At 45.9% G+C, this 72,089-nt stretch overlaps 1 protein-coding gene across 1 annotated transcript; it reads left to right on the forward strand.

The window, feature by feature from the left end:
• Positions 1 to 22,097: 22,097 nt before the first annotated feature.
• On the forward strand, positions 22,098 to 32,846 carry PHB1 (prohibitin 1). Its single transcript, XM_073681069.1, has 7 exons — positions 22,098 to 22,241; positions 23,442 to 23,546; positions 24,561 to 24,722; positions 24,821 to 24,963; positions 26,700 to 26,816; positions 31,003 to 31,098; positions 32,211 to 32,846. Exons 2-7 carry the CDS (start codon positions 23,459 to 23,461, stop codon positions 32,421 to 32,423), a joined length of 819 nt encoding a protein of 272 aa, XP_073537170.1. The 5' UTR covers positions 22,098 to 22,241; positions 23,442 to 23,458; the 3' UTR covers positions 32,424 to 32,846.
• Positions 32,847 to 72,089: the final 39,243 nt, after the last annotated feature.

Raw genomic sequence — 72,089 nt, forward strand, 5'->3', positions numbered from 1 at the left:
CCCCCACATAATGCCCCATGCAGACTGTGCCCCCTACATAATGCCCCATGCTGGATGCTCCCTCCCATAATGCCCCATGCAGGATGCCCTCCCCATACAATGCCCCATGTAGGATGTCACCCCCCATATAATGCCCCATGCAGGATGTCACCCCCCATATAATGCCTCATGCAAGATGTCCCCTCCCATATAATGCCCCATGCAGGATGTCACCCCCCCATATAATGCCCCATGCAGGATTCCACCGCCCATATAATGCCCCATGCAGGATGTCACCCCCCCATATAATGCCCCATGCAAGATGTCACCCCCCCATATAATGCCCCATGCAGGATGTCACCCCCCCGTATAATGCCCCATGCAGGATGTAAACCCCCCCATATAATGCCCCATGCCGGATGTCACCCCCCCCCATATAATGCTCCATGCAGAATGTCACCTTCCCCCATATAATGCCCCATGCAGGATATCACCCCAAATATAATGACCTATGCAGGATGTCACCCCCCCCCCCCCATATAATGCCCCATGTAGGATGTCCTCCAAACAGTATTATGGCCTCCATATATTGCTCCATACAGAATAATGGACCCAACATAATGCCCCATGCAGGCTGTACCCCTCACATAATGCCCCATGCAGGCTGTGCCACCCATATAATGCCCCATGCAGACTGTGCCCCCCCATAATGACCCATGCAGGATTCCCTCCCCATATAATGCCCCATGCAGGATGTCACCCCCCATATAATGCCCCATGCAGGATTCCACCCCACCCATATAATGCCCCATGCAGGATGTCACCCCCCCACATAATGCCACATGCAGGATGTCACCCCCCATATAATGCCCCATGCAGGATGTAACCCTCCCACATAATGCCCCATGCAGGATGTCACCCCCCCATATAATGCTCCATGCAGAATGTCACCTTCCCCCATATAATGCCCCATGCAGGATATCATCCCCCCATATAATGCCCTATGCAGGATGTCACCCCTCCATATAATGCCCCATGCAGGATGTCTCCTCCATACAGTATTATGGGCTCCATATATTGCTCCATACAGAATAATGGACCCAATATAATGCTCCATACAGAATAATGGACCCCATAAAATGTTCCATGCAGAATACTGGCCCCCATAAAATGCTCCATGCAGAATACTGGCCCCCATATAACGCTCCATACAGAATACTGGTTGCCATATAACTCTCCATACAGAATACTGGCCCCAAGAAAATGCTCCATTCAAGATACTGGACCCCATATAACGCTCCATTCAGGATACTGGCCTCCTTATAACGCTCCATACAGGATACTGGCCCCATTATAACGCTCCATACAGGATACTAGCCCACATATAACGTTCCATACAGAATTCTGGCCCTCATATAATGCTTCATGCAGGCTGTGCCCCCACATAATGCCCCATGCAGGCTGTGCCCCCCCACATAATGCCCCATACAGGATGTCCCCCCCATAATGCCCCATGCAGGATGCCCCCCATATAATGCCCCATACAGGATATCACCCCCTCATATAATGCCCCATGCAGGATGTCACCCCCCCATATAATGCCCCATGCAGGATGTCACCCCCCCATATAATGCCCCATGCAGGATGTCACCCCCCCAAATAATGCCCCATGTAGGATATCACCCCCCCATATAATGCCCCGTGCAGGATGTCACTTTCCCCCCCATATAATGCCCCATGCAGGATATCACCCCCATATAATGCCCCATGCAGGATGTCCCTCCCCCATATAATGCCCCATGCAGGATGTCACTTTCCCCCCCATATAATGCCTCATGCAGGATGTCACCCCCCCATATAATGCCCCATGCAGGATGTCACCCCCCCCGTATATAATGCCCCATGGATGATGTCATCCCCCCATATAATGCCCCATGCAGAAGCCCCATATAATGCCCCATGTCTCCATACATTAAAAAAAAATAAAATACCTCACCTGCTGCCGCTGCTCTCATCGCTGCCCCGGACTCCTCAGCGTCGCCGGCATCTTCCCGAACAGCGCTGTAACTGCTCAGGAGAGGGCGCGGTGGAAAGACGTCATTGCGCCCTCTGACCTGAGACGTTACAGTGCAGTAGCTGTGGAAGACACGACCTGCTGCAGAGGCACGGGGAGAGGTAAGTATTGTGCTGGGGCCCTGAGCAAGCGGGAGGGAGGGCGGGAGCTGGCACCACTCTCCTCCGCTCATGGGTCCCATAGCGCGCTGGGGTGCCTGATGGCGAGTGGCCCCCCCCCGCCTGCTCAAGGCCCCAGCAATTGCCCGGGCCTAATCCTGTATGCAACCCCTCCTCATGTACCGCACCATGAAATCAATGGTGCTCTAAAAATAAATAATAATAATAATCCCCCACATGATGTTCCAACCCTGCCCCCCTTGCCGGTGTACACACAGCAGAAAGCTGCAGCAGTTGGCACCTGTGTTTCATCATCAGTATCATTAGAGATGTGCTGCGGTGGTCCGCTGACTGTTTGCACTACCCCTCACACGTACTCATCCTCCTACAGAACAAGTGGCTGGGCATCAGTGCACTCAATCTTTCCAATCATTGGCCAGGGCCAGGTGTATGGCCCATGGTACCACAGCCAGCAGAGTCATCAAAAAGCAGAAGTGACTGCTGCATGACTGGGGCTCAGACTGCTTTCCTGATTTGCAAGGAGGTGAGGTGGAAGACAGATGACCATGGGTCGCAGGTGCCAAATCAGCAGGGGACAGGGTGGAAGACAAAGCAAAGGAACTGGAGGCACTCTCAGCCAACCAGTCTAAAACCACCTCTACTTTTTCTGGCCTCACCATTCATCCAACAGTACTTAGGCCTACAAAATTACAGAACGTCCTGTTGCCTGCTTGCAGCAGAGGAAGGTGTTTTATTTGCGCACATAGCAGACACAGAGCAACCATGTCCTCTATCGCCCTGCAGCGGCTACATCACCACCATCACAACACGGCCACATCTCCTATCTGATTCTCTCCTCATTGTTTTCAACTCAAAAAATTGAAGAGTATTACATAGCCTGTATACAGAGAGAGAGTGGCTAGCAGATTATTAAAAAAATAATAATAAAAAAAAAAAGTGTTGGCTACCTCCTCCTACTCCACCTCTTCCACCTACACCACCACCTCCTCCTCAACCTTCACCCACTTCCGGCTCCTGGTTCGCAATTATAATTTTTTCTTTTTTACTATGTTATTTTAAGTCATTTTCCTATCCACATTTTTTTGCAGGGCAATTGTCCTGCTCTTACCCCCATTTAGCTTCCTTTGGCAGCACCCTAGCCTTTACTATGATAATTTTACAGCCATTTTTAAAGTACAGAAGTTTGGATCCCCATTGACTTCTATTGTGTTTGGGGTCAAGTTTGGTCCTGAACTGAACTTTTAAATGTAGCTCAGTCAAACCGAACCTGAACATCCACAGGTCTGCTCATCACTACTGTCAACGTGACATCAGCACTGCAGACAATAACAGACACTGGGAGAAGAGACAAAGACTCAGCGCCGGCCCCAAGAGGGTGAGTAAAAATCAAACAGGCGGTGGACTGGGTTTTCTGAAAACCCTTTAAGCTGAAATCCCTGCTCACTCCTCTGCCCTAATAGACTGAGGCTAAACGTAGTGAAAAGGGGGTTGTCAATACAAAATTCACTGTGACCAACAGTCCCTAAAAAACTGGACACAAGCTGAGACCCCCAAAACTATAATGTGTCCATATTAGTGATGCGCGAACGTGCTCGCTACTGCTCGGTATTCGCCCGAGCATCACGGCGCTCGAAGAGCTCGGCGTTCAGCGAGTATTTCCGTGTTGCTCGGGCTGGAACTCGGGTCCCCGCCCTGCATGTTTGGCGCTCTTTAGAGAGCCAATGAATATGTAGGGATTGCTTGCCACACACTGTAATGCCGTAGCCATGTAGCTTGTGGGCATTAGTGATTGGCTGGCCGCACAGCGTCATCAGGTCTATATAAGACCTGGCGCCGCCATGCTCGTCACTGTCTACCCCGGAATCAGGCAGAGTAGGGAGAGCTGCTGCTGCTCCAGGGAGAGATTTGCTTGTTTATAGTTAGTATAGGTATTCCACAACATACAGTACAGACCAAAAGTTTGGACACACCTTCTCATTTAAAGATTTTTCTCTATTTTCATGACTATGAAAATTTTACTTTCACACTGAAGGCATCAAAACTGTGAATTAACACATGTGGAGTTATATACTTAACAAAAAAGTGTGAAACAACTGAAAATATGTCTTATATTCTAGGTTCTTCAAAGTAGCAACCTTTTGCTTTGATGACTGCTTTGCACACTCTTGGCATTCTCTTGATGGTCTTCCAACAATCTTGAAGGAGTTCCCAGAGATGCTTAGCACTTGTTGGCCCTTTTGCATTCACTCTGCGGTCCATCTCACCCCAAACCATCTCGATTGGGTTCAGGTCTGGTGACTGCGGAGGCCAGGTCATCTGGCGTAGCACCCCATCACTCCCCTTCTTGGTCAAATAGCCCTTACACAGCCTGGAGGTGTGTTTGGGGCCATTGTCCTGTTGAAAAATAAATGATGGTCCAACTAAACGCAAACCGGATGGAATAGCATGCCGCTGCAAGACGCTGTGGTAGCCATGCTGGTTCAGTATGCCTTCAATTTTGAATAAATCCCCAACAGTATCACCAGCAAAGCACCCCCAGACCATCACACCTCCTCCTCCATGCTTCACGGTGGGAACCAGGCATGTAGAGTCCATTCGTTCACCTTTTCTGCGTCGCACAAAGACACGGTGGTTGGAACCAAAGATCTCAAATTTGGACTCATCAGACCAAAGCACAGATTTCCACTGGTCTAATGTTCCATTCCTTGTGTTCTTTAGCTTGTTGCCTGTCCTTAGCAGTGGTTTCCTAGCAGCTATTTTACCATGAAGGCCTGCTGCACAAAGTCTCCTCTTAACAGTTCTTGAAGAGATGTGTCTGCTGCTAGAACTCTGTGTGGCATTGACCTGGTCTCTAATCTGAGCTGCTGTTAACCTGTGATTTCTGAGGCTGGTGACTAGGATAAACTTATCCTCAGAAGCAGAGGTGACTCTTGGTCTTCCTTTCCTGGGGCTGTCCTGATGTGAGCCAGTTTCTTTGTAGAGCTTGATGGATTTTGATGGTTTGGGGACATTTTCAAAGTTTTCCCAATTTTTCACACTGACTGACCTTCATTTCTTAAAGTAATGATAGCCACTCGTTTTTCTTTACTTAGCTGATTTTTTCTTGCCATAATACAAATTCTAACAGTCTATTCAGTAGGACTATCATCTGTGTATCCACCAGACTTCTGCACAACACAACTGATGGTCCCAACCCCATTTATAAGGCAAGAAATCCCACTTATTAAACCTGACAGGGCACACCTGTGAAGTGAAAACCATTTCTGGTGACTACCTCTTGAAGCTCATCAGGAGAATGCCAAGAGTGTGGAAAGCAGTCATCAAAGCAAAAGGTGGCTACTTTGAAGAACCTAGAATATAAAACATATTTTCAGTTGTTTCACACTTTTTGGTTAAGTATATAATTCCACATGTGTTAATTCATAGTTTTGATGCCTTCAGTGTGAATGTACAATTTTCATAGTCATGAAAATACAGAAAAATCTTTAAATGAGAAGGTGTATCCAAACTTTTGGTCTGTACTGTATATATATATCCATCTGCACTAACAGTCCTTCTGAGGACTAATCCAGCTGCATATATTCAGTGGTGATAGCAGGAGTTAGGCAGGCAAGCAGTGTATATGCCAGACTGCAGTGCATATAGTGCAAGAGGGTCCATAGCGCGTTCCTGCTGCTGCCTATTCTTACAGATATTTGCAGACCTAGTCCCAGGTATCAGGGGCCAGGGCAATTTTTTCTTTTTATCTTAATCCTGGCTATTTGCTTAAATGCCAAGGCAGGCAGGGTATGTGACCGACTGCAGTGCATGATACAGCACAAGAGGGTCCATTGCATGTTCAACTTCTGAGTGATCCTGCTGTGACAAATATTTGTAGACATAGCCACAGGTATCAGGGGCAGGGGCAATTTTTTTTATTATCTTAATCCTGGTTATTTGCTTAAAAAGCAATCCAGAGTACACCATTTTTCTACTCCATTTGCCTGTTAGCACTGCAGAATACAGCAAGATCTTTTCCATATTACAGCGATAAAAATCCAGAAATTTGAACTGAACGTGGAAAATATTGGCCTCCTTTTCCATTTTGTTGCAGTGTGTCGGTCAAGCTATTCATACTAGGTCTCTGTGAAGAATAGTATTGGTAAACTACAGGCCTGCTATTTAAAAAAGTGGTTCTCTGTCAGATGTATCACATATAACAGGGTTCCAAAATCAGCCATTTCTGCATTCCATTTCATTGCAGTGTGTCAGTCAAACTATTCACACTAGGTCTCTGTGAAGAATAGTATTAGTAAACTACAGGCCTGCTATTTAAAACCGTGGTTCTCTGTCAGACGTATCACATATAACAGCGTCCCAAAGTTAACCATTTCTGCCTTCCATTTTGTTGCAGTGTGTCCGTCAAGCTATTCACACTAGGTCTCTGTGAAGAATAGTATTAGTAAACTAAAGGCCTGCTATTTAAAACCGTGGTTCTCTGTCAGACGTATCACATGTACCAGAGTTCCAAAATCAGCCATTTCTGCCTTCCATTTTGTTGCAGTGTGTCGGTCAAGCTATTCATACTAGGTCTCTGTGAAGAATAGTATTAGTAAAGTACAGGCCTGCTATTTAAAACCGTGGTTCTCTGTCAGACGTATCACATATAACAGCTGTGACAGAGTCACTGGCAGGGGCGGACCTACCGCCTGTGCAGCAGGTTCATTGAACGGGGGCCCCGAGGGAGAGGGGGCCCCTCCAGACTCCAGCAGGACCACCATCAGGGCATGACTGCCCTGACTCCAGCATGGGGCCCGGGCTGTCGGGGCCCCCTCGGAGCCCCGTTGGGGCCCCTGTCTTGGGCGTCTCCTCATGGGGACCCCCCGCCGTCACATGACCGGAGATGTCCCTGCGCTCAGCATGGTTCCCCGGCCCCATGCTGAGCGCAGGGACATCTCCGGTCATGTGACGGCGCTGGCACAATACTTACCCCTCCCCGTGCCTCCGCAGCGTCTTTCGCGTCCTCTGACTGTGACGTCTCAGGTCAGAGGGCGCGGTGATATGTTTACAGCGAGCGCGATCTCTCCTGAGCTGTCACAGCGGGAAGACGCGGGCGACGCTGTGGAGTCCGGATCAGCATCTGGTAAGAAGTGAGGTGAGTATTTGATTTTTTTTTTATGTATGGGGGCATGGGGCATTATATGGTGGGGGGGAGAGTGGGTGTGATGTCCTGCATGGGGCATTATATGGGGGGGGTGACATACCGCATGGGGCATTATATGGTGGGGGGAGAGTGGGTGTGACGTCCTGCATGTGGCATTATATGGGGGGGGGTGACATACCGCATGGGGCATTATATGAGGTGTGTGTGACATACTGCATGGGGCATTATATGGGGGGGAGTGACATACCGCATGGGGCATTATATGGGGGGGTGACATACCGTATGGGGCATTATATGGTGGGGGGAGAGTGGGTGTGACGTCCTGCATGGGGCATTATGTGGGGGGGGTGACATACCGCATGGGGCATTATATGGGGGGGTGACATACCGCATGGGGCATTATATGGTGGGGGGAGAGTGGGTGTGACGTCCTGCATGGGGCATTATATGGGGGGGTGACATACCGCATGGGGCATTATATGGGGTGTGTGTGACATACTGCATGGGGCATTATATGGGGTGTGTGTGACATACTGCATGGGGCATTATATGGGGGGGTGACATACCACATGGGGCATTATATGGTGGGGGGAGAGTGGGTGTGACGTCCTGCATGGGGCATTATATGGGGGGGGTGACATACCGCATGGGGCATTATATGGGGTGTGTGTGACATACTGCATGGGGCATTATATGGGGGGGTGACATACCGCATGGGGCATTATATGGTGGGGGGAGAGTGGGCGTGACATCCTGCATGGGGCATTATAAGAGGGGAAGGGGGGAAGTGACATACTGCATGGGGCATTATATGGGGGGGTGACATCCTGCATGGGGCATTATAAGAGGGGGAGGGGGGAATTGACATCCTGCATGGGGCATTATAAGAGGGGAAGGGGGGAAGTGACATCCTGCATGGGGCATTATAAGAGGGGGAGGGGGGAATTGACATCCTGCATGGGGCATTATAAGGAAGGTGTGTGTGTGACATACTGCATGGGGCATTATAAGGAGGGGGGGTGTGACCTCCTGCATGGGGCTTTATAAGGGAGGGGGTGGTCAGACATACTGCATGGAGCATTGAAAAGGGGGGAAGTGACATCCTGCAAGGGGCATTATATGGGGGGGGTGACATCCTGCATGGGGCATTTTAGGGGGGGTAGAGGTGACATCCTGCATAGGGCATTAAAAGGGGGGTGTCATCCTGCATGGGGCATTATAAGGAGGGAACAGCCAGCATGGAGCGTTACATGGGGGCCAATATTCTGTATGGAGTGTTATATGGGGGACAGTATCCTGTATGGAGCGTTATATGGGGACCAGTATCCTGTATGGAGCATTATATGGGGACCAGTATCCTGTATGGAGCATTATAAGGGGGTCAGTATCCTGTATAGAGCATTATATGGTGCCCATAATACTGTATGGAGGACTATACTGTCCGGTCTGCACTGTGCGCTGTGAGGATTCACCGGTTTCTGAGCTATTGTAGAATTTACAATAGATATCGCTCGTGTAATGGGGCATTATAAGGGGGGAACAGCCTGCATGGAGCGTTATATGGGAGCCAATATTCTGTATGGAGCGTTATATGGGGGTCAGTATTCTGTATGGAGTGTTATATGGGGGACAGTATTCTGTATGGAGCGTTATATGGGGGCCAGTATTCTGTATGCAGTGTTATATGGGGACCAGTATCCTGTATGGAGCATTATATGGGGACCAGTATCCTGTATGGACCATTATATGGGGACCAGTATCCTGTATGGAGGATTATAAGGGGGTCAGTATCCTGTATGGAGCATTATATGGTGCCCAAAATACTGTATAGAGGACTATACTGTCCGGTCTGCACTGTGCGCTGTGAGGATTCGCCGGTTTCTGAGCTATTGTAGAATTTACAATAGATATCGCTCGTGTAATGGGGCATTATAAGGGGGAACAGCCTGCATGGAGCGTTATATGGGAGCCAATATTCTGTATGGAGCGTTATATGGGGGTCAGTATTCTGTATGGAGCGTTATATGGGGGACAGTATTCTGTATGGAGCGTTATATGGGGGTCAGTATTCTGTATGGAGCATTATATGGGGGCCAGTATTCTGTATGGAGCGTAATATGGGGGCCAGTATTCTGTATGGAGCGTTATATGGGGGCCAGTATTCTGTATGGAGCGTTATATGGGGGTCAGTATTCTGTATGGAGCATTTTATGGGGGTCAGTATTCTGTATGGAGCGTTATATGGGGGCCAGTATCCTGTATGGAGCTTTATATGGGGACCAGTATCCTGTATGGAGCATTATAAGGGGGTCAGTATCCTGTATGGAGCATTATATGGTGCCCATAATACTGTATGAAAGACTATACTGTCCGGTCTGCACTGTGCGCTGTGAGGATTCGCCGGTTTCTGAGCTATTGTAGAATTTACAATAGATATCGCTCATGTAATGTAGTAAGTGAAATCCTTGGCCTTGTACTATATATATATATTTCTCTGTGGTATCTGTGCATCATGAATCATGGTATGTGTTAAAGGGGCCCACTGAAACTCTGTCGCCCAGGGCCCACAAAAACCTGGAGCCATCCCTGGGGGTAAGTATAACAAGTTCTATTTTTTTTAAATACAATTAATTAACTAGGAGTGGGGGGAATCAGAGATGCACGGGGGGATGAGAGATGCACGGGGGGGGGGGGCCCTTCATGCCCCCTATACAGTCTGTGTCCGCCCCTGGTCACTGGTATGATATATGAGGGGATGTATGTGTCACGCAGGTTGCTAGCCGGTGTGAATTGAAACCAATAAACTTTCTGTCAGCATGTTATATGCTGGGGATTAACTCTTTTAAAGGGTGTGGTTTTATGGGAATGACATAGAGATGGGAGGGAAGTCAGTCCCCTTACCTCCACCTCAGGGTGTGGCTGAGCAACATTTAAATATTCAGTCCTGTTTGTTTTTTTTTCAAGTAAAAATAAATCATTTTATACTGGAATCTCACTTCTTGTACATTCTGGATCAGCAGACGACGGCTCTCGCGTCACCGTACCTGTGGGAACACTGGAAGCGACACACGGATAGGTGAGTGATGGGAGCACGGTGTAAGGGAAGGGACAGGCTCACACACAGCAGAGACATAAGGACACAAGGCCGCAGGGTCCATCCTGGTCACACCGCCCAGACGCTGACAATCTCTCAATCGGAGCACACAGACCCTCGTCCGCACAAAGGCTTACAGCCACCATCCAGATTAATCGGATCCATCTAATCCCTACCATAATCATCGCGGCACAGAGAGGGCGGCTGTCCGTCCTCCACCAGCAGCATCAGTCAAAGCTGTGCCAGTCACTCTGCTCAGAGTCGTACTCCGGCTCAGCCCCGATACATCACACTCCCTTCAGGAGCATCGGAGTCCTGTGATGGCGGTCCAGCACCCGCGCCTACATGACCACCTTCACCAGAGTCTTGGCGCTCGTCTGCACCCGGCCTGGGTATGGAATGGATGAACCTGTCCATCACCACATGCTCAACCATATGGGCAGGAGAGGAAGACTCTGCCTGTAGCCATTTCTGTACGAGATGTAACAAGTCAAACATCTGTGAGCATGGAGGTCTGTCGCCACCATACGCCCAGTGGTGGACCCTTTGTTCTCTGACAGACATAGTCACTCCTGAGCGTGGCAATATTTCGGTTTTTAATTTGGCGTATTCCTTTGCATCCTGTAAAGTTAGATCGTAATAAGCCTTCTGCGGCTCCCCAGTCCAATATGGAGCCAGAACCTCCACCCACTGCTCCAGCGGCAATTTCTCCTGTTCGGCCACCCTCTCAAAGACAGTCAGGAACGCCTCAACATCATCCCCCAGGGTCATCTTCTGTAACCCTCTCCTTACCGTCATCCTGAAGTATGCGTTATCACCTGAACTTGTCAGAGCCATCGCCATGCCAAGGATTGCCTCTGCAAGTAACTCGATCTGCTGTTGGCGATGCTGATCTTGTTGCTGCTGTTTCTGGAGCTGAACCTGTTGTATCAGCAGCTTAGTGGTCTCTTGCTGCTGCTGTAGCTGCTCATGGTGCTGCTGCTGCATGCTCTGCCGCATGCTCTGCTGGCTCTGCAAGTGCTGCTGCATGCTTGACTGGCTCTGCACCAGGTACTTAATTAGCTCTTCCATGCTGCCGGACATCTCCTGCTGGTTGACAGCCTTCACCCAAGACATCCACCAGTCTCTGTAGCAGATACACGTGTTCCTGGAATCTTGCCCACATTCTCCACCAACTGTGGTAAAAGGAATCGCTTGGCCGCTTCTGGAAGTAAACTGAGGAACCTGGGTTTTCTCTGCAGGCTTTATTAAACGGCATAAAGCCCTGCACTCCAGCAGAATAAACACAGCCTTACTGGCAAAACGACAAAACAAAAGAATAAACGATAGCAGAGTCCATATACGTATTGGATTCGCCCACACAGATTGTAGTCCCAGCCTCCAGCTCTGTCCTGAGCTGAAACTCTCCCAGTCTTGCGTCTCCAAACCACAACAGAGGAAAAAAAAACAGGACTGAACATTTAAATGTTGCTCAGTCACACCCTGAGGTGGAGGTATGGGGAATGACTTCCCTCCCATCTCTATGTCATTCCCATAAAACCACACCCTTTAAAAGCGTTAACCTCCAGCATATAACATACTGGCAGAAAGTTTATTGGTTTCAATTCACAAAGGCTAGCAACCTGCGTGACACATACCTCCCCTGATATATCATATCAGTGACTCTGTCACACAGCGTTCCAAAATCAGCCATTTCTGCCTTCCATTTCATTGTAGTGTGTCCGTCAAGCTATTCACACTAGGTCTCTGTGAAGAATAGTATTAGTAAACTACAGGCCTGCTATTTAAAACCGTGGTTCTCTGTCAGACGTATCACATATAACAGCGTTCCAAAATCAGCCATTTGTGCCTTCCATTTCGTTGCAGTGTGTCTGTCAAGCTATTCACACTAGCTCTCTGTGAAGAATAATATTAGTAAATTACAGGCCCGCTATTTAAAACGGTTGTGACGTTGCAGCGTAAAATCTAGCCAGACGATTCGATTTGTTAATCCAAGAGAAATACATTATTGTGTTCTATTAGAGATTGCTGGCTGTGTTTTATTAATGTTCTGCTTGCTCGTCAGTTTATGTACACTAATTTAACTTGTAAAGTGTCCAGCATTCCACTGATCTCATTAGTATTTCAGGGGCCTCTAACCATTGTTTAAAAAACCGTCTGGGCCCATTGTGTAAGTGTTGAAAGAAGATCTTCACATTTTGGTGGCAGTGGTAGGATACTACTTAGCCGAGCAGAGCTGGGGGAGCTGCAGGGAACTGGTGTTAGTACACACCGTTCAAAGGGCTCCACAACCAGGGAGGCATGTAGACTGACCCAGCAGTCCATAAGTGAGACATACACAGCAGGTTTCAGATGTTACCATGTCCAACCCCACCAGCCCGGCCTTGGGAGGAAACCGAAGAGGATATACAGCAGCAACAAGAAACAGCAACTAGAGGAGCTGTGCCAGCTTCAACGGATTGAATACCAGGCCAACGACACTCATCGGATTTAATTCAGTAGCCACAGGATGCAGAGGACGGCATGTGTGGACGCAATGGATATCAGTCTGTTTTCTTCAATTACGTGTGGAGTTTATTCGCAAGGAAGACATTTAATATGCTCTGAGGAAACTGAATTATACAAAGTTTTTTTCTCATGAAGGTGAGACCTCTTACATTCGTGTCTGTGCTTAAAGACATGCTGATGGACTGTCTCCAATAAGTGGAGCCAGACAATTAGATTTGTTAATCCAAGAGAAATACATTATTGTGTTCTATTAGAGATTGCTGGCTGTGTTTTATGAATGTTCTGCTTGCTCGTCAGTTTATGTACACTAATTTAACTTTTAAAGTGTCCAGCATTCCACTAATCTCATTAGTATCTCAGGAGCCTCTAACCATTGTTCAAAATATCATCTAGGCCCGTTGTGTAAGTGTTGAAAGAAGATCCGATGGAGCCTTCTCCACAGGGAGTCTCACATGTAGACCCAGGTGATGAGGTCACCTGAGAAAGAAACCTCCACTAATGCACACTTAGCTTTGGGGGGGGAGGGTGAGAGCAGTTCTGCGATTCAGGGGGCTGAGCCCAGAGAAGCAGAAGGGACATGTGCTTCTGTACCAGAGAGACTTGAAACAGAGATTGGAGAAAGACTTTACAAGGAGAATGAGAGACATCCTTCAGGAAAGTAGATGGATAGCATGGCATCTAAAGAGACACAGATTTGTATTCTATATGATTCTAGTCTAAAGGTATCGGCCCTGACTGGAAATATACGGATCTGCTCCATTTGACCATCAGAGAGACATGGATACATTCTGGGGAGACCAGGGTTGGGACGAAGAAGTGACCTGGCCCCACGGATATGTTGTTTGGGGGTGCCAGGAGGGACACACCGGTCGCCTGCAACCCCCGGAGACATTCGGAGAAGCCAGATTGGGACCCACCAGTTATCTGGCCCAATGGAAACTCTCAGAAAGGTCAGGTTGGGACCCTCGGGTCTCCTGGTCTTGTACCTCGATGGACTGCTAGCTTCCTAAGCTTGCCGCTAACTCCTCTGTGGGGGCCCGCCAGAACTGGGGGGCCACTGGTTGAGGTAGTCGGCCCTGGAAATCTCCAAAGTCACAGCTGTTCTATCTAAGGTGGGTGGAGAAGGAAGGGTGAGACTGTATAATGTTGTACCATCTTGGGTATTTGCTGGGGCTGTTCTACGTGTTTATTGTCCGCTTTATGGTTCAATAAAGTATTGCCACACTGTTTTACCCTCACCCTGTGTTGTCTGAGTAGCGTTACGCCCACGGAAGACCCCGGATCTTCAAAAACGTGATTCTGTGTCAGACATATCACATATAACAGCATTCCAAAATCAGCCATTTCTGCCTTTCATTTCGTTGCAGTGTGTCGGTCAAGCTATTCACACTAGGCCTCTGTGAAGAGTAGTATTAGTAAACTACAGGCCTGCGATTTAAAACCGTGGTTCTCAGTCAGACGTATCACTTATAACAGAGTTCCAAAATCAACCATTTCTCGTGAACGTGGAAAATATTGTCCTCCATTTAAAATGGGCAAGGTTGGTGGCAAGGGACGGGGAAGTGGACGTGATGGTGATGGTACATGCAGAGGCCGAGGATGTGGCCGTGGGCAAGCTGAAATTGTGCCACAACAAACACCCACATTTTCGCTCGACCTTCCTGTCCCAATTACTAGGGGACCGCAGCACACCACTATTGAACTCAGAGCAGTGTCAAAAGGTTGTTGGTTGGATGGCAGATAATGCTTTCAGTCACTTTGCCACCACCACCACCACCCTGTCTTCCACATGGTCAAGTCTCAGTAGCGGTGAGCCTGGACCACATATTCCTTACCCTGATCCTCCTTCCTCCCACCATGCTGAGTGCCCGGACACAACTGATCCCACACTAGGACACTCAGAAGAGCTGTTCACTTTTCCATTTGTAGATTCGGGCCTCTTGCCCGGACAGCTTCAAGCGAGTCAAGAGGAGAACGCATGTAGCCATGCCCAAATATTTGAGCAGCCACGGTCACATGAAGGCGACGGTGGGAAAGTGCAATTACTGTCGCAAGAGGTGAATGATGATGATGAGACACAATTTGCCAGAAAGTCAGGAGGAGGACCAGGGTGCTGAAGTGCAAGACGAGGTGGTGGATGATATAGTAACTGACCCAACCTGGCAGGGGGACATGCAAAGCGAGGACAGCAGCACACAGGGGGAGGGAGGCGTAGTACCACAACAGGCAGGTAGAAGCAGTGTGGTGGCCACAGACACAAGGCGGGAAAGCGTTCCCCGTAACGCCAACACGACGAAAGTTGCCAGTACAACTGTTGGGTCTTTCCGAGTCTGGTTGTTTTTTAAAGACTCGGCAGATAACCCCAAAAAGGCCACTTGCACCACCTGCCAGGCCAGCATCAGCAGGGGTAGCAAAATTAGCAGCCTGACCACCACTAGCATGATCAGGCAAACGGCAGCAAAGCACCCGACTAAGTGGGCCAAACCCCAGGGTCCAGAAACAGTGTCTGCAGGTGACACCACTGCTTCTTCTGCTGTTGTGCGTGCATACCAATCCCCTGTCCATGGGGCATGCGAAAATGCCTCTCGCCCTGCACCTGTCGTTGCACACTCTCAACTAGTACCATCAGCAAGTTTGTCCTTGTCCCAGCGCAGCGTTCAGTTGTCCCTACCCCAGTCCTTGAAACGCAAGTGCAAATACACAGCCAACGCCCCAAATGCCACACTACTAAATTCACACATTTCGGGATTGCTTGCGCTCGAAATGTTGCCTTTTAGGCTCGTGGAGATGGAAGCTTTCCGCAAACCTGATGGCGGTGGCCGTCCCTCGGTACTCGGTCCCCAGCCGCCACAAATTCTCCCGGTGTGCCGTTCCCGCATTAAACGAGCACGTGTCCCAAAACATTAGCCGCACCCTCAACAAAGCAGTTACTGGTAAAGTCCACCTAACCACGGGCATGTGGACAAGTGCTTGTGGGCAGGGACGGTACATCTCGCTGACGGCACACTGGGTTAATATAGTGGAAGCCGGGACCCAGTCGGACCTTGGGACGGAACACGTCCTCCCGATGCCAAGGATTGCGGGCCCTGGGTCAATCAGGGTTGCCCCCACATTCTACAGCTCCTGCACCTCCTCCTCTTCAGCCTCCATCTCCGAAATGACCACATCAGTCACAAGCTGAAAGCACTGCAGCACTGCCTCGGCCAAGCGGAAACAGGCTGTGCTGAAGCTAATATGCTATTGTGACAAACCGCACAACGCTGAAGAGTTGTGGACAGCTCTGAAAGAGCAGGCAGATCTTTGGCTAACACCGCTGACCCTACAGCCAGGCATGGTCGTGTGTGGCAATGGTTGAAACCTGGTGGCGGCTCTGAAGCGAGGTGAGCTCACACACGTACCATGCCTGGCCCATGTGCTTAACCTCATGGTTCAGCAGTTTCTCAAAACCTACCCAGATCTGCTTGTCAAAGTACGCCGCGTGTGTGCCCATTTAGAAAGTCAGCTACACCCGTGCCGTGCTTCAGCAGCGCTTGCAGCTTCCAGCTCACTGACTGATGTGCGATGTCCCCACGTGTTGGAATTCTACATTACAGATGTTGGGAAGGATTTGTGAGCAGAAGAGGGCAGTAGTTGACTACCAGTATCAACAAGGCCGTCAGTATTCAGGTCAGACTCCACACATAAGACCTCAAGAGTGGACATGGATGTCAGACATCTGTACCATCTTCCAAAACTTTGAGGACTCCACCAAGATAGTGAGCGGCGATGATGCCGTAATTAGCATCACCATCCCGCTTCTGTGTTTTCTGAAACGCTCTCTACTCACAATTAAAGAGGATGCATTGCAGGCGGAGCACGATGAGATGGAGCAAGGAACCGTACAGGGTGATTCCACACAGCCCAGCCTCATCTCATCCCAACGTGGATTGGATGACAATGAGGAAGAGGAGGAAGAACAGGAGCTAGTTTTTCGTGCTATAGACGGTACTACCTGCACAACTGTCATACCAACTGTTCAGCATGGATGGGCTGAGGACAAGGAGGAGGAGGATGAGGAGGAGAGCATGGCCAGTCGTCCTCTTGGTGAGGACACGGAAGTCTTGCCTGTTAGCAGTCTGGCACACATGGCTGAGTTTATGTTACGCTGCCTTTCCCTTGACCCTCGCGTTTTCCAAATTACCAGTCATTACTGGTTGGTGACACTTCTAGTCCCACGCTACAAGGAGAACTTTCTGTCTCTTATTCTCGCGCAGGACAGGCCTAATAAAATGGGGCAGTACGAGAAGGCCCTTGTTGAGGAATTATTTAAAAAATTCCCATCTGAGGTCACAGTTCATTGGATAATCAAGGAGTACAGGCGAGAGAGACACAAATGCAATCCAGCAGAGGCAGGGGAACCCTGTCAAAGTTTTGGGACAGTTTTCTCAGACCCTCCCATTGCACAGGCCCTGAGGCGGGGGGTACTCTCACAAGGAGGGAAACGTTTCGGAAGATGGTGAGGGAGTACCTTGCCGGCCATACCAACATCCTCCGTGATTCCTCTGTGCCTTACAATTATTGGGTATCCAAGTTGGACACGTGGAATGAACTGACTCTCTACGCCTTGGAGGAAAGGCCTGCCCTGCCGCTAGCGTTTTGTCAGAGCGGGTTTTTAGTGTCACTGGTGGAATTATAATCGATAGGCACATCCGCCTCTCAACTGAAAATGCTGACAGGCTGACTCTTACAAAAATGAACAAGGGCTGGATTGGGCCAGACTTCTCATCACCACCGAATGATAGCAGCGTAACATAAACTCAAATACAGTGTCTTTTTTTGGGGAGGTCTAACTCTATTCCCATGCACCTCTGTCTTCAAACCCAGTCATGGGTATATGCTTACTGATTTTGTCTATTTGCTCTTGTCTTCCTCCTTCTCCTCATCCTCCACCACTATATCACCACCATATCTACCATATCACCATATCTACGCCTCTTGCAAGGGACATTGGAGTCCCTACAAATTTTTGGCAGCCATTGCATCCACTGCATAGGCAAACAGTATGGGAGACCCACGTCCTAATAATGGGAACATTGTTTTCAGGAGACTATCTGACCTCTACGTCTCTTGCAAGGGACATTTGAGTTCCTCCAAATTTTTGGCAGCCGTTGCATTCACTGCATAGGCAAACAGTATGGGAGACCCACTTCCTAATAATGGGAACATTGTTTTAGGAGGCCCTCCGACCTCTACGTCTCTTGCAAGGGAGATTGGAGTGCCTCCAAATTTTTGGCAGCCGTTGCATTCACTGCATAGGCAAACAGTATGGGAGAACTACTTCCTAATAATGGGAATATTGTTTTCAGGAGGCCCTCCGACCTCTACGTCTCTTGCAAGGGACATTGGAGTTCCTCCAAATTTTTGGCAGCCGCTGTACTCACTGCATACTCTATAACTGTATAACAGACCCTCTCCTTTCTAATGGAAACATGTTGTACTCATTACTGTGGCCCAGCTCTAAGTGTCTTTAAATTGTTAGTGGTGTTTTTCCTAAATTTTGGCAGCCGTTGGACTCACTGCATACCCTATAACTATATAGCAGACCCTCTCCTTTCTAATAGGAACATGTCGTTACTGTCGCCCAGCTCTATGTGTCTCTAAAATGGTATTGGGGTTTTTCCCAAATTTTGGCAGCCCTTGCAGACACTGCATGGGCATTACCCCTAAAGGAGACCCACTCCTTTATAAAGGGAATATTTTTCTTACTGACGCCCTCCTCTATGTCTCTTCAAAGGGGTATTGGGGTGCGTCCAAATTTTTGGCAATAAATTACGCAATAACAGTATAGGAGACCCACTCGTTAATAATGGGACCAACAAAGCATAGTCGGCTGATGGCTCTCTAACAATAGTGAGGGCCGACAGCTGGCCCTTTAATAGTAAAGGCCGCCTGATGGCCCTATAAAAATAGTGTTTGTGACTTTCAGAGTCCCTCCTTCATAAATGAAACAGGATGTGTCTGATGATGTGTCACACACCACATGACCAGATAACGTTGTAAAATGTTAAAATTAAATTTACCGGTGAATGTATTTTTCACCGTTGAAAGCAATGTAAAAGTGCAAAAACGCATCAAAAACGCTACATGTGAACATAGCCCAAGGTGTGGAGGAGTATTTTTGGTTTTGGTTATTTATTTTGCCTTATATACAAGTCATTACCCTGGAAAGGATGTTCCTTAACATATTTCCCAGGAAAATCCATTTTGGTTTCGTTTTTGTATGTTTTACTGTGAGTCCGTAAAAGTAGCGTAATACTCTGACCACATTGTTGACAGCAGTGACCTGTGAGTCATAAATGCTTCCAGGAGTCTTCCCCATGCTGTTCACATGTCATTTGAGCACTGTTCCCATCGATTTGGGCAATTTTTAGGCCCTCTGCAGACCGCCGGGGGGAGTTGCTGGAAAAATGCTTGAGTTTCCCATAGACTTACATTGGGCTCGTTGCTCGGGTCGAGCACTTGAGCATTCCAATTTGCTCGACCCGAGCAACAAGCACCCGATCATTTTAGTGCTCACTCATCACTAGTACATATGTCACAGATATGTGAAAATTGGACGTATGTAAAGCGCCATGGAATAAATGGAGCTATAATAATAAATAATAATAATAATATGGACAGCGCCTAAATATGAGTGATTAATTAAAAAAATGAAGGAAATGGTCCATAATCATTTGTAAGGGAGCAGACTGTCTGGCAGAAGTTGGCCTGTATGGACTGTCTGGCTGGGGTTGGCCTGTATGGACTGTCCAGCAGGAGTCGGCCTGTATGGACTGTCCAGCAGGAGTCGGCCTGCATGGACTGTCCGGCAGGAGTCGGCCTGCATGGACTGTCCGGCAGGAGTCGGCCTGTATGGACTGTCCAGCAGGAGTCGGCCTTTATGGACTGTCCGGAAGGAGACAGCCTGTGTGGACTGTCCGGCAGGAGTCGGCCTGTGTGGACTGTCCGGCAGGAGTCGGCCTGTGTGGACTGTCCGGCAGGAGTCGGCCTGTGTGGACTGTCCGGCAGGAGTCGGTCTGTGTGGACTGTCCGGCAGGAATCGGCCTGTGTGGACTGTCCGGCAGGAGTCGGCCTCTGTGGCCTGTCCGGCAGGAGTCGGCCTGTGTGGACAGTTCGGCAGGAGTCGGCCTGTGTGAACTGTCCGGCAGGAGTCGGCCTGTGTGGACTGTCCGGCAGGAGTCGGCCTGTGTGGACTGTCCAGCAGGAGTCGGCCTGTGTGGACGGTCCGGCAGGAGACGGCCTGTGTGGACTGTCCGGCAGGAGTCGGCCTGTGCAGACTGTCTGGCAGGAGTCGGCCTGTGTGGACTGTCCGGCAGAAGTCGGCCTGTATGGACTGTCCGGCAGAAGTTGGCCTGTATGGAAGGTCCGGCAGGAGTCGGCCTGTGTGGACTGTCCGGCAGGAGTTGGCCTGTGTGGACTGTCCGGTAGGAGTCGGCCTGTATGGACTGTCCGGCAGGAGTCGGCCGGTATGGACTGTCTGGCAGGAGTCGGCCTGTATGGACTGTCCGGCAGCAGTTGGCCTGTATGGAAGGTCCGGCTGGAGTCGGCCTGTGTGGACTGTCTGGCAGGAGTCGGCCTGTGTCGACTGTCCGGCAGGAATCGGCCTGTGTGGACTGTCCGGCAGAAGTCGGCCTGTATGGACGGTCCGGCAAGAGTCGGCCTGTGTGGACTGTCCGGCAGGAGTTGGCCTGTGTGGACTGTCCGGTAGGAGTTGGCCTGTATGGACTGTCCGGCAGGAGTCGGCCGGTATGGACTGTCTGGCAGGAGTCGGCCTGTATGGACTGTCCGGCAGCAGTTGGCCTGTATGAAAGGTCCGGCTGGAGTCGGCCTGTGTGGACTGTCTGGCAGGAGTCGGCCTGTGTCGACTGTCCGGCAGGAATCGGCCTGTGTGGACTGTCCAGCAGGAGTCGGCCTGTATGGACTGTCCGGCAGAAGTTGGCCTGTATGGACGGTCCGGCAGGAGTCGGCCTGTGTGGACTGTCTGGCAGGAGTCGGCCTGTGTCGACTGTCCGGCAGGAGTCGGCCTGTGTCGACTGTCCGGCAGGAGTCGGCCTGTGTCGACTGTCCGGCAGGAGTCGGCCTGTGTCGACTGTCCGGCAGGAGTCGGCCTGTGTGGACTGTCCGGCAGGAGTCGGCCTGTGTCGACTGTCCGGCAGGAGTCGGCCTGTGTGGACTGTCTGGCAGGAGTCGGCCTGTGTCGACTGTCCGGCAGGAGTCGGCCTGTGTGGACTGTCCGGCAGGAGTCGGCCTGTGTGGACTGTCCGGCAGGAGTCGGCCTGTGTGGGCTGTCCGGCAGAAGTCGGCCTGTATGGACGGTCCGGCAGGAGTCGGCCTGTGTGGACTGTCCGGCAGGAGTCGGCCTGTATGGACTGTCCGGCAGGAGTCGGCCTGTGTGGACTGTCCGGCAGGAGTCGGCCTGTGTGGACTGTCCGGCAGGAGTCGGCCTGTGTGGGCTGTCCGGCAGGAGTCGGCCTGTGTGGACTGTCCGGCAGGAGTCGGCCTGTGTGGACTGTCCGGCAGGAGTCGGCCTGTGTGGGCTGTCCGGCAGGAGTCGGCCTGTGTGGGCTGTCCGGCAGGAGTCGGCCTGTGTGGGCTGTCCGGCAGGAGTCGGCCTGTGTGGGCTGTCCGGCAGGAGTCTGCCTGTATGGATGGTCCGGCAGGAGTCGGCCTGTATGGACTGTCCGGCAGGAGTCGGCCTGTGTGGACTGTCCGGCAGGAGTCGGCCTGTATGGACAGTCCGGCAGGAGTCGGTCTGTACTCCCGGGCTGTGCCCTCACCATACTGAGCATCAGATCTGTCAGGATCGCGCTGTCTGAACCATTAATGCCTATGGCAGCCCATTTACCACAGGAGGATGGGAGGAATGCTCCTCAGATGTAGGGGCTGGAGGACGTATACCTACACTGCACATGGGGGCACAGTTACCTCAGAGGTCAGAGTGGCAGCAATGGACGGAGGGCAGATTTATTGTCACACACCCTAATATATAATAAAACCCTTAACTTTAACATTGCAAGAAAAAGTCACTTATTACAGCAGAGAGGACTCCTCCCCCTGTCACCATGTGCCAAGGGCAGTACGGTAACGTCTGCCTTAAAGAGGGGAATGCTGGGTATTGTAGTCTTCACGTCTTAGACGCTCAAGCGGAAAAGATGACTTCTGACTACAAATACCATGGTGCAGCGCGGCGGGGACCAGCCAATAACTTTCTAGCCTAGTGAAGGACAGAGGTTACGCATGCGCAGAAGGCTGCGTGTCTCATGTGGAGGTCAGAGCTTTGAGGAGGTGAGTGCATGGATGCCAGGGAGGAGATATTGCTGGGTCATGGGGGTCTTATACTGGTGGGAGGTTGATACAAGGGGGTGCACTGTATATGTGTTAGCGTATACCCTGCTAATCAGACATCTGAACGTGCCATGCATACATAATGGGGGAGCCCCTAGGACCAGTATACAATGTACAGTTGTGGCCTTTCCTTCTTTAAGTGTTCACCAGTCATTCAGACCCCAAAACTGTAAAGGAAAATCTTGGTTCCCCTTTAAGCAGATCTTTCTTCATAGATATTAGTGGTGTCCAGATGGGGAGAAATACTGCTCCCCAGCATACTGGGAATTGTATGTGTGAGATGGCTGCAGAGCGCTTCACTGAGCTATATTATGGCACCAACCCCAGAGATGTTTATAGGGTCCAGGTACGGCTGGGTGCCACCAGTGTCATAGGTGGCCTGCAAAATCCAATGGAACATCCATGTGTGCGCAATCAGATGACAGCCTGCAGCGGTATCATCCCCTGGGGAGAATAACTGACATGGCGCAGCATGCAGAGAGCCTCTATAAAGCTATAGCGCACAGGCTGGCTGCTGCGTATGGGGGTGCTGCAAAGAAGGTTTTCATGCTTAAAGGGTTATTCACATATTTATCATCTCCATAGAATAGTGGGGGGGGGGGGCAGCTAGTGGGCACCCTACCCATCCCAAGGATGGGGCTCTGTAGATTCCCAGCTAAATGGAGGCATGGCCAAACATTTGCACTTCTGCTCCATTCATTCACTATGGGACTGACGGAAAGAGCAAAGTAGAGTACTTGGTCTTTTCTGACAGTCCCATAGAGAGAAAATGGAATGGAGGTGCGAATGTTCTGCCATTTCTCCATTCAGCTGGAGATCTGTAGAACCCCTGTCTTTAATATGGGTGGGTGTCATAGTGTTGGTAAGTTATCTAATATCCAATAGATATGGGGTAACTTATGATTTGGGGAATAACCCTCGCCATAATTAATCACGTTACCCTTGATGGCAGCCTATTGAGTATCGCATCACAAGGGTTCCCGTCATAAAATACATGGAGATGGTGCCACCTGCAGGCAGTTTGATTTCTGTGCAGCCTAATTATTCTGTATTAGTCTGATGCTCATATTGCGTGCGTTTGCATTACTATTGTACTAATATATTGATCTCTCGGTAATATCTGATGTTTTGTCACTGCAGGCCCCATATTAAAGAAAATGGCAGCAAAGTTGTTTGAATCGATTGGAAAGCTTGGTCTGGGGTTGGCTATTGCTGGAGGTGTTGTAAACTCTGCCTTATATAATGGTAAGTTCATTTTGCTGTTGTCATGCACTCTGGGAGTTGTAGTTCCATATCAGCTGATGAGCCAAAGCTTGAGAATCCGAGGTGTACGGAAATACAAGGTGCCAGTTAAATGGTTTATAGCAAGATCTGATATAATTTCCCATCCTTAGCATAAGTGGTAACGTCCTGACCGCTGGGGCACCCGGTGATCCCCAGAACGGGTCTTTGAGGTGCTCTATCTGAATGGAATGGATTGAGCATGTAGACATCCCCTCCATTCATTCTCCAACTAACCAATATATATTTTCTTATCTTGGCAAGCTATGGTTAATGAATGCCAGCCTATGCCATTTGTCACAGGCATTCATTAAGCAGATATGTCATGTGTATTTCAATTGCTTTGCATGACCTATCCGTTTAATGGATGCCCTGTGTATTCTTGAATGATGGGTGCATTGTGGTTTTTTGTTTGTTTTGTTTTTTACGTCAGAAATCTGCAGGAAATCGGCTGCTTTTTTGTTTTTTCACTGTCCATCTTTCTATTTATGCATGTACATAAAGTTCTGTGGAAAAAAAGAACCCCATTCTATTATGCCATCAAGAACGCTGAAAAAATTTACCTGTGTTTTTTTCACCACCCTTTACTTCCTATGGGTGAAAAACCGCTGAAAGAAGTAACATGCTCTATTTTCCAAAAACCCAACCAAAGCACAAAATACGTAGCAAAAAAACAACAACATATGTTAACAGAGAGTGCTGGTTTCTCAGACTTTGCTGCTACTGCAAAACGCAGCTGAAAATTTGCATAAAAATCTGCAGCAAAATACGCTGAAAAACCCAACATGTGTGAACATAGCCTAATAATGGTATCAGTCATCCATAAACTATTATGGCATCGGTCTCCTGGATTCGTTGGGCTGGACCCATTTCTCAGAGTCCGTTTCATACCTCAAGTAATGTCTTTGCTTATGTCGTCTTATGCTTTTGTTTTGTACCTATGCACTGTTTTATACATTTTGTTTTTTCATCCTCTAGTGGACGCAGGTCACCACGCAGTCATTTTTGACAGATTCCGAGGTGTTCAGGATCTGGTGGTGGATGAAGGTACACACTTCCTTATTCCCTGGGTCCAGAAGCCAGTAATATTCGACTGCCGTTCACGTCCCCGTAATGTTCCCGTAATAACAGGAAGCAAAGGTGAGAATAAAACCTCAGCACCACATCACATTGAGAAGACTGTAATCTGGAGGTGTATATAGAGGTGGTATTTATTAATCACATCCATCCCTCCACAGATCTGCAGAACGTGAACATCACCCTGCGTATTCTTTTCCGGCCCATCGCCAATCAGTTGCCGCGAATCTACACCAGCATTGGAGAGGACTATGACGAGAGAGTTTTACCATCCATTACTACTGAGATCTTGAAGTCAGTGGTGGTGAGTGTGCAGGGAAATGTATCATTACATAGAAGGATTCTCAGTGCTTCTCTGCCTTCTAGCATGACTATGTGCCATAGTAGGACATGGGCAGGGTTGTCCTGATGTACCTCTTTAAATCAAGTTATTATGGTGCACATGTATTTAATTTATTTTTTTAGTCTATCTCATCACTATATTGAAGAAAAAATAAATAAATCAGGCCATTAAGTCTAATACTAGACTTCCAGTTTTGGGCAGATCTCATTCTAATGACAGATGGGATTACAAGGAAAGGTAACACTGGTTCCTGATGGTCAGAGCTCCCACCTCTACCACCTTCGCCCAGGTCAGATCATGTCTTATACAAGTGAGTCAGAACCTGTATATGGTTTCTGACCAGAACAGAAAGTTGAAATCTAGCCAGTGTAAATGATAGATAGATAGATATGGAAGCATTAAACATTTCAAATTTAACATTAAATCCTGATTTAAAGAAATTATATTTTCTTTACGTGTTTTGCTTAACTACGTCAAAACTTTGCGTAGGCTATAATTGTCTGGGTGGTCCTCGTTCTATTCTGCCTTGACTTTCTGAAGCGTCACTGCGTAATAGAGCTGCTGCTTGTCATTGTACAGCTGTGGTAGCAGGGAGCCGGCTGTCAAACACAGCTGGACTCTGTGCAGAGAAAGCAGACATGATTTATTATCATGTCTACCTCCTCGATCACTGTACACACTACGCTGTGTATACAGGTCAGGAAGCTCTGCCAGTCTCTTCTGAACTCAGAGATCATGTAATATCTGGGTGTAGAGAGAGAACATGAGCTGCTGAGTCCTAGGAAACACGGACAGCTCTACTATGCAGAAAAGGGCCTAATATTTTCTTGTAACTGGGGCTAATGTACTAGTCCTAGTTACAGGGGCAATTGGCAATAAAACAAATGTATTAAAGTATTCAAATGCCCCCCCACCCCTCCCCAAGGGTCCATAAAACCTTATAGGAGGCACAGAGTGCAAGATAAATGGAAAGATAGATAAAAAAGAAAATGCATGGCAAGTAAAATGCAACTTTAAAAAAAATGCTGCCATTCTGAATTGCTGTTTCTAGACCTGGCTCCATCAGGAAACCAAAAAGTCCAATATATAAAAATGGTTACTGAAAGGGTAACACCATTTAAACTTATTATTTTTTTTACTTTTACTTTTTTTTTTTTTTTTTTTTTTTTTTAATGGTCCATTGTGGTCTTAAAAAAAAAAAGTGAGAAATAAACAAACATATTTAGTTTGTGTATATATTTTCCCCTGATTTCGGAAAATAAAAATTATGCAGCATGTACCAGACACTGACTGTATGATTTCAGCCATGTATGTTTAAGGGGAAAACTTAAAGCCGCCATGGACAGAGTTACACTGGAGACTAGCCGGACAAGTTGATCCCCAGTGGCTGTGTCTGTCTTTGTCTGGTGCATGCTACTCCATCCACAGGCAGCATGTGTCATCTGTCAGATTCTTTTTAATTTCCAAGCAAGAACTTTTGTTAAAACCATTAAAAGCGCATGTTCAATAAAAACATGTCACCTGCTTTGCCAAAAGCTAATTCAGAATCTGCTCTGCTCCAGTTAATGTCACCCAACCCACCACCACAGGACTGATCTTAATGACTTTATGCCTAGATCATCCTGGCCAATTTATTCTTGAACATAAACCTGTATTTGTCATGACCTTGTTCAGATCTTTCACTAATTATCTGACAGGCCCGGTTTGATGCCGGAGAACTGATTACCCAGAGAGAGTTGGTTTCAAGGCAGGTCAGTGAAGATCTGACGGAGAGAGCGGCGACATTTGGTCTCATCTTGGATGATGTGTCCCTGGTAAGTTCATGCTTCTAAATAATTCCTGTGTCTTATGTCACTGATGGCGTTATGTAGTCAGAGGCTCCTAAATCTAAAGGAAAGTACAGCTTTATAAACTACTTATAAAATAAAAAACAGAAGCTACTCTGCAAATGGCCATGGTTTAATAATCTCCTACCTTTGTGTCTACAGCCTCTATTGAACATCATGTTTTGGGTTACAGTTGCAAACTGTTATATTACAGTTATACTCCCTATTACCTGTCCCTAGACCCTGCTAATGTTTATTCTGCAGATTGGCACATTGTATGGAACAAACAGAAAACAGTGTACCTGCAGTATCAGACTACAAAGGGCTTGTTTGTAGACTGGTGCCATGGAGGCATACATGTCCTAATTGTAGTCTTCCAGCTCAAGTCCAATTGTATTGCAGGTTTCACTCCAACACTCGGTGAAACCTCTGGTTCCCACCACTTTAAAGGGGTCGTGCCACCATAAAATATACTTTTAACCAAGCAGAAAATGTGGAAATAAATTGTTTTGTAACTTACATAAAAAATTATGCTCCATTCAGTAAATACCAAGTTTTTATCTTGTATACTCCCTGGCATTATTCCATTACGTCCTCGTAATGGATGATTAGCTGGTTGAGTTTGTGCAATTCCTGTCATCATAAGAGGACCCCCCCCCCCCCTCTAGTCTCAACCACCAGTGTGCTCAACATAGTCTACCTCACACCAGTCTGACAGTGCAGAGAGCAGGTTCCTGAAAGCACAGAACTGTGAGTCTTCCCAGCCCCCCCTCTGGGTGAGATCATCTGCTTCAGACCTGTGAGCTCGATTACAGAGAAACTCTTCCCGTGCTCACAGCTCTGTGGATCAGAACGATCTCATCCAGAGGGTGGGTTGGGGAAGACTCACGTAAATTTATTAAAAATTATGCTCCATTCAATAAATACCACTTTTTTATCTTGTATGCTCCCTGGCGCCCCCTGGCGTTATTCCATTCCATCCTCGTAGTGGGTGAACACTTGGTCGAGTTTGCACAGTTCTTGTCATCATAAGAGGTCCCCCCAACTCCCCACCCCCAGTGTGCACAACGTAATCTCCCTCATAAAAGTCTGACAGAGCAGGTTCCTAAAAGCACAGAAGTGTGAGTGAGTCTTACCTCCCTGCTCCCTGCGCTGTCAGACTTGTGTGAGGGAGAATACATTGTGCACACAGGTGGTGGGGGGGGGGGGGACCTCTTATGATGACAGGAACTGCACAGATTTGACCAACTGATCGCCCATTGCGAAGACGTAATGGAGTAACACCAGGGAGCATACTTCAGAAGATAAAAACTTGGTATTTATTGAATAGAGCATCATTTTTAATGTTAATTACAAAACCATATACTTCCACATTTTCTGCTTGGTTAAAGGTATTCTTTAAGGTGGCACAACATGAAAAAATTGGTGAAATGTCTTCTTTAACTGGACACCTGACATACTAGTGGCTACAAAGCGGAATAAAATACATATTTTTTTAATTTCGCCTCTCCATTGCAAAGATATTGGCAAAGTATTTGGCACCTAATGAGTGAACTTTAAGTCCAACTGGATGTTATCAGACAATTTTCACTGGGGGTGTGTTCTCCTACCTGTATGAGTTGCCCAATTATAAGCCGGCAGGAGAAGAATACATCCCTGTAGCTTCGGTTTCTCAGTGCGTGTGAGATGTAATAATACAGATCTGATCTCCTGGTCTAACCTCCTGTGTGAGAGATTAGGAGAGATGATAGAAGGCTTTTTAATGTGATACAGCTAAACTCAGCTGTGCCACCCTTGCTCTACAGCAAGGGTCTCAAACTCAGCCAGGTAAATGGGCCGCACATACAAAAATTTGAATATGAAGGGCCTTGTTCTTTGGGAGAGAAGATGACGTTTTCAGTGATGCCATTACTTTTCTTTGACTTTTTGATCATAATCCTTGTGTGGGTTTTTTTTTTTTTTTTTTTATATACTTGTTTTTTCTTTTTAATAGCGTTTATCATATAGGTTATGGTACAGGTCTTCTTTCACTTCAATTTTTACATAACAGCATTTTTTTTTTTACCCCCTCATTCGACCCCATGCAGTACTGTAGTTTTACAATTAGCCCCATACAGTAATCCTGGCCCCCATCCTGCAAAAAATGTCCCCAGTCCTGGTCCTGTCTTGTAGTAATGCCCCCATCCTTGTAGCAATGTCCCCCATTCTGCTGCTCTATACATACACATTTTTAAAAATAAATAAATAAATTCTTCTCACCTGACCTTTCTCCCTCCGAACAGCCTGCTCTTCCTCCTCTACAGCTGGGGCACTTGGCAATGACGTCATGTGCTTTTGCGTCGGGATGCCCACATCAGCTGTTGGATTCTTGATTGGCCAGTGGCTTGTATTGATATTGTGGTGCAGAGAGTTGATCTCTGCTCCACAATACATTTCAATTGAATGCGAGTCCAAGGATGCACATTCTGTTGAAAAGTGTTGACATTGGCGAGCGATTGTCTCAGGGGCCTGGGGTTCACACAACAGAGTGTAAGGGGCCACAAGCAACTTGAGGGCCACATGTATGAGATCCCTGCTCTACAGGGATCTTATCTGAAAAGTGGGACTCATCTGTGTTCTGATCTCTTAGCACTTCCTAATCAGGCAGGAGGTTAGACCAGGAAATCACAGCAGTATCCTTACATCTCACACACTGAGAAACCTGCTCTGAACTATGGTGGGGCGTGCTCTTCTTTCCTATGAGTGTTGCTGCCTGCTTATGATTGGTCAGAATTATACAGAGAGAATTACACCCCTCAGTGAAAAGTAATAACACTCACTTGGACTTAAAGTTGGCTAATTAGGTGGGAAGTACTGATTGAAAATCAGACTAAAATAAAAAATAAATAAATTAAAAAAAAATTCCGCTCTGCAACCACTATGATCGTATTTTTCGGACTGTAAGACGCACCGAGGTTTTAGAGGAGGAAAATGGGGGGGGGGGATGTAAGCAAAAAAAATGTGGTCATGATGCCCTGTTAAGGGGGAGGGGGTCTGCTGCTGACACTGTTATAGGGATAATGTCCCCAAATTCTGTTAATATCCCCAGCCCCCTCCTTCCTGTTATATGTGGCCCTCATCCCCATCCTGATATTCATGGCACCCCTCTTCCCGGTATATATGGCACCCCTCATCTTGGTATGCTTGGCACCCTCTGATCCCCATCACGCTGCACACAAAAAAAATGAGTGATTATACTCGCCTCCTCTCTCCTCCAGGGCTGCATAACTGCCATGCTCCCTCACACTGTGAGATGCACTGCCGGAATAGTCACTGCTCCCCACGCCGGGACTGTGTGCGTGGGGAGCAGTGACCATTCACTCTCCTTAATAGCGTGCACACACTGTACCCGCAGCGCGGCTCCTGTTGCTGCTTTGTGGTCTGTGTGCCCGCTATTAAAGACCATGAATATTCACTACAACTAATGGGAGTTGGGAGCAGTGAAAATTAATTTTCTTTAGTAGCGGGCACAGTGGTAGGATGCAGCAGTGGGCTACTGCCTCCTGTACCCCGCTCCTCTGCTGCTGCAGGTCCCCCCGCGCCACCCACTGTGTGTGTACCCCCCACTTTCCTCCAAAATTTTGGAGGAAAAAAGTGCGTCTTATAGTCCGAAAAATACAGTACATTATGTATTGAGTTCAACATGAAGCATTTGGTGTAAGGTCCTCATTAATGGCTTACATAGTAGCTGTTACTGATGACCGCATCGAAGATGCATAAACAATGGTGGGAGCTTACTTTGTTTCAAAGTGGTATGTAGAAAATTGACCTCATGGCAGTCACGTGGTTGGCCTCAAGGTACACTACTGTCCATTCATTCAATGCGCCCCTTTGTGGTGCAGTGATTACATGCTACAGCAGGTTCCAGGTTCTCTACAGTTGCTTTGTCTGTGTCAGCAGAATAACACCGTCTTTCACAAGAGGAGCAGATGTCATAATACTTGGCACATTGCAACAGCGCAATATATTCTGATAATTTTAGATAATGTAAAAGGAACCTGTATTTTGCTGTGGGCTCATGTTGGGAGTTTTACTTTTTTTTTTTTTTTTTTTCCTTCTATTATATCTGATCATTCTTTGTAGGGAGTGTCATGGCTCTATGCAAGTACCTTGTGTAATGTTCTTCTCTTCATAGACTCACTTGACATTTGGTAAAGAGTTCACAGAAGCTGTAGAAGCTAAACAAGTGGCCCAGCAGGAGGCAGAGAGAGCCCGGTTCATCGTGGAGAAGGTAAAGACTCTTCTGGGGATGTATTTGCTTGCTCACTTTAAGGGACTTCTGGATTTTTTAAGAATTTTGCCAATATCTTGAACTTAAGTAAAAAAAAAAAAAAACACCCCACTATACTTTTTAATCCCCCGCCACTCCAGTGGTTCACAGCCGCCATGCCGCAATTATATGCCAGGCATCCTTGTCATAACCACTACACCCACTCGCTGACCTCAGAGGTGATGCGGTCTTGTGACCATTGAGGCCAATGAATAATTGCAGTGGTTATGTGTTGTACATGCTCTATTTAGGAAGTAGGCAAAGACCTACAGGGACCCCTGAAGCTGTTTCAACACACTTTAACTATTAGTTCAACAGGTGCAAACTGCTATATCGGTGCGTGTCCCTCACTGATTACCAGCATGAGGGTTCTCCACCAGCCAAAAGATTGGGGCTAGAAGGAGTTGAATGTAGATGCAGATCATGAATATGAAGATAGCATGCGCAAACTGCAGCTCCTTCAGCACTGTCCCAAGACAATAGTCCCAGTCCCCAATTGGCCTCACAATGTACTTCTACTTTAGACACATCCCCGCCCCCATCCCCAATACAGTTTTCCTTGGACCACAATAGCTGGCCTGACTCTGGACCACCTGACACAAACTACCAGCCATATTTATGCTTCAGTTCAGGTCAGGAGACTTGATGTCCGCACACAGACCACCCAATATGGACGTATGACTTCAACCTTTGACTGAGCTGTAATACCAGACAACACTAATTATCTTCGATCCTTCACTTGTCTTATACTTTGGATTTTAATCTGAGGATGGTCTTGGTTAGGGATGAAAAAAACATGGGATGTATCACTAAATGGACAGTGCTGCAGGGAAATCCATAATTTATTAATTTCAAGTGATTTCACATGCCCCATACAGTCTAAGTTAATTAAAGATTGTTTGCCATTGGGTAGAATGAACCCCATGGCATAGGATAGCTGGGTTTACCACGGAGACCATATAGTGGTCATTTACATATATGACCTAGGAAACTTCCTTCTGTATCTTGACATGTAAACCTGCAGAAACTAATGTCATACATAATTTAATCTTTTTTTTTTCCATTATTTATAGGCAGAGCAACAGAAAAAGGCTGCCATTATTTCCGCTGAAGGAGACTCTAAGGCAGCCGAGCTGATTGCAACGTCGTTAGCAGAAGTCGGGGACGGCTTGATTGAGCTGCGCAAACTGGAAGCTGCTGAGGACATCGCATACCAATTATCTAGGTCCCGTAATGTAACATACTTGCCCTCAGGACAGTCCACACTACTACAACTGCCCCAATAGTCTGAGGGAGCATCACCCCAATCCCAATTGTTGTCAATGTCCCCAGTAAGGTCTGAATCTCCAGGTCAGGAATCGGTGGACGGTGCGAGAGTCTCCATCATAGATGAGGCAGGTGACCTAATGATCCTCTAGTCACATAGAGGAGCCAAGTGTAGTAATACATGACATTAATTTGCAAATATTGGTAATCCATAACACATGCAGTCTTAGTTCTCTATATGGTGGTACATCCGGTGTCCGGTCACTTGACTCTGATATGGAGTTCACTTGCACAGCATCCTACCCAATCTGTGCCTCCACCGCAAGTCCAAGATGTAACCTGACCAATAATTCTATGTGATTTATATAAAGAGAGCTCACACCCTTGGCTTTCAGATTTCCAAAAAATCAGACATTTCATTAATAAAAAAGAAAAAATAAGAATCCTTTGCCTGTGTGTTATTTTCTTAAGTCTAGTTTTGACATGTTTTATAGTAGATGATTGTATTTCCCATTAATTGACAATGCTTGAGCACGTCGACTGTGTGTTGTCCATTTATTTCTCCTGGAAATGTATGAATACATTGACACGTGCAATAGCAACACCCAGTAGTAAATGTGGTTCAGTTAGTGCTATAAACAAAGTAGTAAAGGAAATTTACTAAAATAAACATGTCTTCTATAGGCTGGGACTGCACAGAGACATTGGCAATGACATCTGTTGCCTGACCACAGTTTGCTATGTATCACTGCTACATTACAGCTCAATACCAGTGATTGGGTTGCATTGTGACCTCAAAGGGTACCACGACCAGAAAGTTGCAAAAACATCCGACGCAGTTGGATTTCTAGCAGTTTGTTTGTAGCCATATCGCAAAACTCACACTAAGACCCTATTCACTTGTATTTTGCTGCTGTGGAGCAGTGACACCTAGCCATCTTTTGGTCATTTGGCAAGTGGTGTGGCCAAAGTCACCATATGGTCCCAGGTTCCCATTGGCCAGCATGCATCAGCCAGTATCCTTAATCTATGGGCAACATGTATCAGACACTGGCTGTATGATCTCAGCCAGGTATAGTGTATTAATACGTAATTTTCTTACAGGCTAGTTTATGCCATCCAAGCCATAAAAGATACAGGAAAGAAGCGGTATCTTCCGATACAAAAATTGGAGTTAACTAAACTTTTAACAAAATATAAATATTGGACAGACTCCCAAAGAATGTAATCTAATTGTGATTAAACCATAAAAGAAGAAAATATAAATGCAATAAATCTCACTTATTCCTGTCGCAGTAAATCGTACACTATAAAGGAGGAAAATAAAAGCAATACATTATAGATGTGCACACCAAAATATAACTTAATCACAAATCAATACTCCCATGATTAAAACCAAAATATTGACACTGACATCCTGAAATCAATGTACACATATAATATATTCAGATATACGCCGCATATATATACATGTATGTACAATATATTAAAGTATAAATCCCATGTAGATGTAAAATACAATAAGCCCTAAAGTCTGAGTCCTGTAATGTAATATGTATAAGATAAAACAATATATGCAAAAAATTATTAAATCAGTCAGAATAGGACATATGTGCTAATGATTACTAAAGTACAAATTTGAGTGTATAAATGCATATAGATGAGTTACAAAAATATATAATCAATAGAGTATATAATATAATGGACTTAAATATATCTATATAACTGACCAATAATAGGAAAAAAGTGGTATTCAGTACATCTAACCCATAATATAGAATCCAAGATAAGGGCGAGCAGTGCAAAAATAGGAATATCAATGGAGAAACCCCCATGCGTATCGCTGCACTGGGCGGCTTCATCAGGAGATGTGAGTCATATGCACCCCAGAACAGCGTAAGCTGCTCATGTACCGCGAGATAGATGCCGCATGTAGAATAGCAAAGTGTGTGCAGCCATTCTTAGCAATCATATGAGGCTCATATATTGGACTCTACTAAATCAGTGTGCATGAGCTGAGAATCCACAAATCCTCTTGATACAACTATTAATTTAAATAGAAGGCAATAATGCACCCATTTAAGTGTAAATGTATCATATATGGGAAACCAGAATCAGATAAGTCTATAGAGCACCCGATCTAACAAGAAATAAGTATAACTTTAGTGTATAGCACCACAAACATCAAATTGAGCTCGGCATAAAGGAACCATAAATATCCTGTGTAGCTCAAACTAGAATATTTAGTCCTGAGAAAAACTAAACACAACCTGTGTGAATTACATAAAATAATTTATCAGAAAAAAAAATATGGTTCTTTAAAATTAGGTAATTTCTCAGATCAACAACAAGATACCTGAAAAATTAGATGTCATTGTTTACAAAAAAACAAGGTCAAAATACAGAAGTAGTGTGTGAAAATTTAAGTACACCCTTACTACTTCCATAGGATTTAAGACTGTGTAGTAACCAGATGCTGCTGACAAAATGCCCTTGATTAATTGTTCATCAGCCAGTGTGATCACCTCTATAAAAGCAGAAGTTTTGGCAGTTTGCTGGTCTGCAGTATTCAGGTGTGTGTTAACACAACACCAAGAAGGAGAGTTGTTAACAATGATCTTACAGAAGCAATTGTTACTGCCCATCAATCTGGGAAGGATTATAAGGCCATTTCCAAACATTTCCGAGTCCATCATTCTATAGGGATAGATTATTCACAATTGAAAAAAATTCAAGACGTCCAAAAGTGGACGTCCAAGCAGATTTGTGCCAAGGATAGATCGTACAATGCTAAGACTAATTACAAAACAAACAACCTAAGGCTATGTGCCCACGATGCAGAAATGCTCCGGATTTTTTCCTGAGCGTTTCTGCATCTCCCTGGCAGAAAAAACGCATGTGGATTGTACATGTGGATTGTACATGCGTTTTTCCTGCCAGGGACATGCGGATGTGAAGCGTTCTTCACTTGCATTTCCGCATGCGGGTTGACAAACGCTTTCCAAGCGATTTTAGCATCATTTGGAAAGTGCTTGACAACTTGGTCACACTATATAAATCCATGCAAACGGCATGGATTCATATACTTTGACCTTAAAGAATGGTAAAAAATAAATCAATACTTACCTTCCGATGGCCCCCGCAGTCTTGCTTCGTTCCGTCCTGGCTTGCCGGCAGCTCGAGGTACACTACACTGAAGGACCTGCCGTCACATGACTATGACGTCAGCGTAGGTCCTTCAGTCCACCGCGATCTGCCGGCAAGTGAAGACAAGGACACCGCGGGCCATCAGAAGGTAAAGATGATATTTATTTTTTATTTTATTCTTTTTTTTCAGGTTCTATGGTACCCGGGTCCGGAGGAGAGTCTCCTCTTCTCCAGACCCGGGTACCATCTGCACAATGAAACGCTTGGATTCCGCAACTGCAGATGCAGTGATACGTAATCCATGCGTTCCAATGCAAGTCAATGGCGGCAATTACGCTGCGTGTCCGCAAAATTAATGGACATGCTGCGTATTTTTCCGCAATGATAATCCGCAGCGGAAATTTCCGCAGCATGTGCACAGCACATGCAGATTATTATTGGGGAACATGGCAGGCCTTCTACCAAGCGTTTTTTAAGCGTTTCTGCAGCGGTTTTGCCGCTGCGGAAAAGCTTAAAAAACGCATCGTGGGCACACAGCCTAAGAGTTACAACTTAGACTCTAAAGGCCATAGTTAGGCTGTTAAATGTTCCAAGTTCATGACATTACAATAAGAAAAAGACTGAACAAGTGTGGCTTGTTATTAAGGGTTGCCAAGAAAAACAAGAAGCGTGGCTAAAAACTGCATCTGAACAAAAGCACAAAACTTTTGAAACCATGTCCTTTGGACAGATGAGACCAAAGTGGAGATATTTGGCCATAATGCCATGCGTCTCGTTTAGCAAAAACCAAACTCGGCATAGAAACCTTATACCGACTGTTTACAGCAGGGGTGATGATTTGGACTTGTTTTGCAGCTATAGATCCTGGACACCTAAGTTATTGAGTCAACCATGAACTTCTCTGTATCCCAAAGTATTTTATTAGAGTCAAATGCAACGTCATCTATTCAAATACTGAAGCAATTCAACAGGACAATGATCCCAAGAACACCAGCCAATCTACATCAGAATCACTGAAAAAGAAACCAATCAAGGTATTGCAATGTCACAGTCCAAACCTCAACCCAATAACAAAATAATTGGCGTCCTCTTAAGAGATTTGTGCATAAACAAACAACCACAAACCTCAATAAATGTCAGCAATGTTATAAAGAAGAGTGGCCAAAATTGCCCCAGAATGATATCAGAGACTGATAAAGTCATCCAGAAAATGATTACTAAGTTATAACAGCTAAAGGTGGCTCTACAAGCTGTTGATTAATGGGTTGTACTTAAATTTTCACTTATTGCTACTGCATTTTGGTCTAGTTTTTAATATGTAATGACAGTGTAATATGTCATGTGTTGTTTTCATTCTGAGGTTGTGTTCACCCAATGTTAAGACTTTCTTCTAAGGTACAGAAGTTTTCTTTATTTTTTTTTATGTCCTGATGCATAAACCCACAGAATTTAAAGAGGGGCGTACTAACTTTTTTTTATGACTGTAAAATAAAGGTGTATTTTATCTTAAACTATTTGATATCTCTAATCCTAGAGATGCTTCAACTGAATAAAATAAATCATAGTATGTCAGCAGCCAATCATAACCAGTAATATCAGTCAAAGAGTAGAGGAAGAGAACTGCCCTAACATCAAACAATACAATAAATCATAACATTTTATCTGGAAGGAAAAAATATCCAAATGATTTATGATGTGGAGAAAATAAATTAAATATCGCGGAAACCTTGTTTTGCAACACTGTTCTACATGTTTTCAAAAGTTGTCAGGTTCAGTTATGAAATCAGCCATTTCCTAATGATTTTGTCCTCCTGAATTCAAATCTGACAATGAAAATTTTTAGTTGGCTCTTGTTTCTAAGATATCTAAATTTTTCCTTTTACTGCTACAAATAATTAATTCGTAAAAGTTTCAGTACTTTCAAACATTATTATTTTTGCAAATCTAAAGATGCAGAATATTTTGTTATGCCAATTTTCTGATATTTAGCGTAAACTTGGCAACAATTCGAATAACTAAAACATGTCTAACCACTATTTCGAATTATTACCAGTTATAGAATATTGCATTACTAAATTTGGTCCTCAAACAGTGACAACTCTTTTTTGCTTGTCTCTTGTATTCCTGCATCGGATCATCTCTTACAATTGTCCAACAGTAATCTGCAAGCATTGATGGATTCCATTTTCCTCGACATCTCTTCTCCATAACCGCAATATCTTGGTGAAATCTCTCACTGTGCTCGTCGCTCACTGCTCTGCAGTTCGGTGGAAAAAAGTCTAGATACAAATGTAAGAAATGAATCTTTAAGGACATGTTACAGCCAAGATCCTTATTTGTTTTGAGGAAATTTTCCACCAACTCTTCATAGTTATCTGCTCTTGAATTTTCCAAAAAATTAGTTACCACTAATACGAATGCTACCCATGCAGTCTTTTCCTTGCCCTGCAACAAACAGATAAACTCCTCATCTTGATGAAGCTTACGAATCTGAGGTCCAATAACGAATCCTTCCTTTAGCTTTGCTTCACTCTTCCTTGGAAATTTATCGATGAGATACTTTTGCTTTTTTATCCATTGCCTTTAGAAAGTTCTTCATTAGGTCCAACTGGATATGCAAAGGTGGTAACAAAATTTCATGTGGGTCAACAAGTGCAGGATGCAAGACATTTTTATTCCCTGGCTGCAGTAAATGTCGAAGAGGCCAGTCTCTTTTATTGTAGTGATATTCTCTTGCATGACTACCCCACTCACACAAAAAGCAGCATTACTTTGTGTATCCACCCTGGAGACCAAGTAAGAGGGCATCCACCTTTAAGTCACCACAAATGTTGGTCATAGTTCAGGCACCTCAACAGCTGTTTCATGTTGTCATAGGTTTCTTTCATGTGGACTACATAACCAACTGGAATTGAAGGTAGCACATTGGCATTATGCAGCAAGCTTGCTTTTAGGCTTGATTTGGACGAATCGATGAAGAGCCTCCATTCCTCTGGATAATGACTTATCTTCAGAGCTTTCATTAAACTGTTGATGTTGTATGCCACAAGATCATCCTCCATGAAGAAGTATTGGACAAGATCTTTATCACGGTTGCAGAACAAAAAAAATCCAAACATCACCCGCTAGGAGATTCCACTGCTGTAGCCTGGAACCTAAGAGCTCAGCCTTATTCTTGGGCAGATCCAAATCTCTAACAAGATCGTTCAGTGCACTTTGTGTTATAAGGTGTGGTTCAGCTGAGGTTGCTGGTAGAAAGTATGGGTTGTGAGAGGAAGATCCTTCGTGACACCAAGCACCCTCTTCTTCCTCACTTGACTGAAAATGTTTCTGGTGCTTTTGGAACCGTCAGTTCTTCTGTATGTGGCACTGGGCGTATTGCAGATGGAATGTTTGGATACTGTAAAGTCCACTTCTTCCTTGAAACTTCTTTCCTAATAGGGGGCCCCATGCAGAAATAGCAATTGGTAGTGTGATCGGTTGGCTCTCTCAAGATCATTGGTACTGCAAAAGGCATAGATTGCCTCTTCCCATGTAACCACTGGGTAAGATGTGATGCACATCTATTGCAGCATATGTGTGTAGCCCAACTTTTAACCTGATCTCCTATTCTGCAGCCAAAAAACAGGTTGTAGGCTTTCCTTATCATTGTATTCAAGTTTCGTCTTTGTGACGCAAAAGTGGCTTCTTCGCATATGTAGCAAAAACTCTCCACTTTGTTAATGCAAAACCAAGTCATATCTGAAAAAAACAGAGAAACATGTCAATATGCTAAGAAACTAAGGTAAGAAATCCTAAAACTGTTTACCTTACACAGAGAGCATTTATAAAAGTAGGTGATGCAACTGTAATTAGGATTACGTCATAGAAGCTGAGTTGGCGTTTTTTTGATTGGTCACCCTAAAATGATAAAATACTGAAGGCTCAATAGTCTAAATAGATGATGCAATAGACTAGCTACTAACAATGCAATAATGAGGATGAAATAATAAAGGCACAATTTTTCCAAATGCCTGCAGGAAAGGTGTCATAAGTAATTACAACTTCCTCTGGATCTTGAAAATTAGAGCCAATCAGCAAATTTAAGCATCATATTTGTTTTCAGCACCACAAAATTAGTTGCGTTCAACTGTTTTTGTCTCTGTGCTAATTTGTCTGTAGAACCATCATATCTAACTTCTGCTGTAGAGCGGGAAGTAATATCAAGCTATAAAATGTACTGCCAGATAGCAGAGGGGTAGGGTAGATAAGAGTATAACGCATGAACAGAAGAAGCACAAACCAACAAGTCCAAATGTATTCCATCAATTGGAAAATTAGAGAAAAATATATTTTCTCATAAAAATATTAGATTGAAAATAAGATGAATTTTAAAAACAAATACATTTCCAATGTCCAGTCTTAGAAAATAGTATAGGCTCGGTGCTGGAATTAATTACACAAGTGGGCAATCTATGTAAAAGCTTGAGTAGTAATCCATTGTGTCCTCATGGTCGCAGAAGATGTGTAATCGTGAAAGATATACCAAACACTTTTTTAAATCCAAGGGAAGGGATATTTTGGGTACAAAGGTCACAAAGTTTCTACAATGGATACATTATTTAGTCTAGAACCGGGGTCTCAAACACGCGGCCCTTCACGCTGCTTCATGCGGCCCGCAGGCACCACAGACCCCGATCGCGCCTGGTACAGGAGCCGCCGACAGCTGCACTTTAGTTCAGTGTATTGCCGTGCAGAAACCAGCTCTCTGCACAGTAATACCAGTGCCAGCCGCCGGCCTATCAGAGGCCAGCAGCTGACATCTGCGTCCCAGCGCAGCGGCGTATGACGTCACTGACATGCGCAGATGTCAGCTGCTGCCCTCTGATAGGCCGGTGGCTGACACTGGTATTGCTGTGCAGAGAGCCGGTCTCTGCGCGGCAATACACTGAACTAAAGCACAGCTGTCGGCGGCTCCTGGACCGCGATCGTCAAGGGGGCTATGGTGCCTGCGGGCCACAGGTGCAGAAAGGACGCCGAGGGAACGGAAGACAGGTGAGAATAATCTTTTTTTTTTTCCTCTTATATGTGTATGTGAAGAAACGGCACAGGGGACATTCCTCCAATATGGGGACCAGGATGGGGACCTTCCCACAAGATGGGGACCAGGATGGGGACATTCCTTCAACATGGGGACCTTCCTACAAGATGGGGACCAGGATGGGGACCTTCCTACAAGATGGGGACCAGGATGGGGACCTTCTTCCAATATGGGGACCAGGATGGGGACCTTCCTCCAATATGGGGACCAGGATGGAGGACATTACTACAAGATGGGGACCAGGATGGGCACATTACTACAAGAGGGAGACCATGATAGGGACATTCCTACAAGATGGGGACATTACAACAAGATGGGGACCAGAATGGGGCATTACTACAAGATGAGGACATACCTACAATATGGGGACCAGTATGGGACATTACAACAATATGGGGCCCAGGATGGGAGACATTACAACAAGATGGGGACCAGTATGGAATATTACAAGATAGGGACAAAGATGGGGGACATTACAAGATGCATACCAGGATGGGGCACATTACTACAAGATGTTTGCCAGAAAAACTTCAAAATAAAGCATGAAAAAATATTTTGCCACTAAAAATGCTGCTTTATATATAAACTAAAGTAAACAAAAAAAGTGCACATTCATTATTGCCATATCTGTAACAACCCAAGCTATACAAAAATAAAATAAAACAGCAAAAAAAGGAGTATAGAAAAAAAAATGGTATCTCTAAAAATGTCACTTTGTCCTGCAGAGAATGCGGCCCCCCAAATTAAATTTTGTTCCGTGTGTGGCCCATATACCCATCTGAGTTTGAAACCCATGGTCTAGAAGATGATGTAACCAATTAAAATGGATTATTGAAAAAGGCATCTATTTCAGAAATATAAGTCTGTAGGAGCCATTCCTGTGAAGGAGTAAAAGTGCTAAAATTACAGAGAAAAATTACACAAAAACCATGCCAGTGATATGCAAATGTGAGTGAGATGTGAATGGAGGGACACAATATGCAACAAACATATCGATTTATAAGTCACAATTTATACTAAACTCTAGAAAAATTGCTACAGCTTATCTTCTGTGTCCATGAAGAGGCAATGGATCACCACTCAGGCCCTGACATATTGGATCATCTCTTAGATCACTAAGATACCTTGGCCCTGATTCATTAAATTGTTTTCACCAGAATTCTGGCGTAAAAACTGGAGGTGGCACTAAAATGTTGCAACTTTTGGCATTTTCACTCCAGTTTTACCCAGCTCAGCCAAAATGGATTGTGAAGTCAAAGCTCATGATGAGCTGTGGAGTGCCTTATGCCAGAATTCTTGCTCCAGTCCTTGACTGGAGTAAGATTAGTGGCTAGGTGCAAGGAGACGCACACCACTTTTCGAACGCGCTTGATTCAATAAGAAGTGTGTGCCTCCTAATGAATCAGGTACGTCTGACTCCACCACACCTCCTCATCAAGACCGGTGTTAACATCACCATTATTTATGAATCGGGCCCTTGTGTAAAGATCTCCAGCACAGAGACCTTTCTGTTTCATATCATTTTGTTTCAGTAAATATATTATTCTCAAATTTTTCCTACTGACGGAATACATTTGGTTTATGTTTCTTCTGGTCATGTGTTTATACTCTTATCTACCCTTCCCCTCTGCCATGTGGCAGTACATTTTATAGCTTGATAATATTAGTTCCCGCTATAGAGGTTAGATATTACAGCACAAGGCTTCTGCAATATTTAATTTATTTTCTCCACATCACAGATCATTTGGATTTTCTGTCCTTCCAGAGAAAGTTTTAATACTTAATGGATTGTTCGATATTGGGGCACTTTTCTTTCTCTACCAGTTGGTGTATGCTCTTTTAGGCTATGTGTTCATACTTTTCGCTACTCTATCCCTGTGGCGTAGTGTAAGTCACCAGCACTCAGGGCAAGGCAAGTATTTTTTTGTCTCCCAGAGTCCCTTATCTCCCAAGCATATGAATTGAATTTTAAGAAAATACTGATGTAATTATAGTTTCCCCTTTGACCATCTAGGTTTTTTTCTGCTTTTAGTTGAATTACGAAATGCAATTTTAGAAATTAAGTTATACATTGTTTAATGTTTTTATGCAACTATTTTATTGCCCTAACCCTAAACCTAGCCCCGGTTCTTGGGTTCACTGGGGGCTCCAGCAGTCGGACCCCAGCAATCGGAAAGTTATCCCCTATCAAAAGAATAAGGGGTAACTTGAAATTGCAAAAATACCCCTTTGAATGAAAGATTTCTGGTATCAGCACTGGAGTGTGGAATCTTCACAATTCAAAGGCCCACCCAACAGAACATGGTGACAGCTGGACCTCGGAATAACACATTTTCTGTCTGCAAATACTGAGATTCTGTGAGGCTTGGAGTCTACAGAGAATGACTGCAACTATAAGTATAGAATCCCTGGCATTTCTACACCATGGAGAGTGGACTGCAACCACAATCAGAGACTGGATGTGACTTTTCCCAATTTGTACGAAACTTACACTGTTAGGAAGAGTTTGCTGTGCATGTGGATCTCATAGCGGCCCCCAGTGATGAGCAAAGTTTGTGGTGTGAATACTTGCAGTTGTGTGCTGACTTGACTTTTGCATGTCTCTCAATTCCCTCTTATTGAGAGAAGTTGGGTAAGACTGGAGACCACAAGAATGCAAAACTCAAACATGCGGTCAGATGACCACCAACGAGCATAGAGAATACAGTGGAATCGTGTTAGGTGCTCACCGTACAATGTCACTACAGTCTTAAGTCACAAAGAATGACTGCAGACTTTGCTTCTTAGGGCAGGGACACACGGCCATATATCTCGTGTGATGACCGCATCGCACTGAATGGACTGGCCGACACCTCTCCTGACTTGAGCGGGACAGCGTGATGTATTTCTATGCAGCTGTCAAGCTCAGGTCAGGAGAGGTGCTGGCCAGTATGAGGTTTACCATGCGATCTTCGGACGAGAAAGGGAAAGGGCAAAGAAATATCCAAGATTTTAATTACAGAAAGCACAGATATCCTGGTCCTGGCAAACTGTGATCTCAAAAAGAATGAGATGGTGGAGAGGTATTGATTTTTCATAAGGAATCAGAAGGTTGGGGAAAATATGGACAGATATGTGCCAGAGCAAAGAAGTTGGAAGCAACACATGTGGATTTGGGGGCATCAGAGACTCCCTCACTAGAGACCAGATCGTGTGTGGTATCAGAGAGAGATTACTGAGAGGAAGGGCTGATGAACTGCTAAAAGCCTGGAGATGATGGAGGCCACCAGTGATGCCAAGGCTTCCTGCAAGCTGTTCATTGTAAATATTGAGGGAAAATACATGAGAGAGACAAAGAGAAATGTCCAGCATATGGGCAAATCTGCAGGACTTGTGGAAACATGAATCATTACTCAGCTCTGTGCAGCCTGAAACCAGGCGAACAGGACAGACAAGTCCACTCTGTGACGTCGCGTAGGACACCAGCAGCGACGGTCCAGAGGACATCACATGGCTGCAGCCTGCAACAGAGAATGTCAATGCAGTAGTTTGGCCAGTAACCAATAATACAATGCAGATTTTTGTTGGATGAGCAGCCCATTACTTTTCTGCTGGATTGTGAAGCAAGTTGCGATATCCTTTACTCTGCCAAACAGGTCACCATACTGGTTCAATGAGAAAAATGTCCTGAAACCTTTGCGAACATGCAACATTCAATTGCGCAACCCATGTAACAAAAAGACTGATGGTGGAATTTACAGTGCTGCATGCAGGTGATCATATACTGGAAGTAAAAGCAGTTCAGGCTATGGACTTAATAAAAAAAAAAATTAAGCTAAATTTGTTGTAAAAATCCCTGAGCTTCCCTGATTCTGTGGCTCTTTTCTGTTTTGCGCTACGTCACTCCATTGCAGAAATATTCATATTTGTTTCTTCTGGAACAAAGTATGTGAAATCTCTGCCTGTTTTGCAAATTGACGTTTCTTCAGAGTCTTCTCTGGGGTCGTGAACTGTCACCCCACCTTCCCAGATGCTGCGAATCACAGTTCAATAGCGCCTGAGCTTGCTGAACTGCTAGATTAGTTGCTGAGCTGTGATTGGCAGCATCTGTGGGGCGTGGCCCCCAGAGAAACCTCTGGATAAATGCCCAGTTGAACTACAAGCAGAGATTTCACATATGCGCTCCAGAAGAAACAAATGTGAATATATCGGCAATATAGTGATGCAGCACCAAATGGAAAAGCATGGAAGAATCAGAGGAGCTCAGGGATTTTTACAAGATATTTAACTCCATTTATTTGAGAAAGTGACAGATCCTCTTGTAGAATAAATATTGATCCAAAGCCACTGAACAAGACTCTGAAAATAAATAATTATCGAATGCCTACAGTAGAAGACTGATTAACCAAAAGCTAAAATATTTAGCTGTAAGAGATGTAAAAAAAAGGATCCTGTCATGTGGGGTTGGATGATGAAACAAGTTTATTGACAGCGTTTTCTTTTCCATTTGGAGTCTAAATGGCTATGGAATACTGATGGGATCAAACTTTGCTTCAAAGGTTTTCCAGCAGAAATTCATGCAAGCCTTGAAAGGAATATTTGGGCTAAAAACAATAGCAGGTGACACACCTAGTTCTAATCGGGCCCCCCCCCCTTAAAAAAAAATATTTGTCGGGGCACAGAAGATCATATCTCACAACTTTGCAGCCTTTACAGAGCAATTCTCCTCCTATTGAAGCCCTAGATTCCCTTTTAATTGCCCCCATAAAGTATAATGCCAACAAAAGTGCCTCCCAAACACAGTATAATGGCCCCCACATAGAATTCCAAACAGTATAATGGTCCCCACATAGCCCTCTAAAAAACAGCCCCCATATAGCCATTCACATAGCCCTCCAAACAGTATAATGGCCCCACATAGCCTTCCATTTAATATAATCGGCCCAGCACAGCCTTCCATATAATATAATATAAAGTGTATCCTGAAAAGGTGAGGGCAACGCAAGATATGCCTAACCCTACAGATGTACGTGGACTACACAGATTTCTGGCCTTCGTAAACTAGCTTTACAAATCTTGCAAGTATTTATCAGACGAGTGTGAGCCACAGACAGCTTATTCACAAAGATGTGCTCTGAGAATCGACAAAAGCCAGTGAAACTGGTTTCCCATCAGAGAAAATGGATATTTAAGACACAGCAACCCTGACATATGTTGATTCAGGTAAAGCAGTGTTCCCCAAACCCCATCCTCATGGCCCACCACAGGTCATGCTTTCAGGCTCTCCTTAGTATTGCACAGGTGAGAGAATTCCTGATACTAAGGAGATCCTGAAAACATGATCTGTGGGGGGCCGTGAGGATGGGGTTTGGGAAACACTGAGGTAAAGCAAAGGTATTATAATGTGATGCCTCATAAACAGGCCTTGAAGCCTCGCATATGAAGGATAAATAGCCAATTACATCTGCAAGCAGGGCACTAACAGGACAGGAGCACCTCAATTTGAGAAGGAATTGCTAGTTGTAATACTGGGAATGGAAAATTTCCACCAGTGCGTCCATGTGCGACAAGTAATAGTGTAGAACGAGCAAAAAAGCTTGTAAAAGAACGTCAACATGACGTTTCAAGGATGGAGCGAGACTGCCATCTACTGGCCAGAGACAGTAAAGCGGAACCAAAATATACAAAGGAAGTTGCAGGGAGGGCAGATTCAGAGGCTGGACCCGATCAGGTGACTTCCAGGAAGGAGTTCAGAGAGATAAGAGGCCAGCGCGCCAAACCTGAGGGGTCTTTGGCGCCAAGCAGCAGACGTGCTCCCTGCGTCCTGAGAAACCCCGCGTGACAGGCCAAATCCAGAGGCCTGAGAGGTGCTCCAGCGGGGCACCGGTAAAAGAGCTCCAGATCCCTCACAGTTGTGACTCGAGTGCTGTGCCTGCTGAGGATACTAGGAACCTGATCGCGGTGATGAGTGAGTTCGCGGAACCCGACGTCGGCCGCCGACAGATGAGGCCTGGACCCCCCTATCCAAGGCTCGAGAGACTGCCCCCAACAGCCAAGCAGAGAGGAGCAGCTGCATACGTGAGCAGGGCCGTCACTTCCACTGCTCACCCACGGTACCGGGGACAATTGGGTTTAAATACTCAGGTTGGGAGAGGGACGGTTGGGGCTAAAGTAGCACAACGTGATTTCATTGAATTCATCCAGAAAGAGACTCACGGCCTAGCGGGAATAACCGGTGACCCCCGCTAGGGCCAAATTCACGGTTAAAGAACTTGTGTGGTGCTTCTCATGCATGAGGGCATCACCTTACTTTAAGAGACTGTGCCTTATTTTAAGAGACTGCGCCTTACTTTGAGAAATTTCGTATTTTTCTGATATTTCAAACCACTGTTCATTACCCTTGTTGCTAATCCCTTGTTTCAGTATACCTGTTGTATAAAACTGTTTACAAACATCTCTGACTGTTCTCGCCTTGTGTCTCTGTGCGTTGCATTCCGGTACCTGCATTACATTTGGCGTAGTCGGCAGGATGCAACATTCAGACGCAGAGATGGCGGATCAGTCTGTGGCTGGGTCCGGCCGGAGCCATATACCCCTGGGGGCTATGCTCAGCCATCTTCCCAAGTTTACAGGGGATGGCATGTCACTTTGGGACTGGGCAGAAAGACTGAGAAGTATGCTACCTATGTATCCCCTTGACCCTCTAGCCCAGGTGGAGCTGGCCCTCCTAACCCTTGATGGAGAGGCCCGACAGACTGTGATGTACCGCCCACCTGGGGACCGTGACACCGTGGATAAAGTGATAAAAATTCTAGAGGACATGCACGGTGACACTACAGATTTGGGACACTTGCGCTTACGGTTGTTTCAGCGGGTCCAAGGGGAAAATGAGACAGTAAATCAGTATGTTAATGCATTACAGGAAGTGACGGCCCATATCACTAAGAAAGCTCGAGATGGGAACCGAGGACTGGGACCATTGGATGAGGTGTTGCGTGACCAACTGATTGCTGGCTTGAAAGACCCTTCCCTGAGGCAGATCCTGAAGGAGCGACTGCGATTGAGCCCTGATATGGGCTTCCTGGAGGTAGGGGCTGAAGCTAGAGTCCTGGAGAGAGAAGTTCCTGTTCTCAAAGCCATAGTTAGAAGTCATGAGGCAATTGCTCCTGGATTCACCAACCAAGAGCCTGATTGGGTACGGGAAATACGTCAGGAAATTCGAGACATTCGGGGTGAGCTGAATTCTATTAGGAAGACTCCTACTGCCCCCTTGCCGACAGACCGTACTGCTCAACGCGGACGGAGACCAGAACGAGAAAGACGTTCCTATCCGGCCCCAGCACGACATGTACCCGACCTATCGGCAGAACGAGGACCGGAGTGCTGGACCTGCGGAGGTAGGGTGCATATCTCCAAAGACTGTCCCAACCGAGAAAGGAGGAGGAGGGGACAGCCGTTAAACTAAAATGCCCCACGGTTGTGGAGCATACCGTGGGGTCTCGAGCTTCAGAGAGTAGAAGAGGGAGCTCTGAAGACATTGTATCCGAGAGGCCCATTATCTGGGCTGAATTCAATGTGCAGCGGATCCACTGTTTGATGGACACCGGGTCTCAAGTGACCACTATGCCTGAGACGTACTTCCAAAGTCACTTTCCTGAAGTCGCTCGTTCCTGCCGGGAACCCACTGTCAAACTGGTGGCGGCTAATCAACTACCTATCCCAGTAGCGGGAGTAGTATGGATGTCCGTGCGGGCATGTGGAAAGGACCTCGGTCGAAAAGGGATTGTACTGACCACCGGGCCCGGAGGCGATGGGCCCATTGTAACCCTGGGCATGAATGTGCTGAAAGAAGTCGGACAGTTCCTGGCTGAGGGCTGTAGCAAAAACAACTGGACCCGCGCCACTCGAGACCCAGCTAACAAGATAGTGTTCCAGCACCTCGTGCGGGTCAGTCAGATTCAAAAGTTGCCCACTACCTCCCAGTACTTTGGGAAGGTATCGATACCGCCCGAAGCCACAATGACACTGCCGGTGGGACAGACTGTACTCACTTTGCCGGTGCTGGCACATGTGTCCTTAGAGGGCGTGGACATTCAAGTTGAACCAATGGAGGGAGAAGAAGCACCCTCTGGACTCCTGATTGCTCGAACTCTGGCCACCGTGCGGCACGGTCGAGTACCCGTGCGCTGCATCAATTTAAGTGGCACCAGTTTACAGTTGTTGCCCCGACAAGAGGTGGCACGAGTGTGCGTAATGCCGGAGGCCCTTACTAGAGCTGACGCTATATGGCTGGCACCTGTGGAAGGAAAACCATGGACCCTAGAGGTGCCCCTCAATAGCCAGGAACATGGAAGAGAACCGTTGGCTGGACGCCACCACCTGGAAGAAATGGAAGCTAACCTGACTGAGTTTTCTGCTGGACAAGTAAGGCAGATCGAACAACTTCTACAGCGATATCAGGGAGTGTTTGCACAGCATGAAGATGATTTCGGGTGCACTCGGGACATTCAGCACGAAATACCCACCGTAAATACTGCTCCCATCCGAGAGAGATATCAGCAGATCTTGCCTCAAATGTACCAGGAGGTGAAAGAGCTGTTGGCCCACATGTTGCGGAACGGTGTGATCCGTGAAAGCCAGAGCCCCTGGGCGGCTCCGATCCTGCTGGTCCGAAAGAAGGACGGTACCCTGAGATTCTGCGTAGACTATCGGAAGCTGAATGCCTGTACAGTGCGGGACTCCTATCCACTCCCCCGAATCGAAGAGTCTCTATCTGCACTAGGGAGCGCCAAATTCTTCTCCTCCCTCGACGTGGCCAGTGGCTATTGGCAGGTCCCAGTAGCTGAGAAGGATCGTCCGAAGACAGCTTTTGTTCTCCCTATGGGCCTATTTGAGTTCAATCGAATGCCGTTCGGACTAACAAATGCGCCAGGAACCTTCCAACGGCTGATGGAGAGATGCTTGGGGGACCTCAACTTTGAAGCCACTTTAATATATCTGGACGATATAATTATCTATTCCGCAACGTTTGAGGATCATCTCCGCCGATTGGAACAAGTGTTAGAACGGCTACAAAGGCATGGCCTGAAAATTAAGCCTCGTAAGTGTCGTCTCTTCAAACGAGAAATTGAATATCTGGGGCACACTGTGTCCAGTGCAGGGGTGCACCCCACTGCGGAGAAAGTAGCTGCCGTGCAGAAGTGGCCCACGCCCGCCAATCTAAGGGAACTAAGGGCATTCCTGGGGCTCGCTGGATACTACCGCAGATTCAATAAAGACTTCGCTAAGATTGCGAACCCGCTCAATGAATTGCTGAGAGGAACAGCCGGGGGAGCCAAGCGGCAGCCCATTCAGTGGGGCCCACGACAAGAAGAGGCATTCCGAGCATTGAAAATGGCGCTAACAGATGCCCCGATTCTGGCCTACGCTGACTTTTCGCAGCCGTTCATGTTGTACACTGATGGAAGCTTGCATGGGCTGGGAGCAGTGCTGGCTCAAGTACAAGGAGGGAAAGAGCGAGTGATCGCGTATGCCAGCAGGTCACTCCGAGATACGGAGAAGAATCCGGACAACTACAGTTCGTTTAAGCTGGAGCTACTGGCACTGGTGTGGGCCATGACCGAGAAGTTTGCTGAGTACCTGTCAGGGTCAGAAGTGCAAGTGTGGACAGATAACAACCCTTTGGCCCACTTGGAGAACGCCAAACTGGGCGCGTTAGAACAACGGTGGGTCGCAAGGATGTCCAAATTCCAGTATAAAATCGCATATAAGTCCAAGGCCCTGAACACGCATGCAGATGCCCTGTCCCGGGTCACTCAGGCGGGGCCGAAGAAGGACAGAGATGAGGAGCTCGAAGGCGACGAGATCCCAGATTTCAGCCAGTTCGCCGCTGCTGTGGTCGACGCCCAAGAGACCAGAGGGGAGCCGAGGCCCACTCAGATTCTGGGCCGTTCAAGAGACGAATGGATACATCTGCAGCAATCCGACCCGGAGCTAGTAAAGTTGAGAGAATGGGTCGCCCTTAATCAGAGACCCGACCAGGAAACCAGAGCCGCTTCACTTCCAACTACCCTACAAATCCTAGGCCAGTGGGAGAGGCTCCTCCTGAAGGACGGCTTGCTATGCCGAAGAATCCAGCTGCCTCGAGAGTTTGATGTTACCTGGCAAGTGGTAGTTCCAGGAGCGCTAGTAACACAGCTAGCCCAAGAAGCTCATAGAAGAGGTGCTCACTTCGGAGTAGAAAAGACCTTCCGGTGGTTGCAATGGCTGGTGTATTGGCCTCAACTGCGACAAGAAGTAGAGGGGGTCTGCCGAACATGTCGCCAGTGTGAGTTGAACAAGCCCCCGGAGCAAAGAGCTCCCATTCAGACCATCCGAACTTCTGCCCCCTTGGAAGTCTTGATGATTGACTACTTGATGGTAGGAACTTCATACAACGGTTATGGACACTGTTTAGTCATGACTGATCACTTCACCAAGTTTGCAGTAGTGACGCCCACTAAAGATCAGACGGCAGAAGCCGCAGCCAAGGCCATCTGTCAAGATTTCATCCGGATTTATGGGTGCCCGAAGCGAATACATTCTGACCAGGGGGCCTGCTTCCAAGGACGAGTGATGGATGAGCTATACCGCATCTATCTGATCGACCGTTCCCGGACAACGCCCTACCACCAGCAAGGGAACGGTGCATGCGAGCGCTTTAACCGAACCCTGTTGCAAATGTTGCGAACACTGGAAGCGGACAAAAAGATGAAGTGGCCCGAATTCGTGTCCGAGCTGGTGTGGGTGTATAATAATCGAGTTCATGGAACCACCGGCTACACCCGCTACTTGTTGCTGTTTGAAAGAAGTGGCCGAGAAATCACCGAACTGGAGCTAGACTCAGAAGACCCCGGTCCGGGCAGTAGCCCAAGTACCTGGATTCGAGAACACCAGCGTCGACTCCATACCGTGAGAAGACTGGTTGCTCAGAAGTTTCAGGAAGTAGAGCATGCAGTTCGACCCCCGACCACAGGTGGATCGCTTCAGCCAGGAGACCGAGTGCTGGTGAGGGCTAAACGATTTGGGAGTAAGCTGGACCATCGTTGGGAGGCAATACCATATCGAGTGGTGAAGAAGGTTCCCCCAGACAACCCCGTCTACGAAGTTAGGCCGCGACAACCAGGGTGTTGCACCGTAATATGTTGCGACCTTGCTCCTCTGAAGCAGAAGTCTGTAACAGGGCTGGGCCCTCAGACGTGTTGGCTGAAGTGCCACATACAGGAACCTTGGGGGATGAAGAAGGATGGGCCACAATGCAGTTGGGCCCGTCAGAACCGTTGGTGCCACTCCCGAGTGGAAGTCAGAATGAGTCAGGAAATGATTTGCAATCCCCAGTAGTTGATTCCTCGGATCTCCCGGAGTCTCCTCCGCAAGAAGAGCCCTGCAGAACTGAGCGGGCTAATGCCGGAATTCCTCCTAACCGGTATGCTCAGGAAGAGTTTATCTGGTATCGAATCCAACAGAAAACGCAGGAGTGTGCCCAACTCCTGTCTGAGCTTGCACTGCCTGGAAGGAGACATCAATTCTGCGAGGAGTCCACTCGCCCGAGGACTGGCGAGCAAAAAGGAGGGAGGAATGTAGAACGAGCAAAAAAGCTTGTAAAAGAACTTCAACATGACGTTTCAAGGATGGAGCGAGACTGCCATCTACTGGCCAGAGACAGTAAAGCGGAACCAAAATATACAAAGGAAGTTGCAGGGAGGGCAGATTCAGAGGCTGGACCCGATCAGGTGACTTCCAGGAAGGAGTTCAGAGAGATAAGAGGCCAGCGCGCCAAACCTGAGGGGTCTTTGGCGCCAAGCAGCAGAGAGGAGCAGACGTGCTCCCTGCGTCCTGAGAAACCCCGCGTGACAGGCCAAATCCAGAGGCCTGAGAGGTGCTCCAGCGGGGCACCGGTAAAAGAGCTCCGGATCCCTCACAGTTGTGACTCGAGTGCTGTGCCTGCTGAGGATACTAGGAACCTGATCGCGGTGCTGAGTGAGTTCGCGGAACCCGACGTCGGCCGCCGACAGACGAGGCCTGGACCCCCCTATCCAAGGCTCGAGAGACTGCCCCCAACAGCCAAGCAGAGAGGAGCAGCTGCATAAGTGAGCAGGGCCGTCACTTCCACTGCTCACCCACGGTATCGGGGACAATTGGGTTTAAGTACTCAGGTTGGGAGGGGGACGGTTGGGGCTAAAGTAGCACAACGTGATTTAATTGAATTCATCTGGAAAGAGACTCACGGCCTAGCGGGAATAACCGGTGACCCCCGCTAGGGCCAAATTCACGGTTAAAGAACTTGTGTGGTGCTTCTCATGCTTGAGGGCATCACCTTACTTTAAGAGACTGCGCCTTATTTTAAGAGACTGCGCCTTACTTTGAGAAATTTCGTATTTTTCTGATATTTCAAACCACTGTTCATTACTCTTGTTGCTAATCCCTTGTTTCAGTATACCTGTTGTATAAAACTGTTTACAAACATCTCTGACTGTTCTTGCCTTGTGTCTCTGTGCGTTGCATTCCGGTACCTGCATTACAACAGTGCATTCTGATCAAAAACCTATGGAGAGCATTACAAAGAAGCCACGAATAAATGCTCCTCAGAGACTGCAGCGGATGCTTTTCCATCTTCAGAAATATTATTTTGACATTTGCTACTGTACAGGGAAGGACTTACTGATTGAAGATACTCTAAGTAGGGCCATCATATTCTCATCGCAAGACCAAGAAAAAGAAATTGAGAGCATCAATATGTGTGAACACCCGGCAATGTCAGAAGGCAAGATGAAACCAAATACAGAGTAGGATAACACTCTCCAAATCGTAACTACTAGTGTTGAGCGAGCACTGAAATGCTCGGGTGCTCGAAGCTCGGGCCGAGCTCACCGTGATACTCGGGTGCTCGACCCGAGCAACAAGCCCAATGTTAGTCTATGGGAGACCCGAGCATTTTTGCTGCGGCACCCCCAGCAGTCTGTAGAAAGCCTAAAAAGTGCCCAAAACAATAGTGACAGTGCTCAAAAGACATGGGGACAGCATGGGCATCGCCCCAGGAAGCATTTCTGACCCCCAGGTCACTGCTGTCAACAACGTGGTCAGAGGTATTAAGCCACTTTTACGGGCTCACCATAAAACGTTAAAAAACGAAACTGAAACGGTTTTCCTGTGAAATATGTTAAGGAACTTCCTTTCCAGGGTAAAGACTTGTGTATAAGGTAAAATAAATCACCAACAACAAAAATACTCCTTCACACCTTGGGCTATGTTCACAAGTAGCATTTTTTATGCGGTTTTGCACTTTTGTATTGCTTTCAACTGTGACAAATGCATTCACCGCGAAATGTCATTTTAACATTTTACAATCTTATCTGGCCATGTGCTGTGTGACACATGCATACAGTGCTGAAAAGACATGGGAACAGCATGGGGAAGACCCCTGGAAGCATCTCTGACACCCAGGTCACTGTCTAAAAGTGTGCCCATCAGAAGTCATCCTTGCCGCATCAGAAGATGCAGACTTGCAACTATCCCCGTGCAAGTCCTTGTCCCAGGGCAGTGTTCCCCCATTCCTTGCAATGCAAGCGCAAGTATGCAGCCTGACACCAACCCACCCACAGGCTGCAATACCATACTGCTAGCTTGCTTGCACTTGAAATGGGGCCTTTTAGTTTGGAGGAGGCCGAAGCTGGCCACTACCTCATGGCTGCTTTGGCAGCGAGGTTCCATACTCAGTCCCCAGCCGCCCGGCGGCCGGGTGTCCACGCTCGGTCCCCAGCCGCCAGGGGGCGGCCGGGTGTCCATACTCGGTCCCCAGCCGCCCCGCGGCCGGGTGTCCACACACGGTCCCCAGACGCCTGGGGGCGGCCGGGTGTCCATAAACGGTCCCCAGCCGCCCCTATTTCTCCTTGGAAGTACCCCCACACTTTTCTCAGCCTGGCCTGCTTTAGGGCAGCATTGGACGAGCCCACCAGAGAACGAGACTCCTCCGGTGGGCCCTGGCTTCTCCATCAGGGGAGTTGAGAGTGCCAAGGTGAGGAGCATGATGATGATAGAAGTTAGCGTTTGCTTTGTTTTCTTGGAATGCAAGCGCATGTATGTAGTAGCGGCTAGGCCTGAGTTGGTCAGCGTTTTGGCGCATATCCTACCTCCTCCGAGGATTGCTGGATGTTTTCCTGCTACTATCCCAGTTCTATGACTCCCGTTAAAACAAAGCTTCAGGTGTTGAATGATGGATGAGGTGGTGGCAAAGGAAAAAGAGCAGGAGGAACAGGGACCATTCACATCAATATCAGGCCAGTCAACCACACATGTCTTGTAGGATATGTTTCTGTACCAAAAGGAGCGGTTCGGCTACACAGTTATAGGGCATGCAGTGAGTGCAATGCCTACCAAAAATTTCGAGGCACTCCAATGCCCCTTGGAAGTGACATGGAGGTCAGAGGGCCTTAACTAAACCGTTTTTTCCAATTATAGCAACTGGGTCTCCTGTGCACTGTTTGCCTAAGCAGTGGATGGAAGGCTTTCCAAAAATTATGAGGAACTGCAATGCCCCTTGAAACAGACGTGGATTACAGCATACTAAAAACCTTCTACCCATTATTGGGGAGTGGGTCTCCCTTAGTGTTCGCCTATGCACTGAAAAGCAAAAGCTGACAAAAATTAGGAGGAAATGCAATGCCCGTTGGAAGAATGGTGGAGGTCGCAGTGGAATAAAAAGACAATATCAATGCCCCTTGGAAAAGTGGTGAAGGTCGCAGTAGCTTAACAAGACGGTTTTAATGCCGCTTGGAAGAGACGTGGAGGTCGCAGTAGCTTAACAAGACGGTTTTAATGCCCCTTGGAAGAGACGTGGAGGTCGCAGTGGAATAAAAAGACAATATCAATTCCCCTGGGAAAAGTGGTGGAGGTCGCAGTAGCTTCACAAGACGATTTTAATGCCCCTTGGAAGAATGGTGGAGGTCGCAGTGGAATAAAAAAACAATATCAATGCCCCTTGGAAAAGTGGTGGAGGTCGCAGTAGCTTAACAGGACGGTGTTAATGCCCCTTGGAAAAGTGGTGGAGGTCGCAGTAGCTTAACAAGATGCTTTTAATGCCCCTTGGAAGAGACGTGGAGGTCGCAGTAGCTTAACAAGACGGTTTTAATGCCCCTTGGAAGAGACGTGGAGGTCGCAGTGGAATAAAAAGACAATATCAATGCCCCTTGGAAAAGTGGCGGAGGTCGCAGTAGCTTAACAAGACGGTTTTAAAGCCCCTTGGAAGAGACGTGGAGGACGCAGTAGCTTAACAAGACGGTTTTAATGCCCCTTGGAAGAGACGTGGAGGTCGCAGTAGCTTAACAAGACAGTTTTAATGCCCCTTGGTAGAGACGTGGAGGTTGCAGTGGAATAAAAAGACAATATCAATGCCCCTGGGAAAAGTGGTGGAGGTCGCAGTAGCTTAACAAGACGGTTTTAATGCCCCTTGGAAGAATGGTGGAGGTCGCAGTAGAATAAAAAGACAATATCAATGCCCCTGGGAAAAGTGGTGGAGGTCGCAGTAGCTTAACAAGACGGTTTTAATGCCCCTTGGAAGAGACGTGGAGGTCGCAGTAGCTTAAAAAGACGGTTTTATTGCCCCTTGGAAGAGACGTGGAGGTCGCAGTAGCTTAACAAGACGGTTTTAATACCCCTTGGAAGAGACGTGGAGGTCGCACTAGCTTAACAAGATGGTTTTAATGCCCCTTGGAAGAGACGTGGAGGTCGCAGTAGCTTAACAAGACGGTTTTAATGCCGCTTGGAAGAGACGTGGAGGTCGCAGTAGCTTAACAAGACGGTTTTAATGCCCCTTGGAAGAGACGTGGAGGTCGTAGTGGAATAAAAAGACAATATCAATGCCCCTTGGAAAAATGGTGGAGGTCACAGTAGCTTAACAAGACGGTTTTCATGTCCCTTACAAGAGCCATGCAGTACAGCATATTATAAACATCATTCCCATTATTGGGGAGTGGGTCTCCCATAGTCTTTGCCTATGCCTTCCAAGCAAAAGCTGCCAAAAATTAGGACGGAGGAACTTGCAATGCTGGCAACACGGACCACGGTCACCCTGGTGGTATAGTGGTGGTAGAGGCTGAGGATAAGGAGAAGAGCAAGATACAGCCGAAATGAGGAAATGTATACCCATGTGTGGGTGTGAAGCGGTGCATGGGAATACACCTCCCGAAATAACACAGTGGATTTGACTTTATGTTAGTCTGCTGTCATTTTGTGGTGATGAGAAGTCTGGCCCAATCCAGCCCTTGTTCATTTTGATAAGGGTTAGCTTGTCAGCATTGTCAGTTGACAGGCGAGTGCGCTTATCAGTTATAATTCCCCCAGCGGCACTAAATACACGCTCTGATAACACGCTAGCGGCAGGGCAGGCCAGGACCTCTAAGGCGTACAGAGCGTGTTCATTCCAAGTGTCCATCTTGGATACCCAATAATTAAAAGGCACAGAGGAATCACGGAGGACGCTGGTACGGTCGGCAAGGTACTCCCTCACCATCTTTTGAAACTTTCCACTCCTTGTCAGAGTACCCCGCGCCTCAGGGCCTGTAAGCTGGGCGGATCTCAGAAAACTGTCCCAGAATGTTGACAGTGTTCCCCTGCCTCTGCTGGATTGGAGTTGCATCTCTCTCGCCTGTACGCCTTGGTTGGTCAACGAACTGTGACCTCTGCCGCTAGCGTGTTCAGATGGGAATTTTTTTTAACAGTTCTGCAGCAAGGGCCTTCTGGTACTGCCCCATTTTTATAGACCTCTCCACCTCAGGAATAAGAGAGTGAAAGTTCTCCTTGTAGCGGAGGTCTAAAAGTGTCACCAACCAGTAATGACTGTCACCCAACATTTTGACAACGCGAGGGTCACAGTTAAGGCAGCGTAACTTAAAGTCAGCCATGCGTGCCAGACTGGTAATGGGCAAGACTTCCGTGTCCTCACCAAGATGACGACTGACCATGCTCTCCTCCTCCTCCTCCTCCCCCCTGTCCTCAGGCCACCCACGCTGAACCGACTGTATGACAGTTGTACAGGTACTACCGTCTACAGCGCATGATACCAGCTCCTGTTCTTCCTCCTCCTCCTCCTCCTCCTCTCCCTCATTGTCCCCCAATGCACGTTGTGATGAGATGAGGCTGAGCTGTGTGTAATCGCCCATTACGCGTTCTTGATCCATCTCATCATACTCTGGCTGCAATGCCTCCTCTTTAATTCTCTGCAGAGAGCGTTGCAAAAGACAGACAAGTGGGATGCTAACGCTAATGATGGCGTCATCGCCACTCACCATCTTGGTGGACTCCTCAAAGTTTGTCAGGATGGTACATATGTCTGACATCCAGGTCCACTCCTGAGGTCTTATGTGTGGAGTCTGACCTGAATATCGACGGCCTTGTTGCAGCTGGTACTCCAGAATTGCTCTCTTCTGCTCACAAATCCTTTGCAACATGTGGAGGGTAGAGTTCCAACATGTGGGGACATCACACACCAGTCGGTGTGTCGGAAGCTGCAAACGCTGCTGCAACACAGCAAAGGCGGCGGAAGCTGTAGCCGACTTCCGAAAATGAGCTGACAGGCGGCGTACTTAGACGAGCAGATCTGGCAACTCGGGGCACGATTTAAGAAACCGACGAACCACGAGGTTAAGCACATGAGCCAGGCATGGTACGTGTGTGATCTTGCCTCGCCTCAGAGCCGCCACCAGGTTACGGCCATTGTCACACACGACCATGCCTGGATGTAGATTCAGCGGTCTCAGCCACAGATCTGCCTGCTCTTTCACAGCTGTCCACAACTCACAAGCAGTGTGAGGTTTATCACCTAAGCTTATAAGTTTCAGCACAGCCTTTTGCCGCTTGGCTGAGGCAGTACTGCAGTGCTTCCAGCTTGTAACTGATGTGGTGATATCTGAGATGGAGGCGAATATGAGGAGGAGGAGGATGATGCGCAGGAGCTGTACACTGTGGGGGCAACTCTGACTGACATAGGGCCCGCAATCCTCGGTGTGGGGAGGATGTGTTCCGTCCCAAGGACCGACTGGGTCCCGGCTTCCACTATGTTTACCCAGTGTGCCGTCAGGGAGATGTACCGTCCCTGGCCACAAGCACTTGTCCACGTTTCCGTTGTCAGGTGGACTCTCCCAGTAACTGCGTTGTTGAGGGCACGGCAGATGTTTTGGGACACGTGCTTGTGTAGTGCGGGGATGGCACACCGGGCAAAATAGTGTCGGCTGGGGACCGAGTACCGAGGGATGGCCACCGCCTTAAGGTTGCGGAAGGATTCCGTCTCCACCAGCCTAAAAGGCAGCATTTCCAACGCAAGCAGTCGTGAAATGTGCGAATTTAGGACTGTGGCATGTGGGGCGTTGGCTGCGAATTTGCGCTTTCGTTCAAAGCTCTGGGATATGGACAATTGAACGCTGCGATGGGACGTGGACGTTTCTTGAGAAACTGCCATAACAAGTTAAGACTGAGAGGAGGGGACATCTTTGCATGCAGTATGGAGAGGGGATTGCCTTGCACGCACACCAGGGGGTTCTATTACACGCACAACAGCGGAAGAAGCAGTGCTGACACTGGTTGTGGACCCTGGGGTTCGCCCCACAAAGTTGGGTGCTTTGCTGACATGTGCCTGATGATGCTGGTGGTGGTCAGGCTGGTAGTTTTGTCACCCCTGTTGATGCTGGCATGGCAGGTGGTACAAATGGCCTTTTTGGGGTTATCAGCAGAGTCTTTAAAAAAATTCCAGACTCTGGAAGACCTACCGGTTGTACTGGCAACGTCCCTCGTGTTGGTGTTATGGGGAACTGTTGCCCGCCTTCTGTGTGCGGCCACCACACTGCTTCTTCTTGCCTGTTGGGGTACTCTGCCTCCCTCCCCCTGTGTGCTGCTGGCCTCACTCTGCGTGTCCTCCTGCCACGTTGGGTCAGTTACTAGATCATCCACCACCTCCTCCTCTTCCACTTGCGCACCACGATCCTTCTCCTCACTTCGTGGCAATTGTGTCTTGTCATCGTCCACCTCTTGTGACAAATTGCCAGCGTCGACTTCCTGTGGCCGTGACTGTTCAAATATTTGGGCATTGCTACATGGGATGTCCTCTTCCACCACTTCAAGCGGAGCAGGTGAGGGGCACAAATATGGAAATGGACCAGTGAACAGCTCTTCAGAGTGTCCAAGTGTGGGATCAGTTGCTGTCTGATGACACTTGGCATGGTGGGAGGAAGGAGCATCAGGGTGAGGAGGAGTATGCGGTCGAGACTCACGGCTACCAAAACTTGACCGTGTGGAAGACAGACCGGAGGTGGTGGTGCCCAGGTAACTGGAAGTATTATCTGCTATCCAATTAATAACCTGTTCACACTGATCAGTTCGCAATACTGGTGTTGTAGTGTGCTTCCCTAGTAATTCGGTCAAGAAGTGGGAGCGAGAAGATGTGGCTGTTGGTTGTGGCACATTTTTACCTTGGCCACGGCCCCGTCCTCTACACGCACCATCACCAGAACGTCCAGTTCCACGTCCCTTGCCACGCGCCTTGCCCATTGTAAATGAAGTAAAATAGCTTACACTCGCACTATCAATGGAAAAAGGGTAATAAAAAGGAGATTAGAACCATGGAAGAGGAAAACCACAGTTCTATTTCTCTGGCCTACACCAGACTCTTTTAAACAGATATATTGGTGTCTGAACAGTCAGGGAGACACTATTACAGTTTTTTTTTACGGCAAAAAATGCCAAAAGCAGGATAATACAGAGATTGACCCATGGAACTGCAAAACCACAGTTCTATTTTTCTGGCCTACACTAGACCTAGACTCTTTTAAACAGATATATTGGTGTCTGAACAGTCACAGACACACTCAATTTTTTTTTTTTGGGGGGGGGGGGGATACCAAAAAGTTAATAAGACTCGTATTTGTACAGTCTGACTGAGGGAAAAAAAACAAAATACAGGATTTAGATGAAAAAAAAAAGGATTTTTCCTGGCCCCTGAGACCGGGGGGATAAGTCTAGCAATTTGACCAACAGTCGCACACAGGACTGTAATGCAGCGTTTGCTGGTATAACCACTACGTCTCCTATACAGCCTGCCTGCCTGATATCTGGGATGGATATTAGTCCTGAGAAGGACTGTTTGTTTGATTTGGCAGGCTTTAGAGACTCTACACTACCTATTTCGCACTATATATCTCTCCCTAACTCAACAGCACCCTCTCTAAACTGTCTGATCCGGAGCGAGTGTGTCCAAGATGGCGGCGCCCGGTTTTAAATACTCGAGGTGATGCTGTGCGGCCAGCCAATCACTGTAATGCCCACAAACAACATGGCTGCGGCATTACAGTGACTGACTGGCAATCCCTGCATGTTCATTGGCTCTGTAAAGAGCGCCAAACGTGCAAGGCGGAGACCCGAGCTCCCGCCCGAGTAACCCGGAAATGCTCGGTGCTCGCCGAACATCCCGAGTAGTGAGATGCTCGGGCGAGTAACGAGTAGTGTCGAGCATGCTCGCTCAACACTAGTAACTACATCTAGGCCACAAATAAACTTGAAACATGCAGGTGGTCCTCACTTGCTCACTATTGACATTCTAAACCACCAATGCAAAGTAAGCTGTTTGCATGCAATCATGCAGCTACAGGAGCGGGGAGCCGGCTATCAGAGACTCTCCATAGAGAAGGCAGAGAGGATTTACTACCATCTCTGCCTTCCTGATCGCTGTATGCACAGTACAGGAAGCATTAATAACAACGCTTCCTCCTCTGGGCCACTGGTCATGTGATCACTGGGTGTAGGGACAGAGTTGGAGCTACTGAGTTCTCCTTAATCCAGTCAACTCTGCTATGCATGCAGGATGCTGTATTCTTCCTGTAACTAGGGCTAATATACCAGCCTCAGTTACAGAAGAAATCAGGCGTAAAAATAATTTATTAATATATTAAAATGCTCCTTTTAAAGATAGAATCATAGAATCATAGAATCATAGAATGGTAGAGTTGGAAGGGACCTCCTGGGTCATCTGGTCCAACCCCCTGCTCAAAGCAGGATTCACTAGATCATCTCAGACAGATGTCTGTCCAGCCTCTGTTTGAAGACGTCCATTGAAGGGGAACTCACCACCTCTCGTGGCAGCCTTTTCCACTCATTAATCACCCTAACTGTCAAAAAGTTTTTTCTAATATCTAATCTGTGTCTCCTCCCATTTAGTTTCATCCCATTGCTTCTAGTCTTTCCTTGTGCAAATGAGAATAAAGATGATCCTTCTACAATGTGACAGCCCTTGACATATTTGTAGACAGCTATTAAGTCTCCTCTCAGTCTTCTTTTTTGCAAGCTAAACATTCCCAAATCCTGCAACCGTTTCTCATAGGACATGGTTTGCAGACCAGTCACCATTCTGGTCGCTCTTCTCTGAACTTGCTCCAGTTTGTCTACGTCTTTTTTAAAATGTGGTGCCCAAAACTGTACACAGTATTCCAGATGAGGTCTGACCAAAGAGGAGTAAAGACCGATAATGACTTCACGTGATCTAGACTGTATGCTTCTGTTAATACATCCCAGAATTGTATTTGCCTTTTTTGCTGCTGCATCACACTGTTGACTCATGTTCAGTCTATGATCTATTAGTATACCTAAGTCTTTTTCACATGTACTGTTGCTTAGCTCTATTCCTCCCATTCTGTATATGCTTTTTTCATTTTTATTGCCCAGATGTAGTACTTTGCATTTTTCCCTGTTAAAAACCATTCTGTTGGTTGCTGCCCACTGCTCCAGTTTATTTAGGTCTTTTTGAATCCTCTCTCTCTCTTCTCTAGTATTAGCTATCCCTCCTAGCTTTGTGTCATCAGCAAATTTAATCAGTTTACCCTCAATTCCTTCATCTAAATCATTGATAAAGATGTTGAACAATACAGGTCCCAGGACGGAGCCCTGTGGTACCCCACTTGAGACATTCATCCAGCTGGATGTGAAGCCATTTACAACCACCCTTTGAGTCCGATCACTAAGCCAGTTATGAATCCACCTAACAGTTGCCTGGTCCATTGCATACTTGGTCATTTTTTCAATAAGGATGGTGTGAGATACTTTGTCAAATGCTTTGCTGAAGTCAAGATATACTATATCTACAGCATTTCCCTGATCCACCCAGTCAGTGATTCTGTCATAGAAGGAAATTAAGTTAGTCTGACAAGACTTGTTAGTTACAAACCCATGCTGACTCTGGTTAATCACTTCATTCTTATCCATGTACTTACATACATGTTGTTTAATAATTTGTTCAAAGATCTTTCCTGGTATAGAAGTCAGACTCACCGGCCTATAGTTCCCTGGGTCCACCTTCTTCCCCTTTTTGAAGATAGGAACAACATTTGCTCTTCTCCAGTCTTCTGGGACTTCTCCTGTTCTCCAAGAATTTTCAAAGATTATGGAGAGTGGTTCTAAAATTTCTTCTACGATCTCCTTCAGTACTCTGGGTGTAATTCATCTGGACCTGGAGACTTGAACTCATTTATGTTAGCTAAATATTCCCTCACAATCTTTCTGTTTACAGATAACTTGGATTCCTCTATTCCTTTAAAAGGACAGTGAAGATCAGTTGATGTTACATTTTCTTTCTGAGAGAAAACAGATGCAAAATAGGAATTAAAAAGTTCGGCCTTCTCAACATCCTCTCTTACCATTTCTCCATTTTCATCCTGTAAAAATCCTATAGGATCTTTGACTTTTCTTTTACTTTTGACATACCCCCAAAATCCTTTTTTATTGCTTTTGACATCTCTTGCAAGCCTTAATTCATTGTCAGCTTTAGCTAACCTGATACGTGCCCTGCAGGATCTGCAGACTGCATTATAATCTTCTTTAGATATGCCTCCCTCTTTCCATTTAATAAACATTTCTTTCTTTCTTTTTAGCATGTGTTTAAGTTCTGTGTTCATCCATCCTGGTTTCCTTAAGTTTTAAGATCTTATGGGAGGGCACTGTGAGTGAAATAAATGAGTAAATAATTAAATAAAAAAGCAAGAAAAAAATAAATAAAAGGAAACTTGAAAGGCACATGACTGCAAATCTGATTTTCTGTTTCTAGCCTCACCCATGTCGGAAAAAAAAATATCCAATGTCTAATATTTAAAAATAATTTCTACAAAACGGGGAACGCATTTTAAAATGTTTTTTAGCCATCCTTTGTGGTTGCAAAAAATAAAAATTATTTCCTATTTTTCTTTACATTTTGCCCGGATATCAACAAAAATAAATATGAATATTCGGAAAAAAAATATTTTTTTAGAGCCGTTAAAATGCGTATGTACGCCCAAATATTGAAAATATGTCTGATCAGGAAAGGAAGAAAATAATCCAGTCCTGGACTGGTTAAAACTGTCATCATGCAGGGCAAGCCAAAAATGAAAGTACAAAAATGAATAATGAAAAATTGCCTGGTCATGAAGGGGTTAAAGGATAAAGAACCTTTATTCCAGAATCTCTCAGAAGAGACATGATGGAAAAATTGCACTACCCTCACATAGGTGTAGAAAGATGTCTACTCCAAGCACGACAATGTTTTTATTGGCCGGGAATCAGTAACCACATAAAACATGTTATAGCAAAATGTGAACTTGTGCATCATGCAATGAACAGAACGGGGCGTTGCGACCACATGGAAATCTAAACAGGCTGTGGACAAAAATAGGAACAGACCTGTTCACATGGAATGACAAAGAATGCCTGATTACTGAAAACTATTTTCCCAACTGCTGGGAAGTGGATTATTTACAAGACACAAGGGTGAGAACAGTGATTAAAAACCTCAAGGCCAGATATTGTGTTCTCTGACAACACTACTCAATTCACATCTCAAGAGTTCAGAAATTTCTGCAAAATTTGAGAACTTGATCATCAGACATCAACTCTGGGATATCCTCATGAAATGGCAAAGTGAAGTCAACAGTAAAAACAGCTAAAAGACTTGGGCGGAAAGTAAAACCGATGGTTACAGATATCTATCTGTACTGTATCGAAGAAACATGACCACACAAGGCAGCAGTCCGGACGAGGCTCAGAAGTCAGCATGCAGGGATTCTTTTACCTAGTCAACCACTAAAGCCAAAGTTGGTGGGTAATGTAAGGGGACATCCTCATGATGAATATTTGATGGATTTTTGATGCTGCAGATTTTCTGAAAATACAGTGTCAAAAACTCATTGATTCGTGCGTCATTATATTTGGTGTCCTAACTGCTTTGTGCACACTTCTTTCATTGTAAAATAAAAACTCATGGGAACACAGCCTTAGTTTACATTTTGGCCAAAATGAGCTAGCTTGCAACCTATGTTAAGGGTCTCCATTGCCTTGTAAGTCTGTGTCTAGGATGCGGCCAGGCGTGGGGTTCCTGTGTCCGTGGGGTGCACTTATATAGTGCTGGGCAGCTCGCCTGATCTAATACTGTGGGCATCACTAATAGGCTGAGGATCGGAGACTATGCATTACACATTTGTGTGTGACTTGTGCCCTACACAAACCTTATCCATATGCATTTATAAGCAACCAAATTGGTAGGTATGTGAGTGGTTGTTCCATCAGTATTTTGCGCCTGAGCAGTCTCCATCTTCTATTTTTCTGCAATATATTAGTAATGTAACCAGTTTTAGGTAAGGGCAGGTGCACATGACCGTTTTTCTTGGTTTTTCAGCGACTGGGTTGATCAGTCTCTGATCAGAGTTTGATTAGCATGGCATCAGTTTTTCTCAGAGGTGGAGAGAGAAAAAAATGATTCTCCACCTTTTTCACTCAGTACGTGAACATTGGACCGCACTCGAGTGTCTAAGGAAAAAATCTGTGATATGTCCAATTTTGATCTGAGGGTCAGATCAAAATCGACTATGCAAGTCTATGGGTCCAACAGCCAAAACGGAACGCATTCCCTTTGTGCATACCCACCACCCTTTAATGCCCAAAATATAGAATACCATCAGGAAACATTGGCCACTTTTAACAAAAGCGTATTGTCATGACTCTGTTGTTGGGTATCCCGGGACCAGGGGCTCCTACCCTAGCTGGACCTGTTCTCTGGATTACTTCTGAAGGTGAAGACGCCGGGGCCATGTACCTTATCTAAGCTCCTCAATCCGCCCTCAATCTGTTCCCTCCCCCCAACCAGGCAAAAAGGGGAGAAGTATTGTATCGCAATACACCAACCAGACTAACAAGGTAATACAAACAGGAATAAAGGAAAATACCAATCATACAAATTTATGTACACAAACAATAGAGGATAACACTGGGGAGTGGGGGATAGGGAAAAAAAACAAAGTAGGAGGAGAGGATTAACACACAACCCAAAACCACGCAACAGTCTTAGCTAATTCCTCCAAACGCCTTCTCAGACAACAACAACCAGCAACTCCTAACCATGCAGCATAAGCTAGCTCTGGCAATGACTCCTAGCCAGGGTCCAGTATATATAGGAGCGGGGAGTGGCTAACAGTGGACAGATGAGAGTATCACCCTGTGAAGCTTCCAAAAGCTCTCAGCAGCAGATTAACCCCTGCACTGCTAAAAGAAACCTGCGCCTTTTAATATAAAGGTGAAAGGCTTCTAGTGAGTGCAGGAGTGGGTGGAATCAGACGCTGCGGTCTTTTGGCTCCTCTCTGTCACGGTAAAACCTGTGACACGCATCCACAGATAGAGGCCTTTAAGGCTCCAGCACTAATGTGTACCAAAAGACGACGGAATATCAGACATCACTTAGTGAAAGCGGATATTAGGAGCCTGTCCAAACAGTCCACACAAAGTTTTCTTGGGATCAGAAGGATGGACACATTTCCATGCTTGGGTTGCGCTGCCTGCTCAAATGTAATTAAATCCAGTGACGTCATTCACCCACACACAGGAAGACGTTACCCCATCAAAGGCTTCTACACTTGCGACACCAACTTTGCAATCTACATCATCAAATGCCCCTGTGGCCTACTGTACATTGGTGAAACCACCCAACATGTGAGGGACAGAATAGCAAGCCATAAGTCCACTATTAGATGCAACAGAATTTGGCTTCCACTTCCCCATCATTTTGTGACCGCTAAACATACAGTATCACAACTTAGATTCCAAGTATTAGAACAAGTTTGGAGACCTAGATGGGGTGGCAATCATATTAAACTGCTCAAAGAAAGGGAATCCGATTGGATTCACACTCTACAGATACTATCACCAAAGGATCTTAATAGGAAACCAGATCTCTTGGTTCATTAAAGTGGCACAATGGTTTTCAGCCTCTCATGGAGTATAACAACAAAGATGAATTTGTATATCTCTTTCCTTTTTGAAAAGATATCTTATGTCTATAACATGTTTAATATTAAGGAATATATTATGATATGGTCTAGTGAGCCTTATGCACTTTAAATGCGTTCGTTCTGCTTGAAACTCTTTGTATGGGATTTTATTCATTTGTTTTTCTTTCCTTAAACTATATTTTTACCCTTTTCAGACTCACTGATACTCTTGCACTTCAACTTAGTAATGACATCTGTGCCCCTCCTCCTCATACTCATTTTCATTTTTATTTATTTATTTTTATTATTTTTCACATTTTGAGTTTCTCATATTTCTCATTTCCTCTTTTCTAGTTTTATTCTCATTTTTTTTTCATTTTTATTTTTATATACCGTATTTTATTTATTTCTTTTCCTTTTTCTACTACTGTTTGGTTTCAGTTCATTTTTTCTTATTTTTTTATTTGTTTTTATTATCATTATTTTCATTATTCTTCTTTCTATTATTATTTATTCTTCACATTTTTTTACTATCTATTATTATTCTTTATCACAGCCTAGACATCTCGGCATATTTTGAAAATTTGGGCATTTTTACAAGTTTGCATTATGTTCCATTATCATGGCACCATTATCTTAATAACTCCCACCATCAACATTAGATCCACCTTCACTTTAGACCATGCCCCCTACCCTGAGTTCACATAGTGCTATTATACACTTCGTGAGGCATGCCTTGCCTCTACGCACTACTGCGCATGGTCCGCCTTCCATGCCTCACTTTGACACCAGTCCACTCGTCACTTCCGGCATGCGCATACCGGAAGTGCCGCACAAAGCACCCTTTTTTAACAGCCACTGTTACTAATGATGCCATATTATTGCTGATAGCGCATACTGCGCTCTTCACCCTATCCTTCTGGCGTCCTTAACAGCAGTCAGTATATCAACATATTTCCTCAACATAGGTCCCTCTGCCTGTGTACCCCACAGCCACTAACAGATTCATTTTCTACAGCCCCCATAGATGCCACACTACTGCTTATAGCACACAGAGCGCAGTTCATCCTCTTTACCTGATATTCTGGACATAGGTTAGTAATAATGCATACTCCTCTACCCATGTCTTAAGCATAAACCTTATATTCATACTTGTCATAGAAAATATTAAAAATCTCTGAAGTCACTCACCCCTCCCTCCTTTTTTCCCTCTGTCATTTGCAATCTGAGCTGACACCAAGAGGTAGGATTGTACAATGGACTGGTACAGGTAGGAAGTTAATTAACCAGGTTAATTAACATGCAAGAGCTATACAACTGACAGGTAATTGAGACTTCAGAAACATGTGTTGACGCATAGACACAGTTTAACATTTGGGCCAGGGACTGAACGAGGATGTGTATTGCGTATAGACAAAGATTGAATAGATAGGAAACAGCTTGTTAAGGATCAAAGGGAATCTATCACACTCATTAGAATAGCATTGTCCTTCCCAGGAGCATGTTCCTTTCATCCCCAAGTATTGGCTTTACGCAGAGGCACCGAAAGAAAATATAGAATAGGGGATTTTCTATAAATCCAATTGGCCGATGAGTTGTAAATCAACAGTGAAAAGATAACTGACGGCAGCTGGGTCATGTTTGATCTCTAAGGAAAGATAAAATCCCAATAAAAAATATGGCGTCAATCTCCAACTTCTAAGACCATCCAGAGAGGACTTATCTCATAAGTTGGAGATTTCATAAAATCATGAAGGTTTGAGACCAGCCCACAACCCGGCCCATGTGAGGTCATCACAGAGGAGTTTGTGGGTGGGACTAAGGGGGCTGATGAAAGGTCAAGCCAAATTATGATCTGCGTTCGTGTTGAGAGATACATTTTTCGTGCATGCAGGTACCACGTTCACGTGACGGCCAATCGAAGTGCTCTCCTTCGGCTAAAGTGAATCGTCTCTGCAATCGGTATTGTAAGTTCTTCTGTTAATCTCTTTTATTTTCTGTGACTGTATATGCTGTATTGTCTTGTCCGCATTATAAAATCTATTGTATATTTTTTCATAAACACTGCCTCCCTTTGGATTAAATATAAAATGTAATAGTTCTGTTTCTTTTGTTCTGTAATCCTGCCTCGTCCCGAAGCCACACGCTACCTGAAACGGTGTCCAATAGGTTGGAAAAACGGCAGCTAATAGCCTTTCTTGGATTATCGTGGAGTTAGCATTGATTGTACAGCGGTATATACACATACAGGTGCATCTCACTAAATTAGAATATCATCAAAAAGTTAATTTATTTCAGTTCTTCAATACAAAAAGTGAAGCTCATATATTATATAGAGTCATTACAAACAGAGTGATCTGTTTCAAGTGTTTATTTCTGTTAATGTTGATGATTATGGCTTACAGCCAATGAAAACACAAAAGTCATTATCTCAGTAAATTAGAATACTTTATAACAAAAGCTTGAAAAATGTTTTTAAAATCCGAAATGTTGGTCTACTGAAATGTATCTTCAGTAAATGGACTCAATACTTGGTCGGGGTTCCTTTTGCATCAATTACTGCATCAGTGTGGCGTGGCATTGAGTCGATCAGCCTGTGGCACTGCTGAGGTGTTATGGAAGCCCAGGTTGCTTTGATAACAGCCTTCAACTCGTCTGCATTGTTGGGTCTGGTGTCTCTCATCTTCCTCTTGACAATACCCCATAGATTCTCTATGGAGTTAAGGTCAGGCGAGTTTGCTGGCCAATCAAGCACAGTGATACTATTGTTTTTAAACCAGGTATTGGTACTTTTGGCAGTGTAGACCGGTGCCAAGTCCTGCTGGAGAATGAAATATCCATCTCCAAAAAGCTTATCGGCAGAGGGAAACATGAAGTGCTCTAAAATTTCCTGGTAGACGGCTGCGCTGACTTTGGTCTTGATGAAACACAGTGGACCTACACCAGCAGATGACATGGCTCCCCAAACCATCACTGATTGTGGAAACTTCACACTAGACCTCAAGCAGCTTGGATTGTGTGCCTCTCCACTCTTCCCCCAGACTCTGGGACCTTGATTTACAAATGAAAATTGGAACTCTGGGACCTTGTGGAGTGTGTCAATGACTGCCTTCTGGACATCTGTCAAGTCAGCAATCTTCCCCATGAGTGTGGAGCCTACTGAAACAGACTAATGGACCTTTTTAAACACTTAGGAAGCCTTTGCAGGTGTTTTTTTCTTAATTATTTTAATTTACTGAGACAATGACTTTTGTGTTTTCATTGGCTGTAAGCCATAATCATCAACTTTAACAGAAATAAACACTTTGTAATGACTCTATATAATATATGAGTTTCACTTTTTGTATTGAAGAACTGAAATAAATTAACTTTTTGATGATATTCTAATTTAGTGAGATGCACCTGTATTCCATGCATTGGAATTCGGAGGTGTTTATGCCATACGCTCACTGTTAGCTTTCCGATAACTAATTAGTGAGAACAACCTGCGGTCCCCTCGGTTGATCGTTGGCCAATCATGTACTTGTCCGGACGATAGGGAGCAGCGGAGAACTGTTTGCTCCAAAGATCACAGTGGGTGGTCTCTGTGATATCTGGGATCATAAATTCATAACTAAATTGGTGGCAATGGTGAGATTCTGAATGATCTATCCGGGGCCGCCCTGAGAATCCTTGTCTCCTGCGTCCATGCTTTTGACTTCCATATCCTCCTGTTTTGCTATATTTATTACCACCCTAAGCATTGCTATCTTGCTTGACATTCTTTCCCTTTTCCGTTTCCACCCCTCCCCCCTCTCTCTTGCATAATCCATATATACCACTGCATAAAATCGGCTCCATCCCTAGTATGTTCAAGACTCATGTTGCTCTGATGTCGATTGTTCTATGATATAGCTCTGTTATTAATTGTTACCTGTTGCTTTTTGCATTTTACTGCTGTGTTTTTGTATTTTACTTCTGTTTACTCACTTCTATACTGGTATGAATTATTTTATTATTATTATTATTATTATTATTATTATTTTAATTTGTATAATCACATGTATATTTATACAGCACAGTAAATCTGTACATATTTTTATTTTTAGTGATGTTTGAAAAAGACCCAGATTGGGTCGAAACGTAACCTATCACTTATTTGTCATAATATCCAGCACTGTGGTGAATTACTATTTCTTATTTAAATAAAAACAAGCATCATTTGAAAACTTCTGTGAGTGCGGCTGATTATCTTGTATTGACTTTGCATTCTCCAGCCCAGCCAGCACCCTCGTATTAATGTTGAGTGCGCACCTTATCTATTGCAAAACCACGGATAGCACTTGTTTGATATAAACAGGCCTGTGCATGAGCCTGAAAAACCTATCCAAAAGCACTCGACAGAATATGCATCTTTATATAAATGACTTGTTTTTCATATGTTCAAGGTTTTGAATTTCTTTTAACCGATTCAAGCAGTTAAAATAAGTGACACGTCTGTTCTTCACAAAATACTAGTGATGAATTGGAGTGTTCTTTTGTGTGTTTGTTTTTCATGATTCCATAATTTTTTCCTCATAATTGAGTGATTCCATAATTTATTCCCTCTGCTTGGTCTGAAAAAACTTACCCTTACTGAGTACCACATTTTTAATCTTGATTTCTTTTAGTGTTTCTTAAAGCCCTAAAGTTGCCATTTGAAATGACTTTAGTTTTGTGCCATGTCTGTGATCTGCTTTTTTTCAAGAACATTAAACAACTGAATGAACATCCTCCGAGCCCGGTGATTCCATAATTTTTGCCAGGGATTGTTGTACAGCTAAATAACATAGGGTACTTAGTTGACAACCGTTTTGATCAAAAAAGTGTAAAAGCCATCCCACCGTGACAAGGTGTACCCAATCTGGATGGTCCTATCTCTAATGCAAAACCTCTCTATGTGCCAGCAGGCCTCAATAGACGGGGCAGAGCAGGACCCAGACCTGACTGTTCAGACACCTGCCCGTGGAAAGCTATATAAACTAAAATGCACTACTTCCAAACTTTCTAGAGAAGAAGATAAAAGTTTGGTACAATGACTCTCGTGGCTTATTAAGACCTCAGAAGATGTAAGGTCAACAATTATCAATTAACAAGGATCAATGATGTAAGAGAGTTAATTAAAGTTCTAAGTTGAAAGTAAGCCAACCAAGATGATT

Source organism: Phyllobates terribilis, unplaced genomic scaffold (genome assembly GCF_046119375.1).
Source record: "Phyllobates terribilis strain yellow unplaced genomic scaffold, ASM4611937v1 Scaffold_5__5_contigs__length_657084704, whole genome shotgun sequence".
NCBI classification, from domain to species: domain Eukaryota; kingdom Metazoa; phylum Chordata; class Amphibia; order Anura; family Dendrobatidae; genus Phyllobates; species Phyllobates terribilis.

Coding starts and splice junctions, on each gene's coding strand:
- PHB1 (XM_073681069.1), top strand. CDS start 23,459: ATGGCAGCAAAGTTGTTTGAATCGATTGGAAAGCTTGGTCTGGGGTTG. Junction 23,547..24,560: donor AAACTCTGCCTTATATAATG/GTAAGTTCATTT, acceptor TTCATCCTCTAG/TGGACGCAGGTCACCACGCA. Junction 24,723..24,820: donor CGTAATAACAGGAAGCAAAG/GTGAGAATAAAA, acceptor ATCCCTCCACAG/ATCTGCAGAACGTGAACATC.